We start from the raw sequence: 60,115 nt of genomic DNA on the forward strand, positions 1-60,115 counted from the left end.
GAGAGAGACAGTGAGAGAGAGCATGAGAAGTGAGAAGGTCAGAGGGAGAAGCAGACTCCCCATGGAGCTGGGAGCCTGATGCGGGACTCGATCCAGGGACTCTGGGACCGTGACCTGAGCTGATGGCAGTTGCTCAACCAACTGAGCCACCCAGGCGCCCAGTGGGTCTTTATCTTAAGAACAGAGGGAAGCAGGGCGCCTGGGTGGCTCAGTGGGTTAAGCCTCTGCCTCCGGCTCAGGTCACGATCTTAGGGTCCTGGGATTGAGCCCCATATCAGGCTCTCTGCTCAGCGGGGAGCCTGCTTCCCCCACCCGCTGCCCTGCCTGCCTCTCTGCCTACTTGTGATCTCTATCAAATAAATAAAATCTTAAAAAAGAAGAAGAAGAAGAGAGGGAAGGTACTGAAGGATGTAAGCAGAGTCGGATTAGAATGGGGCAATGGTGTTTTGGGGAGAGAAAAAGGAGGTTATTGCAATTGTCCTAGGCACAAGATAACGTTAGTTGTCCCCTCACTTTTGGCACTAGGGTGATGGACAGAGGGGGAGGCTTGGGCTAGAGATCTATCTGTGTGTGAGAGCATTGGCATATAGGGTACTTGACATTGGACTGGGGAAGAAAGCATACAGGAAGAGAGAAAGGAGCCCAGGAAAGATTTTGATGAGCCTCAACATTCCATGGCTGACTGGAGACAAGTCCACAGAGCAGTGGGATCAGGGAGTGAGGATCAGGGAGTGAGAAGGGCACCGGTAGAGGGGTTGTCCAGAAACCTAAGGGAGAAGGGTGATTCAGGAAGGAGAGAGTGGCCCATGGGATTGAATGCTGCTTAGAGGTCACTGAATGTGTTCTTGGAGGTCAAGAATGAAGCTGAAGATATCCACTGGATCTAGTGAGTCAGAGGTCACTAGATCTTGACCTTGGGGGAAGATATTTCCATGGAGGGTTGGGGCTCAGGGTGAGGAATAAATAGGAAGTGAGAACATGGAGATAGCGAGTAGAAACAACTCTTTCTGGAAGCTTGATTATTCTGTTAGAACATGCAGTTGTGATGTGGAAACCCGGGCATTAGGATTCACTGAAGTAAGTACCATATTTCAGTGGAAAGAGAGACATCATTTGTCAATGGGAAACCCACATAGTAACAAAACTGGTGCTCCCCGCTTAGTGAATTTGTGGAGCATTGATTCTGGTGGGATCGGTACATATATCGTGGCAGGAACCAGACAAACGCTCTTCATTTTGGGTATGTGTCCATAAACCTAAACAGCATGATCTGGACATGCAGATGGTTTGGTAAACAATTACTGACATGGGGGCATTTTTAGCCTGTTGATCTGGTAGAAACAGGAAGTAATAGCGAAAGAGACTGATCATTGATGGATGTGTGCATCAGAATCCCTGCCTCCTGGGGTGCCTGGGTGGCTCAGTCAGTTAAGCATCTGCCTTCTGCTCAGGTCATGATCCTGAGGTCCTGGAATCGAGCCCCCGTATTGGGCTCCCTGCTCCCAGGGAGCCTGCTTCCCAGTCTCCCTCTGCCTGCAGCTCCCCCTGCTTGTGTGTTTTCTCTCTCTTTCTGTCAGATAAAAAAATAAAAAATCTTAAAAAAAAAAAAAGAATTCCTGCCTCCCTCACAGCATGTAACAGCACCCAGATCTCCCTACCATTTCTGGGACATCTCGTCCAGCACCGAGGGCCCCTTAAAACCAAGAGGAAGGGTCTGTTCTGGAAACTCAGGTATGTGACATTCATTCAAGCTTCACAGATGGGAACCACGAGGGACCGGGGACTCAGAGACTGCCACACACAGTAACACCCTCAGCTATAAGACCCAAAGTCAAAGATCTTTCAGTCATGTTGGATCCTAATACTTCACACATTTTGACCCATTTAAAGACTCTGACAGCACTCACTGGGTACTGAATAGGAGTAGAACATTTTTTTTTTTTTTGCTCTTTATGCCTATGCTCCAAATTTCCTAACTAACAGCCAATACCCAGAGGCTCCATTTCAGAGGCTGGTACCCCCCTTCTATTTTATTCTTTGTACCTGGAAAGAAGCAGATCCTGAAAGGTTGAAATACATGTCAGGAGAATAAAGAGTGTTTGAAACCTTCAAATTGGTGTTCATTAAGGCAAGTATCTCTACGGAACATCATATCGACAGCAGAGATGGTATACACCGAGTTCTGGTTCTTTCTTAAAAATGGCTTGGGGCACACATGAAACATATTTATTCAAAGATGGTGCATATATTATAGAGAAGAGTTCTTAGAGACAGTTTTTGACAGCCATAGTTGTCTATGTTCAGACATCCAGTCCTTGGTTCTCCTCATTCCTGAGCTCCTCCTTGGCTTTAAGAAAGACACCGAGCTGCCAAATTCACTTGCCTGCGCCACAGTGCTCTCTAATAAGTGCTGATGTCCCCGTGTCTTTGGAGGAGGAAGACGAAGGTGAGCCCAGGCAGGACCCCCAACTGGACAGGACCAGAGGGCCCCGGGTATCCTGGTGGAGGCACCCATTACCAGGGGAAAAAGGCAACCTTCTGCTTGGGTGAATAGAGAGTGCCTGGAAAAGACCTTTCAGGGCAGGGGGGGTTGGGGAATGGCCTCAGTGACAAAATTCCCCCTCTGTGCAAGTCAGGAATCCTCTAACTGGAGTTAGAGATAAAATGAAAATGCAGGGGCGCCTGAGTGGCTCAGTTGGTTAAAGCCTCTGCCTTGGCTCGGGTTGTGGTCTCGGGGTCCTGGGATTGAGCCCTGCATCGGGCTCTCTGCTTGGTGGGTAGCCTGTTTCTTCCTCTCTCTCTCTCTGCCTGCCTCTCTGCCTATTTGTGATCTCTCTCTCTGTCAAATAAATAAATAAAATCTTAAAAAAAAAAAAAAAAAAGAAAATGCATATGGCCCCATAAGAGGGAACTAGGAGATTTAAATTCACCCTCAGGGGTAAGTGATGCTTCTAGAAAATTGGTTGGGCCCAAAGGAGAATGAGACAAAGCCGGGGTGGGGGAGTTGGAGGGGTGGAGGCACAAAAGGCAAGGGGTGCTGCAAGTGGGGGTGGGGTGGGGCTTTGTCTAAGATGAAATCCACATCTTGGCTTTAGCTCAGGGCTGGGTCTGAAGGGGGAGGGAAGGGAACCAGAGAACAGGCAGAGGTGGCTCTTGGGTGCCCTGCTCTGGGTTGTTGGGATAGTGGGCGTGCCCAGTAGCTGCCACCCTCTGGCTGACCTCTCTGCAGACATTAGGCACTTGATTGCATAAGTTTGCTTCCCATGTCTTTTCATCAGTCTTGACAACTACCATATCAACACGGGACCTTAAAATGTGTTACAAGACATGTTTTTGGTTTTTTGGGGTTTTGGTTTTCTTGGAGCATAGGCTGTGAGGAATCAACTCTGTCCAATGCCTTCACTTCCCGAGAAACTCAAGGTGATAGTTGGGAGGAACCAAATCAGATTCAGGGGAAGGACCCCACTGAACTTTTCTTTCCTTTTCTTGTTTTAAAAGGTTTTATTTATTTATTTATTTGCTAGATAGCATGCGAGAGCACAAGCAGGGGGAGCTGCAGGCAGAGGGAGAAGAAGGCTCCCTGACGATGCAGGACTCAATCCCAGGACCCTGCAGTCATGACCTGAGCTGAAGGCAGCCTCTTAACCGACTAAGCCACCCAGGCGTCCTGCCACTAAACTTTTCTATCCCTAGTTTAATATTATGGTTTTAGCACATGCTCATGTCTTCTTAAATAACATTTAGAATCGTAAAAGTTTCCATGCGACTGTGTATGCATGGACTTGCCACTATCATCTTCTACTTTTACTTCTTAAGAAAAAAACCCTTATTTAATAAGAGGCAATATAACCTGGTATTTAAGGGAGTAGATGGCCAGAGTTGGAGCCAGATGGCCAGAGTTCAAATTACGGCTCATGTTTGCTAGCTGTGTGACCTTGGGCAAATTACTAAACTCCTCTGTGTCTTACTTTCCTTATCTATAAATTGAGCATGATAAGTGCACCTGCTCGGTGGGACTGTTATGAAGATTAAGTGAGATCCTACGTGGAAAGCCAGGGCAATGTCTGGCTTGTAATAGCAGCTAATAAATGTCAGCCACTTTTGGGGGGGTTTTAGGGCTTTGCTTCCATATCCTCCCAGTTCCCTAAGCTGCAGTTCAAGATGTTGCTCTGTATTTCCTCCAAACTGGCAGCTGGTCATCTCAGGTTTTATGATGTTAGCAGCTGTTGAGGCTCAGTGCCTAGATCTATTTTCACTGGGGGTTGCAAAATGATATTCTATCATTTTTTTTTATTAATTGGTGTACTTTGTTTTTAAAAAAATGCTTCATTTCATCTACTATTTGGTTGCCCGTTGGTAAAGTTCAGTAGAAAGGCACGATCAGTGCTTGATTCTTCCCTTTTATTTACCAGTTTTGGAGATAATGGCTATCATTTTCTGAGGATGACTGACTTTTAAATAGTAGTATAAACTCATAAATTTGAACCCAGCTAATGGTTTTAATCAGTTACAATTATTATTATTTTTTTTTAAAGATTTTATTTATTATTTATTTGACAGACAGAGATCACAAGAAGGCAGAGAGGCAGGCAGAGAGAAAGGGAAGCAGGCTCCCTTTTGAGCAGAGAGCCCGATGTGGGGCTCGATCCCAGGACCACCGGGACCATGACCCGAGCCGAAGGCAAAGGCGTTAACCCACTGAGCCATCCAGGCACCCCCACAATTATTATCTTTTTTGAAGTGCAAACTTTATAAGTTGGCTCCTGACTCTTCTGACCTGACAGCAGTTGTCCTTGATTACTTCCTTGCTATCTAGTAAAACAAGATGTCCAGGCTGATCTTGTACATTGCCTGGCCTACATCTGAAATCAGCCATTTCTCTAAGAAGCCCCTGTACTCTGTAGAAGATTTTTTTTTTTAAGATTTTATTTATTTATTTATTTATTTGTCAGAGAGAGAGAGAGAGAGAGAGAGAGAGAAAGAGAAAGAGAGAGCCACAAGCAGGCAGAGGCAGAGAGAGAAGCAGGCCCCCTGCTGAGCAAGAAGCCCCTGAGCAGGAAGTCCAATGCGGGACTCGATCCCAGGACCCTGGGATCATGACTTGAGCCAAAGGCAGCGGCTTAACCTACTGAGCCACCCAGGAGTCCCAAAAAATGGTATTTAAAGACTATGATCTAGATACCATAGATACTCTTTGCTACTGTGTTAGTTATTATTTGTAGCCCTCTTCAGCTGACAGAGCTAGGATGGCTAGCTCCATCAATAGATCAATCAACAGATAAATATAAAATATCAAATGAATTCATAATGATACATCCAATTCAAAATCAGAACTAAAGGGTTTTTGTTTGTTTGTTTTAGTCCGAGGGAGCTTTATTAGTCATGCATACTTTAGTAAGAATTAGCGAGACTCTTCCCAAACTGACAGATGAGAACAAGTTCTCAAGCTTAAGCAAGAATGGGAAATGTATAAGGATACATAGCACTCAGCACAGGTAGGCCTCAGGGGATAAATTTCTAACTGGGGATAGAAAGTTGTCGGAGATCAGGGGTAGTCCTTCCCTATGGGGTAGCTTCTTGCTTTTCTTTCTCCAGATCTACTTTCTTTACTTCATCATATATGTGGTTAATAAAAGGTGTCCAAACACTTCCAGCCAGTGGGTACTTTCATGTGTTACAAACATGGGCTATTGGGGGTGAAGACCGAGGAGGGAGAAGGAAGAGTCAAGAGGGAGCTGCGGTAAACCAGAAGTCCACGTCCTACTGGGTGCGAGAACGTAAAGGTTATACACAAGGGAAGGCAGCTATCCTTTCTGAAAAGAAAGCAAGACTCCAGGGTTTTCACCTAACCATTTCTATATTACTCTTGTATCTCTTTCCTTCCACTCCAAGAAGCCTGGCTCTCAAAGACACAGAGCAGGACAAATTAGAATATCACATTATTAATAATCAGCTTTATCCCCCTTACACACACACACACACACACACACAATAGCCTCAGAATAACATTAATGCCACCACCACTGATATAATTACTGAGGACAGTGAAAATATTTTTTGCATTTGCTATCCCCATTTCCCCCCGTTTTGTAAAAAAATTTTATTTATTTATTTGATAGAGAGAGAGAGAGATCTCAAGTAGGCAGAGAGGCAGGCAGGGGGAGGGGGAAGCAGGCCCCTGCAGAGCAGAAGAACTCGATGTGGGACTTGATCCCAGGACCCTGAGACCATGACCTGAGCCGAAAGAGGAGGCTCGACCCACTGAGCCACCCAGGAGCCCCTCCCCACCATTTTTGTCATTATGCTATAGCAACATTTAAACGAGCGCATGGTCCTTGCACTCCATGTTTTCTGTTTTAACCCTTAGAACCTTGATCTTAGTTCTAGGAGGAACCGTATATTTAATTCTCAAACCATGTTGATGTTTTCCAGTCCCTTTGATTGTCTTAATTGTGCATTTTTAAGAGTAGCAACCAAAATTTTATTAGTCACAGTTCTCCAAAGAAATAGAATGAATAGGGTGTGTGTGCATGTGTGTGTGTTTGTTAGAAGGAATTGGCTCAGGCAATTTTGGAAGCTAAGAAGCCCCAAGATGTTCTGTTGGCAAGCTGGAGACCGGAGAGCTGATAGGTATAGTTTCAGTTCAAAGCCAGCAGGCTCCAGACTCAGGAAGAACCAACGTTTCAGTTCAAGTCCAAAGGCAGAAAAAGACCAATGTGTCAGGTCAAGGTAACTAGGTAGGAAAAGGTCCCCCACCCCTTACTCTCAGGAGAGTCAGCCTTTTTTTTCCTATTTAGGACTTAACTGATTTGATGAGACCCCCACAGTAGGGAGGGGAATCTATTTTACTCTGTCTGCTGATTCAACTGTTAATCTCATCCTTGAACATTCAGAACAATGTGGGACTCAGTATCTGCATACCCTATGGCGAAGGGTAAGATGATACGTAAAATTAATCATCACAAAGGCAACTAATTCACAAGGCCAGACCCAGTCATAGTACTTCATGGTACTATGAAGTACTTCATGGTACTATGAAGTACGTATGGCCGCAATTTATAGAACATTGCGCGCATTCTTCCACCTAAATCTTCAAGCAAATCCCATTCTACAGATCCAGAAACTGAAGCTTCTGGAAGTGACTCAATTACCCAATGTCATTGAGATGAGTACTGAAATGGGGATTTGAATATAGATCTCCTTGATTTTCAACCCTGTGCTCTAAACCACTATCCTAGATATTTGGGAAAGAACAGGGACTTACAATATGAGCCTTCGAAGTGACATTTTCTATGCTGTGGCACACAGTTCAATGGAGGGATAGTTACAGTCATTCCAAGCCTCCCAATCCCCTTATGTGTGTTTTGAGGAAAACAGATTTAAAATAGTAGATAACTAGAAAAGAATAAACCAATTTTTAGATTTGCTTACTATAATTTAAAATATCAAGAAGCTCATTTCCCCATTTCTAGTCAGGCTATGATACTTAGCATGAAAGCAACATAAAAATAATTTTTGACCAAAAAATATACAAATAGTATACATAAAATAAATGTATAATTCAGAGAGTAATAAAATGCTCATGTATCTACCACCCCATCTTTCTACCTGAATCATACCTACTAATTTCTGCTACTTCTAGAAATTAGAAATAGATAGGAATATTTAGTACATGTGGTTTTTTAAAAAAAGATTTTATTTAGTTATTTGAGAGAGAGTAGAGGGAGAGGGAGAAGCAGGCTCCCCAGTGAGCATGGAGCCCAATGCAGGACTCTATCCCAGGACATTGGGATCATGACCTGAGCCAAAGGCGGACACTTAATGACTGAACCACCCAGGTGCCCCAGTGCATGTTTATCTACAGGATAAAGTCAAAATAGCAAAACTGATTTAGGAGCTGGTTAAGCCTCCTACAGATCTGTCTTTCCCAAAGTGGACTCAGATCTGTTAAAAAAGGGATTACAGAGTCAAATGAGTTTGAAAGAACAGCTCCACTCTCTCTACCTTCCATTCAGATCTATAAGACACATTAAATAAATATTAATTATGAAAAATTAAGTAAAAGATCCTGTTATTTGACTTATGTTTTTAGCAGTAAGAGTTTCTGCCTTTGTCAGTGCAAGCTTCTATAATAGAAAAGCATAGACTGGTGGCTTAAGCAACAAGCTTTCATTTCTTACAGTTCTGGAGTCTGGGAAGTCCAAGGTCAAGGTACTGGGAGATCTACTGTCTGTGGAGAGGGTCTTTTCCTGGTTTGCAGATGGCTGCCTTCTCACTGTGTGCTCACAAGGAGAGAGCGAGTTCTGGTCTCTTCCTCCTCTTCTTCCTTTTTATAAAAAATGTTTATTTATTTATTTGACTGAGATCCCAGGTAGGCAGAGAGTCAGGCAGGGTGGGAGGAGGGAAGGGAAGCAGGCTCCCTGCTGAGCAGAGAGCCTGATGTGGGGCTTGATATGGGGCTTGATGTGGGGCTTGATGTGGGGCTCGATCCCATGACCCTAAGATCATGACCTGAGCCAAAGGCAGAGACTTTAACCTACTGAGCCACCCAGGCGCCCCTCTTCCTCCTTTTATAAGATGTTAAACACCATTCTACCCTCATGATGTCATCTGAACCTAACTGCCTCCCAAAGGCCCCCCCTTACTATTATTATTACATTGGGGATTAGAGCTTCAACAAATGAATTTTGAGAGGATACAAACATTCAGCCCATAGCAGTCTCACTAACAATGATTACATTAAGAATTATTGTGAGAAGTGTGTTGTCCCATTGTGCTTAAAAATACAGGATGCTAGGGGGGCGCCTGGCTGCCTTCGGCTCAGGTCATGATCCCAGGATTCTGGGATCATGCCCCTCATCAGGCTCCCTGCTCAGTGAGAAGCCTGCTTCTCCCTCTCCCACTCCCCCTGCTTGTGTTTCCTCTCTTGCTGTATCTCTCTCTGTCAAATAAATAAATAAAATCTTAAAGAAAAGAAAAAAAAAGGAAAAAGAATATAAGATGTTAGGGGGCACCTGGCTGGCTCAGTCGGTGAAACACTTGACTCTTGATCTTGGGGTTGTAAGTGGGGTCGTGAGTTTGAGCTCTGCTATGCTCTGCTGTCTCTCTTTCTCAAATAAATAAAATCTTTTTTTTTTTTTTTTTAAGATTTTATTTATTTCTTAGACACAGAGAGAGAGACACACACACACACAGTAAGAGAGGGAACACAAGCAGGGGGAGTGGGAGAGGGAGAAGCAGGCTTCCTGCTGAGCAAAGAGCCCGATGTGGGGCTTAATCCCAAGACCATGGGATCATGACCTGAGTCACCCAGGTGCCCCTCAAATAAATCAAATCTTTTAAAAAAATTTTAAAAATAAATGTATAAAAATTTTTTTAAAAAAGAATACCAACTGCTGGACACAATGTGTTAACACATGGTACAGCTGTCCTGCAACCTGCCTGGACACCAGCAGGAACCATGCACAGTAACAACTCTATCACCAAACTCCCACAGCTAATACAATGAGGCAGGGACAATTAAAAATAATACTTGTCCTTTATGCACTGCCGGGCTTACAGTCTGAGATGACAGGTTAGAAGAGACCCAAAGAGAAAGAGAGGAAGAGAGGACCAGGTTTTGAGAAAAGCAGACATGCATTTGGGACAAAACAATCTGACAACTATAATCAGTTAATGGAATGTCACTCTTAAGAACAAAACCTTCAAGGTATGGATTAGGACAGTAGTTATCCTCCCCCAAGTGTCCATTGTGGTAACAAAAAAAAATCACTAGTAACAATAAGGCCAGATTTGTATTCCATGCGTTCCTTTGGATTTTACGTCTATGTGAGGCTTCTCCTTATATCATGACAAACTGTTAGCCCATGATGATCACTCTTGACCTTTCTGGAATAAGTGATCAGAAGCCCAATCTGCCAGCTCCTGAAAACCCCAGATGTCTGAGCAGAGACCAGATAAAAATGCTCAGAGGCAAACACACACAGTTTGAGGGAGCCCTCAGCACTCCAAGTGCCATCTGGAGATTCTGGAACCACAAGGAAAGACCCTCTGTTGTACCAATGGCATTCTTTGTAGGAATAGAAAAAAAAAATCCTAAAATTGATGTGGAATCTCAAAGGACTCTAAACAACCAATAATCTTGAGAAAGAAGAACAAAGCTGGAGGCGTTATACTTCCTGATTTCCAAACATATTATGAAGCTACAGTAATGAAAGCAATATGGTATGGACAAAAAGGCAGGCATATTATAGACCAATGGAGCAGAACAGAAAGCCTAGAAATAAATCCTCACATCTATGCTTAAATGATTTTTAAAAAAAGATTTTATTTATTTATTTGAGAGAGAGAGAGAGAGTATGAGAAGGGGGAGGGTCAGAAGGAGAAGCAGACTCCCTGCCAAGCAGGGAGCCCAATGCAGGACTCGATCCCAGGACTCCAGGATCATGACCTGAGCCGAAGGCAGTTGCTCAACCAACTGAGCCACCCAGGCACCCAATGCTTAAATGATTTTTAACAAGCGTGCCAAAAGGGGTGCCTGGGTGGCTCAGTGGATTAAAGCCTCTGCCTTCAGCTCAGGTCATGATCTCAGGGTCCTGGAATTGAGTCCCAAATCGGGCTCTCTGCTCAGCGGGGAGACTGCTTTCTTCCCCCTTTCTGTTTGCCTGCCTCTTGCCTACTTGTGATCTCTGTCTGTCAAATAAATAAAATTTAAAAAAACAAACAAACAAACAGAAAAACAAGGGTGCCAAGAAAACACAATGGAGAAAGAACCGTCTTCCAAATGTTGGGAAAACTGGATAACCACAGGAAAAAATAACCAGGATGGACTCTTACCTTAGACTGTCTACAAGAATGAACTCAAAACGGATTAAAGACCTCATGTAAGACCTGAAGCTATACATCTAAAAAGAAACACAGGGGGAGACCTTCATGATATTGGACAGGCCCTGATTTCTTGGATACAACACCAAAGGCACAGGCAAAGCAAAATGAAACAAAACAAAAAGCAAGAATAGACAAAATGGGACTATATCAGACTTAAAAACTTCTGTGCGACAAAGGAAACAACAGGGTAAAAAGGCAGCCCTATAGAAGGGGAGAAAATATTTGCAATGCATATATCTGATAAGGGGTTAATATTCAAAATACATAAGGAATTCTTACATTTCAACAACAACAACAACAACAACAACAACAACAACAAATAACCCAATTTTAAAATGAATAAAAGGCTTGAATAGACATTTCAGCAAAGAAGATATATAAATGGCCAAAAAGCATATGCAAAAATGCTCAACATCATTAATCATCCAAGAAATGCAAATCAAAACCACAATGAGATGTCACTTTGTCCCCATTAGGATGGCCACTGTAAGAAACAAAACAAAAATGAAACAGAAAGCAGCAAGTGTCGGTGAGGATGTGGAGATATTGGAGCCCTGGTGTTGGTGGGATGGTAGTGTTGGTGGGATGGTAAAATGACGCAGCTGCTATCGGGAACAGTGTAGAAGTTCCTCAGGGGCGCCTGGGTGGCTCAGTCAGTTGAGCATCTGCCTTTAGCTCAGGTCATGATCCCAGGGTCCTGGGATTGAACTCCACGTCAGGCTCCCCACTCTGGGGGGAATCTCCTTCTCCCTCTGCCTCTCCCCTGTCTTGTGCTCTCGCTCACTCACTCTTTCAAATAAATAAATAAAATCTTTAAAAAAATAAATAAAAATACAGCCACCATGTGATGTGGCAATCCTACTTCTAGGTATATATCCAAGAAGAATTTATTTGCTTATTTAAAAGATTTTATTTACTTATTTGACACAGAGAGAGAGAGTACAAGCAGGGGGGAGTGGCAGGCAGAGGGAGAAGGAGAAGCAGGGTCCCTGCAGAGCAGGAGCCCGATGGGGGATTCGAACCCAGGACCGTGGGATCAAGACCTGAGCCGAAGGTAGTCACCTAACCAACTGATCCACCCAGGTGCCCTATCCAAAAACAATTTTGTTTAAAAGATTTTATTTATTTATTTGACAGAGAGAGACTGCAAAAGAAGGAACACAAGCAGGGGGAGTGGTAGAAGGAGAAGCAGGCCTCCTGCTGAGCAGGGAGCCTGATGAGGGGCTCAATCCCAGGACCCTGGGATCCCGACCCAAGCCAAAGGCACCCAACAACTGAGCCACCCAGGTGGCCCTCTATCCGAAAAGAATTTAAAGCAGGATCTTGAAGAGATATTTGCACATCGATGCTGGATGCTGGTTAGGCAGTATTCATAATAGCCAAAATGTGAAAGCAACCACAAAGTGTGGGATATGCATACAATGGACTATTATTCAGCTTTAAAAAAAGGAAGGAAATCCTGGCACGTGCTACAACAGGGATGAACCTTGAGAACATGATGCTGAGTAAATAAGCCAGCCACAAAAAGACAAATGCTGCAGAACAGCATTTATATAAGGTATCAAAAGGAGTCAAACTCCTAGAAACAGAAAGTAGAATGGTGGTTGCCAGAAGCCCAGGGAAGGGAAATTGGGAGAGCTAGTTTAATGGGTTTGGTTTCAGTCACACAAGATGAAAAAGTACTTGAGAGCTGTTGTGCACCAATGCACCTATAGTTAACATCATTGTGCCACACACTAAAAAAACTGTTCAAAGAGGATCAATTTAGGTTATGTGTGTTTTACTACAAGGACAGACACGTGAAAAGAACTTGTCTGGGAATCTCTTCTGATGCTGCTCGGACTGACAATCCTCAAGCAGGATCCTCTAGCCAGGCCCTGGGACACTTATTTTCCAAGTTCTTTCTAGAAAAGGAATGTAAACCTGAGCTTTCTGCACACTTCAAGGGCTGAATGATAGAAGAAAAATGATCCCAAACTCTAGGGGTCAGCTGTGGTGGCACAGGGAGCTGATTTGGGAGTAAGGTCACAGTGGCAGTGTCCAGCGGCCAGCTTCAAGAAGAAGCTGCCCAGAGGGCACAGCTCGGGGCAAGGGCACTGTCCAAGGCTGGCTCCCCTTCCGCAGGCTGTTGAGTAACCTGCCTGGAAACATACAGTGAGGTCACCAGGACAACTGGAAAAGCCCCCACAGCAGTGAAGGGACAATGGGAACAGCTGGGACTCTCAAACAGAGAAGGACCTTTAGTTCTGGGTCTGACATTGCCACATTGAATGGGGCTCCGAAGAGAGATATGCACTATTTTAAAACACCAACACTGGTAAATTGCTTGATATTTCATCCTCGAGAGGGTCGAAGTTAATCACTACTTTTCACTCTTAAAACGCTGAACCCTATGAAACTTTGTAGGTTTTCTAATTTTCAGCCCCTGCTACAGAAACACACACACATAATATTTAGAATATCCTTCTATCCTTCAGTCAATCAATAGAACTATAGAAAACATGACTTAAATGCTTTTCAGAGTAGATTAGGAAAGGAGGAATATTTTATGTCCGTTATATGTTCAGACTGGCCTCTTCCCTTGACTTCATGACAGTATGGGTCTCCCCCACTTCATAACTAGTGCTTACATCACAAGGAAACCTGATCTTGAGAAAGCTGAACACAGTCCAACATGCTCACGGAATAAAACTACCCATCAACTTCAGTCCTCACAATGTGGGAAAGGGACTTTGGACAATCAAGGAATCATGCATATGCTTGACACCTGCAGAAAGTTCTAGTAATTTGCTGTTTCAACCTGTATCTGGGAAGCCTCTGAAATTGAGTCATTCCCATGGTTGAGGCCCTAACTCAGTCATTCTTCAAAAGAAAAAGAGGTAGAGATGGAAACACGAGGAGCTCCCGTGAGTACCGGAGTCCGACATTTCTCATCCTTGAGGAAAAGACCCCCATTAAAGAGAAGGAAAAAAACGCCCAGATCTCTGCCAGCAACTTACTACCTACCTAAGTACAAGACATGAAGCTAACGACATTTCTGATAATAATTATTAAACTATGAAATAGTTATTATACTGCAAAACCAAAACAAAATTACAAGTTTAAACAAAATTATTACTATAAGCAATCTAAATTGAAAGCATTAAGGTTTTAAAAGATTTTATTTATTTTTTGACAGAGAGCATGAGTGCGAGAGAGCACAAGCAGGGGGAGCGGCAGGCAGAGAAAGAGGGGGAAGCAGGCTCCCCACTGAGCAGGGAGCCAAATGCAGGGCTCAATCCCAGGACCCTGAGATCATGACCTGAGCCGAAGGCAGATGCTTAACCAACTGAGCCACCCAGGTGCCCCTAAAAGCATTAATTTAATGGGATAAATGATACTATGTTGCTGCAGCAGAATTCTGCCCACCTGACTTTGTTCCTAACTCCTGGGGTGGCACATTCTTTAGGTCAGTACACTATGTCTTACCAACTTTTCTGTCATTTTTCTTTTCTTTTCGGTATTGTCACCATTTCTGTATTTCATCTGTCTCTGTTTTTTTCTTTTACTTTTTTTTTTTTTTAAAGCAGGCTCCACGGCCAGTGTGGAGCCCAATGTGGGGCTTGAACCCATGACCCCGAGATCAATACCTGAGCTGAGATCAAGAGCTGGAGGCTCAATTGACTGAGCCACCCAGGCACTCTTTTTTTTTAAAACTTTTTGTAATGTAAGCACTACACCTGTCGTGGGGCTTGAAATCAACCCTGAGATCAAGAGTTGCCTGCTCCACGGACTGAGCCAGCCAGGAGCCCGTCTCTGTTCTTTTCTAATCAGAAAGGAACAATTTGGGTGGAGCTGCTTGGCATCCTCTCGGCTGTAAATGCAAACTCAGAAGCTGATAGGGCTGGTGTGACCTCAGGAATGCCATACAGTAATTTGTTTACGTTACCATCAACACTGAACATTCAAAATGAGAAGACTCCCCAGAATATTTCTTTGGGTTTTAGTCTGACATAGCCTAAACCTGAGGCTTTTAACTTTTTGTACTGCAGCTCCCTTTGGTGGCCTGGTGAAGCCTCAGAATAATGTTTTGTATTAAAAAAAAAAAAAAAAAAAAAAAAAAAGGAAGGGATTGCAGAGGAAACCAATTACATTGACATTTCGTTATCAAAATATTAAAAAATGAAACAGTGATCATGATTTATGCTTCTTCATGAGCACATTAAGGATCTAATGGCAGGTTTAATAACTTGTAATTTCTAAGTAGTGTTGAGTATAATCGATAGCTGGTAATATCTTCAACAAATGTGAAGTGATAAAAACTATCTGTGATTTCTATGATAAAGTCCCCAATTTTACTATTTCATAGAACTATGAATTTACAATATCTTATAAAACAGTTCAGACATTTTAGAAGAGGTTTGGGAAAAGAAAGATGTAACTTTTCCCCCACAGACCCCCTAAGGGGTCCTGAGGACCTCAGGCAAGGACCCTTGGCCTAAATCTTACTCAAATCAAATGGTTAAAGTGATGCACACATATTCGAGATTAACCTCAGGCTTGGATACTTAAGGAGCCGCCCAGTAAGGGGGGCATCCATCTCTCTCCTTTCCCAGAGGAGAAAGGCCATGACCCTGACCCAGCACTGTTGGCCATGGCACTTGGAACCTCTGTGTGGCACATACCACAGGAAGCTTCATCATCCTGGCACGGTGAGGCTCTTAACTGAATCTTTTCCCTTTACCCTTTTCCCTTCAAAGATTTGCTGTAGGGGGAGGTATGTATCCTCTTCTTAGCTTTCTGGAACCCCTCCTGGGGAGAAGCCCCACATTCCTCAGTACACCACGAACCTCTATGACTCCCCAACCAAGAGGGAAGGCCCTAGAGAAACTCTGCTCATTCCCTATTAGGAGGAGGGGAGCTCCCCTGAGCACAAGGACCCCTTTGGTTGTTAGGCAACTAGACATAAGGAAGCAAGGCTTGAAGACCTCCAGAGTAAGAGATACCCAGCCTGTCACATGGGTGCCCTCTCTACCTACCCTCTGGCTAGGAAGGGTTGAAATGCCCTAGGGTTGCTAGGCAACAGGACAGAATCCACTGATGATGGTCTTGAGAAGACTGTTACACCCTTGATAGTGTGTGGCATGTGGTGTGTGAGAGTGTGTGTGTGTGTGTCTGTGTGTGTGCGTGTATGTGTGTGTATGTGGGTAAAGTGATGCATTACTTCCCCTGGAGGTCTAGAAGGGGGGCAGAAAAAGTCAGATTTCTAAAATGGCCTAAGGAAGGAAAAAAAACCAAAAAACAAAAAAACAGCCTAAAGGAACTTTTGGGGGTTCTTGCCAGGGCAGACTTAGAGATCAGGGCTCACTGCAGAGTATGTTGGAGACACCCCCTCCGCTGGGGGTACTTCTTCTCCCCTTACCAGCACCAGTCAAAATCTGCTCCCTATTCAGAGCCAATGTGCTAAAGGGGGCTGATAACAAATCTATCCTAAGAACCCACCTGGGAAGACTTTGCAGCTGCTCCATGCAGTGTGGAGTGCGAGCCCGGAATAACCACCGGGCTGTCTGCAACCACTTTGGGTCAGCCTCTCAGCAGCTGTGTGACAGCTCTCTTGGAGTCTCAGTCTCCATTTCTGTAAAATGGAAGAGTAAAATCGGTCAGAGAGCCACGAGGAAGGTCAAATATGCAGGTTACCCTAAATCTGACCATGAGGAAACCACCAGAAAATCCAGATGGAGAGACATTATACAAACAACTGGTTTGAATGTTTCAAAATGTCAATGGCATGGAAGACCAAAGGGGGGGAAATAAAGATGGGAAACTGTTTTTGATGAAAGGAAACTAAGGACTAAGGAGTCACGACAACCACAGACAGCGCATGATCCTTGATTGGATTTAAAACATTAAAAGTCTGGGTGCCTGGGTGGCTCAGTCATTAAGCGTCTGCCTTCGGCTCAGGTCATGATCCCAGGGGCCTGGGATGGAATCCTGCATTCGGCTCCCTGCTCAGCAGGAAGCTGTTTTTCCCTTTCCCATTCCAACTGCTTGTGTTCTCTCGCTGTGTCTCTCTCCGTCAAATAAATAAGTAAATAAATAAAAATAAAAAAATTAAAATTAAAAGTCATAAGATATCATCTGAATGACTAGAAAATTTGGAGGTGAACCATATCCTACTGTTGTATTAATGTAAAACATCTTTGGTTTGATTATATATGGGGTTATATAGCAGAATGTCGTTTTCTTTGGAAGACACGTGATGAAATATTTTGGGGGCAAAGCGTTGAGATGTCGGCAATCTATTCTGGAAGGGAATGGTTTAGTAAAACATACATATACAGAGACATAAAACAAAGGTGGCAAGATGCTAACCGAGGAACCTACATTTTTGGGTGTTCAATATGCTAGATTCACAACTTTTTAGAACATTCTCAAAATAAAAAATAGGAGAAAAGGTATATAAACATCTCTCTTTTTTTTAAAAGATTTTATTTATTTATTTGACAGAGAGAGAGAGAGTGATCACAAGGAGGCAGAGAGGCAGGCAAGAGAGGAGGGGGTGGAGCAGGCTCCCTGCTGAGCAGAGAGCCCGATGCGGGGCTCGATCCCAGGACCCTGAGATCATGACCTGAGCCGAAGGCAGCGGCTTAACCCACTGAGCCACCCAGGTGCCCTAAACATCTCTTCATATATGGTCTGGCCCAAAGAGCAGTTCATGAACGATAGTTTCTTATGATTTTTGGACTTTCGCATCTACGCGGGTATGGCGCCCTAAAACCGAAAAGTGGCTAGAGCACTCCTGCACAAGATGGTGGCAGGACTCAGGGTGCGGGATCTTGCGGGAGCCTCCCCTACTCTGCCTGGCCCCTCAAGGGCTGATGACCGTGTTCCCCACGCAGAGAGGGAGTTCCTTCTCTCTCACCCTCGGGGAGGAGGAAGTCTGGACCCATCCAGCCCGGGTCCTCAGCCATGTTGGGTGCCTGGCGTGCAGATTTCTCCTCTGTGGAAGATAAGAGATTAGAGTTGGAAATGACACTTTTTAATCCCAGGCTAGTTGGAGACGGCCTTCCAGGGGCAGGCGTTGAGGCGCACACAGTATTTTTGTGAGAATGAGGAAGAAGCGCTCATTCCTCTGGGGAGACCCCGCCTACATCCGGGCCCTGGCTGTCCAATCGTGCACGGTGGCCTGAAAAATCCCTTCTATGTAATAGTATTGGCTTCCATTTATTGAGTGCTAGGTGTGTTCTGTGACTAATTCTGAACCCTCACTACAATTCCTTGGGTGAGATGTTATTTTGGTCATTTCGCTCGTAGAGGAACAGGCTCAGAAAGGCATAGAGAGGGGCGCCTGGGTGGCTCAGTGGGTTGGGCCACTGCCTTCGGCTGGGGTCATGATCTCAGGGTCCTGGGATCGAGCCCCACATCGGGCTCTCTGCTCGGCAGGGAGCATGTTTCCTCCTCTCTCTCTCTCTCTGCCTGCCTCTCTGCCTACTTGTGATCTCTCTCTCTGTCAAATAAATAAATAAATAATAAAATCTTAAAAAAAAAAAAAAGAAAGGCATAGAGACTTGTTCAATGGGCCCTGTTAGTTAGGCTTCTCAGCAAGAGAGCAAGTTTCTGAATGCAGGACCTTCTGACTCCTAAGCTCTCACCCCGCTGTTGTTCTCCAGCCCTCTGTATGTGCAGTTTTATGCCATGGAAAGCTCCTTTCCTCTTGATCTGCAAGTTCTCATGGGATGGTGAAGGTGACAGGTGCTGAAACTGAGACTCAGAGAAGGGACTGAGCGGGATCATCAGAGGCTTGTGGCAGAGCCTGGACTGGAATGGAGGAATAGCATTCTTCATTGTCCTTACCACCCCCAGGGGACTCCCTTCCCAATAACCACCGGTGGCTGAGACCCACTTCCTCTAGGCAGCTCAGATGGGCCGGAAACACATGGACAGGAACACAGCCTCCTTCTACCTCCATGTCAGCCAAGGCGTTTGATTGTTGGAAGCCTTCCTTTTAAGGAATTCCCATGGCCACTTCTCGCCTCCTCACTCCTCCCTTGGTTCCACTTTTCAGGACCTCTCTCTTACCTGGCTACCTCACCACCAGTCCAGGTGACACCCCTTCTCTCATGCTCTGCCTGCACCTCTTCCTCCACTTCCCAAACCTCTGCTATTCCTTCCTTGGTGGAACATCTCCCCTTCCTTCCAGTCTTCTCCTTCTGAGAAGCAATATGCTAGCTGCCAGATGCCCATTGTGATTCCTGATTCCTTTTCCTGCAAAAGTTCCATTTCCTTTATTGTCCTTGCTGCCATTTACCCATCTACCACCCATGTACTCTCTCATCCATCCATCCATCCACCCACCTATCCATCCATCCGCTTATTCACCTAGTTATCCACCCTTCCATTCACACATGCACACACACTCCTATCCATCCATCCATGTACTCACTCATCCAACAATCCACCCATCCATATGTCAGCCCATTCATCCATCCATCTATCCAACTATGTACCTCCGTATATCCTCCCATTCACACACCTACACATGCATACTCATGCACACCTATCCCTCCATCCATCCATCGACTACTTCTGTATCTAGCCATCCATCCTTCCATTCACACAGGTGCACACAAAAACACACACTCATTCACACATACACCCATGTAATCATCCATCCAATCACCAGACTTTTCACTTATTCGACCCTTATTGACCACCTATTATGTACCAAATACAAAGGTCTGGCCTTTGCCTTTGGGAAACCCCCAGTCTACAGGGCAGGGACAGACAACACCATGGTTTGAAAACTTTCCTAGAAGTGTACACTGGGGACTTCAGAGGAGGGAGGGGCTAACTGGCCAGTAGCTGAGAAAAGCCTTCAGGAGCGCCAGGTGTCTATGAGTCCCCTTCCATGTGTTCCTCCTCTGTGCCCATCCCTTCCCCAGTCCCCCCTCTATTCATATTTGTTCTCCATGGAGGCTTGGGCTGAGGGAAATCACAGGGACAAGAATCAAAGACTCCTCCCTAAAAGTTGCCCAGGGGATGGCTCTTTCCTTCTGGCTCTCCTACTTTAGTTAGACCAGCTCTATCTTTCATCTGTCAGAACATTGCTCTTTTTATTACTGGACACTCGTACCCAGGCAGCAGGAGACCCCTCTCACAGGGGACTGGCCTGCCACTGCATCTAGCAGCTTCTGTGGAAGACGCTCATTACAGCTTCTCACTGTGGGGTGGAGGAGAGGCATGCCAGAATTGCCAGGGGTCAGCTGACCCCCATTTGACTTAGCTACTCAACCAGAAAGCCTTGCCCCATCTCCCCCACCCCTGCCCAGCCAAATCCACCATTCTTGAGCCTGTGTCAAGTCCTTCCTCCAGGCAGTCTGGGGCCCTTTGTAGACACTTGTTTCAGGGTCCAGCCTGATCTCTAGCTCCCATGGACCCCTCTACCCTGATGGCCCTTTTGGCCACAGTGTTGGGACTCTTGGAACTCTGTTATCCCTGGGGTCAGGATGGAAGCTGTGATTCTCTTTGTCTCCATGTGGTGGGGTCCAGAACCAGGCAGTAACAAGCCGAAGAGCTCAGGATGAGAATGCTATGGAAGACGTGGTATTCCTGGGCATGTGGGTCCCCAGAAGCTCCCTCGAGGGCAACCTCACCTCCCTCTCAGGCTGCCCCTTGCGTTTAAAGCCAGTTGCATGATCACACTGGGAGGAAGCCTAGACTACATCTGCTGGGAGGCACGGGCGCCAACATCCAGACGCTCCCTGTGGGCAAGTCTATTCTCAGCCGAAGGGATGTGAGCCTATGCAAGATGGAACCTAGGTGAAGGTGAGTGTCAGTATCTACCCCATGAATGACAACCACACATGGACCAACAACAGAGAGAACCCGCAGCAAGCTGGGTAAACTACAGAGAAAACCACCTGAAAATGAGGGCATGGGCATTTGGGCATGCTGGTGGTACATGTCTTCCAAAGCCCCCATGAAAGGCAGGGGGACAGTGGTCCTGCAACAAAGCCGGAAAAGGGCCACAGGCCAGAGTTTCAGCTCAGGATCCCCCAGCCACTGACTGAATTGACTGACAGGCTCTTGCTCAGCCAGCTTCGATTTTCTGGTTCTTGCCAAGGTCATCACAGAATGCAAGGGGAGCAATCCCTACGGGTCAGGGCAGCCATTTGGGGGGTGTGTGGCAGCCATGGAGGTGGCCTGCTCACATCTCCCTTGGAGAACCTGCTGTGAGAAGTGCAAAGCCGCCTGCTGCTGCACCTTCCCCTTCCGCACCTTCCAGGAGTCCCCACTGGCCTTGCTGGGCCTTTCTTAGAGCCTCACGGTAATCTGAGACTCTTCCCACCCAATCTTCCTTCCCTCTCTCCGTTCACAGGTGCCAGGCTCTTCCTCCCTACTCCTGCTCCTCCCACTTTATCCTGCACAGCTGTTTGCTCCTATCCATCTCCTGCATGTCTAATTCTGTCTTGACACCTGCTGCTCACGGGACCTGAGCTCGAAAGCTGATTCTCAGGGTGGGCAAATTCGGAGAATTTTATAATAGCTGGAGGGTCCTGTGGACCGAATCACGTGTGGAGTGTCGGGAAAGAAGGCTGGGGAAGGGTGCAAACATCTGAGAAAACAAACACGATGCTTATCAGCAGATGCAATGAGCTGGAGAACTTAGGACAGATGCCAGTTGGCCCACTTTGGGAGGGGCAAGCACTATCTGGAGCTGGTTTGAATCCCAACACCGCTATCTCTTAGCGGGAGTTTCTTTATCTATAAAATGGGAATAATTCAACTTACCTTGCTGGGTTGTAAGAATGAAGAAAGTGACAAGGCAAAGGACTTGGCAGTGCCCTGGGAACATGCTCTCAATTCAGAGTAGCTTTGTTAATTACTTGGATTTTCCTTCAGGAAGAGAGAGAAGAACTCCCCCTGTTGCCTGAAAGCAGGCAGGGACTGGTTCAAGGAATAAAAACAAACAAACAAACAAACACTGGCTCCACCCTGGGAAAGGGTCTGCAGGTCTGACCATCCTGGGACCCATGGAAAAGGTGAGGGTTCTGTGCTCACCTGGGGGCAGGGGCGTGGGGTGGGGAGGGTGGTGGTTAGCTGCTTCGTGGGGACCTTGTTGCTTGCCGTAGAGGGTCTGCGTTGTGAGAGGCTCCTGGAGGGAGGGACCAGGGGTGACAGTGGGGGGTGCAGGGTGGGGGGAGTGGGAGGGAGAGGAGAGAAAAGGACCTCAGAAATTAAGGTGAGGTGGTTTCTGGGCAGCAGCATCAGACAGGATGAAAAATGGACCAGAACTGGAGCCTGGGAGTAGAGTCAGGGCCCAGAGCCCGATGGCCAGCCCCTTTGGGCTCCTCTCCTTTCCTTTGCTCATGGCCCTCAGCCAGGGAGAGAAGTTAAACTGCCAGCCCCCTCCACCGTACCCTGGGGAACTAGGCTGTACAGGTTGGAGCCAGTTTGAAAGGGGACCCTTGTCCTCAGAGGCGCCAGCTGATGGCTGTAGCTCTGTGTGGGGACGAGGGCCAACCTAACGCAAAGGGGGAATTCCAAGAAGACACAGTCCAGGTGTCCAGTTCTGTGGATGCCTTGGCCTTAGCCCTGGTGGCTCTGAGCTGGCCACATACCTCTAGGTCTGACCTGGGGGCCCAGTACAAGGCAGGCCCTACTGGGGCCACACACAGCTCTCTGACACCTCCTTTTAAGAGGCCCTTTTTCCTGAAAAGAAGGGTAGATGACAAATTAAGTTCCCCAGGGCTGACTCTAGGGAAAAATGGTGGTAGGTGACGATTTGTCTCAGCACAGTCTCTCCCTCTCACCTTCAGCTCTCCTGCCCGAACCATGGTTCTGGCTGTCAGAGTGCTCTGTGGCCTGGCTCTCTTTTCTGCCCGGGAGGAGAGGAACCAATAAGCTAACCACATCAAGGACTTCATTGGACCCCTACTCTTCCCGGGGCAGGGACTGGTAAGTGTCAGCGGGATTGAACTGGAATCTCCGTAAACGAAGGAATGAAAGAACTGAGGAGAGGGGCGCCTGGGTGGCTCCATGGGTTAAAGCTTCTGCCTTCGGCTCAGGTCATGATCCCAGGGTCCTGGGATTGAGCCCCACAGCAGGGAGCCTGCTTCCCTTCCTCTCTCTCTGCCTGCCTCTCTGCCTACTTGTGATCTCTGTGTCCAAAAAAAAAAAAAAAAAAACCTGAAAGGACCCAGGAGAGAGAATGTGTGTCAGTGCCCCCCAATACAACCCACTCCACCCTTCATCTTCCTTCCCCTTCCTATTCTTTTCTTCCCAGCCCCACCACCCCCAATCTCCACCTCCTGGGAGGCACACAGCCCTGGGTTGGACTTTGGGCAAGATACTTACTCTCTGTGCCAGTTTCTGTGTCCGTATAACAACAGGATGCTCTTGGTCTATGGAGAGATTTAAATGAGGCATGCAGGGCGGGGGGTGGGCATTTTCTGGGTCCCCACGCTGCAGGCCCTAGTGGGGGTGGGTGACTGAGTGGCTGCTGTAGGTCTGGAGCAGCTGTTCCAAGCCCAGGGGGGGAAGCAGCTGGGGAGGAGGATAAAAGAGGGGGGCTCCTGAGGGCCGTGGAAGCTCAGGGAGGGACTGACCAGGCCTGACCGGTTGGCAGGGGAAATGTACCCACAGGTTGAAGGAGCTCTGCCCAGAGGCAGCTCCAGTCTCCAGCGCTGGAGGGACACAGTGTCCTGGCTTCTAGCCTGTCCCCACAGGCCTCTGAGGGATCAGGTATTCAACTAGCATTCAGCCAGGTGCTAGGAGAGGTCCTTTTACTCATTCGGTCTTCATTCATCCTCCCAGGACTCTGCTATGATTCTGGTGATCCAGTGGATGTCGGGGAGGCTCATAAAGGTGGTCAGGCAGCTGGGGGTGACTCCAAGGACAGTGTTCTCTGTCCCGCAGCAAGAAGTAGACCTTCGTTCTGCCCGGCCATCTGCATGCCTACTGCATGCCAGCCCCCTGGGCTAGGACCTGGGAATGTCAAAGGAACGAGACAGACATGGTCTCAAATTCACACAATTGCATTCTCAGTGGGGGAGATGGAGAAGTCACAGGGCAGTGACAATGGAGCAGCTAAATGCTATCAGAGGTGAGCCCCTGGGATGCCTGGGTGGCTCAGTCTGTTAAGCAACTGCCTTCAGCTCATGTCATGATCCCAGGGTCCTGGGATGGAGGCCAGCATCGGGCTCTTTGCTCAGCAGGGAGCCTGCTTCTCCCTCTCACTGGCAGTCCCCCTGCTTGTGCGCTCTCTCTCTCTCCCTCTGACAAATAAATAAAATCTTAAAAAAAAAAAAAAGAGCCAAGGGGGCCCCCCAGAGCCAAGGGGGCCCCAAAGAGGGGCCTCTGATCCACACAGAGAATCAAGTAAAGGTCTCCTGAGGAGTTGTGGTGGAGAACCGTGAGTGCCCACAGAATTGCTCTCCCCTGATTTTTCCTCTAAAGTCAGGCCAATAGCAAGGTATCTGCAAAGGGGCACTTCCCACCTTCCTCCCTCACTCCCTCTGGCGCTTCTCACCACTACCTCAGGTCCCTAAGTACAGCAGTTCCCACTGGAAGTACAGGACATAGGGCTAACAAGGGTTGGCTAGCTCTGGCCTTGCTTCTCTCTCACGGGCAGGGCGGGCTCAGCTGCCTTTTCTCCAACCCCTGGTGGTTCTGGGAACTCTGGACAGCATTGGGGGAACAGGCACATGGAGGCCTATCCTCTAATGCTTAGACTGTATTCCTCCCACATCGCCCACAACTTCCTCTGAGCCTAAGTCAGCAAGACCCTGCTCCTCCCTCAACCTCCTTGCCTTCTTTGTAATTCTCGATGCCAGGAATAACCTGCTGTGGCTCACAGCACAATCCCCTTTTGCAGGTGTGGCCTTCTCAGTCAAAAAGTATTCCTGCCTAGCAGGAAGAGAAGCCATTGTCTCATACCTACCCTCTTCTTCAGGGAATAATCCCTGTAGGTGTGCTCCAGACATGGGGTCATTTCTAATGGGGCTTGTCCTTGGGTGGCATCCCAGAAGCTGCATTTGTGATTGGATATGGCCTATGGGAAGCCCCCAGAGGCTCCCTGATATGGAAATGGCCCCCTGGACTGCCCCAAGCAACTTAAACTTGGTCTCACTTTCTCTACCCTCAAGCTCCCTCTCCTGACCTGGGGGGACAGGCATCATGGAGAGACTGCACACACAGGAGCTCCAAAGGACAATTACAGATGCTGGCTTTGTATACAAAACCACGTTTATTACAAATTCAGCAATGTGGAAAACAAAGCCTTCACAAGCATTCTATCAAAAAGTACAAATTTTAAATAAATGAGTCAGAAAAGAGACAGCCAGATACACCAGCCACAGTCACAACCCTGGGGGAAGGGAGAGGGTGCCTAGAGCCCCCCGCCAAGAAAGGCTGGGCACAGGGGATCTTTGGATGTGTGCAGGGGCAGGTCCTGGATCTACCAGGCAAGGGCCCTGACTCAGTTTTCCTCTCCTTGGAGAAACGGAAAGAATCTGGAAAGTGCAGGAAATTCTGAGTCTGAAGCAGAAAGGCACAGAAGTCATTTATAAGGCACGAATGCTGCCTGCAGCCCCGAGGCACAGGGAGTCGATGAATGGCCATCAGAGCCCAGTACCACCCCCATCCCCGCCCTGACTGGTGTCACCTCTAGGTTTGGCCACAGGTTAAAGTAGATGAAGTGGACGGCACAGTCCCTGCAGCCAGGAGCCTGGAGCCAATCTTCAGAACAGATGCGCTGCTTTGGTGGCAAACTGATGTCTAGCCTGGGCCAGGGCAGGAAAGGTCACTCGGCCCCTAAGAAATCCTCCCAGCGGGGAACCCCAGGCCTCCTGTCCAACTGACCCTGCACTCTGAGCCGCTGTGGGTATCCACCCGGGACAAGGAACTTCCAAGGGCAGTCACAGCCATCCAGGCATCTGGAGAAGCCCCAGGTCCCCAGAGCCAGGGTTTCTCTAAATGGCAGGCAGCTGGCATTGTCAACACCCCTCGCCGACAGCTGCTGGCCCCTATCCACGGTCACTGGTGACAGGCCTCCCTGGTGACGTTAGGCAGTGGGTAGGCAAAGAGGGAGAAGTCTAGGATATACTTGGGTAGCACATCCTGCAAGAGGGCCCTCGGGGCGCTGCACAGGTGGTAGTGCAGGCCCTCGGGGCTGGCTGGCCGGTACCAGGCCTGGCGGGCTGGGAACCGGACATGGGGCGGTGCCCGCACCCACTCCAGTACCTGGTTGGCATCAGCCTCCAGCCTCTCATAGGAGCCTATGAAGTCATAGCGCACAGCGCACGGCTGGCACAGGTGGTACACAGGCATCCAGTGCTCATTCATACGCTCAGGGTCCTCATCTACCAGGTATCTCAGGAATTCGGGGAAGGTGACATCGTCCCCTGCAGGGCTGGGCCCGGCACCAGCCCTGTACCGCCTCACGATCTCCGCCCCATAGCGCTGCTGGTACTCTCGGATTTCGCCAAACTTGTTGCGGTAGGCAGACAGGAGGCGTTCCAGCGGGTCCCGCACAAACAGGAACTTGAAGTAGTGCTGTAAGCGGTAGCGGATCTCCTCGGGCCGCAGGTCGGCCAGGAATACCAGGTCATTGCGGTGGTCCATCTTGAGGCGGACGTCCACGTTGTCCAGGACGCCCGCCAGCACCTTCAGCACCCGCTTCCAGTTGGAGCAGGCCACCTTGGGGACGTAGCAGTAAAGAAAGCGGTAGCGGTCACTCACGAGGATGTGGCGCAGTAGGGTGCGCCGCTGTCCTACGGGCAAGTCCCAAGGGTCCCGGGGCATGCCTGGTTGTCCGCACACTGCCCGCAGGGTCCGGTTCCGGACGTCCTGCCTCACCTGCAAGTCCGGGTCCCCGGCCTCCAGGGACAGGCCCCCAGGCCTGGGGAGGGCCTGGCGCCAGGGCGCGCCCTCGCGGTTGGGAGGGTGCAGGGGAAGGGGTTTCATCTCGGCCAGGATGCCCCGCTCGATCATGAGGAGCAGCCCGCTGGAGGCCACGATCACCGCGAACATCAGCATGGACGGCAGCAGCAGGGGCGGCCCCCCAACCCCGGCCCGGGCCCTGCCCAGCGGGGCCCGCCTCAGCGCCCGGCCCGGGGGCTCGGCGCCATTTGGGGCCGCCAGGGGGGTCAGCGGGCGGGGGAACATGGTGCTCCAGAGGTGGGGGCCTGCGCCGGCCCGGCAGGTCCGCGGGCAGCCGGGGAGGCGGGCCCGGGCTGGGGGCGGGAGCCGGGGACTTGGGCCCGCCGCTGGCGGGAGGGCTCGGGGAGGGGTGCGGCAGCGGGAGAGCCCGGCGCGCGTGGGGGTGGCCGGCTCCCGGGCTGCGGCGCCGGAGCGGGCGGCGGGCGGCTGGCGGGCGCGGCCAGGGACCGTGGCCGGATGTCCCGCCCGGCAGCTCCCCGCCCCCGGCCCCGCCGTGACACAGGCGCGGGGGCGGGTCCAGGCCGGGGGCGGGGAGAGAAGCGGGCGCCCCCTGCACCGAGCTGGCGAGGAGGTAGCGTGCAGACCCCCACCCGGGAGAGGGCGCCGGAGCCAGGGCCGCCCCGGAGCTCCGGGCTTCGGAGACAAAAGCTGACGAGGCCCGAAAGGCAGAAAGAAACCCAGGCCACGGCTCCCTCTCGTGCAGCGCGTGCCCTCGGGGAGCTGGACGAAAAGGACCTGCACCCCACGCCCTGCCGCACACTCTGGCCTGGCTGAGACCATCCTCCCAACAGCGTGTCTGGAGGCAGAGGGCACCCGCAGCGCTGTGCGCTGAGTCCAAACTTTCGGGAAATCCTTCTTTCTCGCTGGAAGCGGAGTCCCCGGTGTGTTCCCCCCCTCACCCTGCCCTAGCCACTCCAGTAAAGAGTAGCGGGACTGCTAATGGTTGACCAGTGGCTCATCTCCATGGTGACCGTTAGATTTAACAGTACCTGGTGGATGGCCATCCTGGTGGATTCATCCACTGGGTAACGATGAAATAAATGTCTGGAAATGGAGTCTTCTTCACTCCCATCTTTCCTCCCCGAGGCCTGAAGGGGTGGGGTAACTGGGACACTCTGGTGAGGGGCCAATGACAGTTCGGTGCCTGGTGATCACTAGTGTGATCAGCACACATCTGGAAGGGTGAGGAGCTAGGGGGCACAGAGTGGCAGCCTCCCTACCTGTAAGGAAACATGTGCTCAGTGGCACCAGGCTGACCATGTGGGCTACAGACAACTATAGGAATGCCTAGGATAGCAGGGGCCAGCCTTTCCCCACCTGAACTGGGCACCTAGCTAAGGGTCCAGACTTCATCCTGTTAGGTACGTGTCGGGAGGCGGTGATGCTCTGATGGGAGGTGGTAGTGTGGTCAGAGTCCACATTTACCAAGGCAGGTGCCTGCTGGGTGTTTGGTGCTCTCTTCCAGTTGTCAGAGTTGTCCTGGGAGACAGGTACTACAGGCCTTCCCACTGCAGGGCTGAGGAAATCGAGAGGCTCAGGGAAGCTGAGAGTCTATATGAGTCAGTCTGATTTTAAAACCTAAGTTCCTAATCTCGATCCTTCAGGGATTAATGGACCACAAGCATGGAATTGTTGGGAGGAAGCAGCTAATCCCAGGTTATAGTACTAAAAGGGCTGAATGGAATAGGAGTAGAAGATGCCAGAAGCTTTGAGTTTGGTAGGAGAATGGTGGTACCACTGATCAGATGAAGTCAGAAGCCTGAGGAGTCCTAGGGGGTGAGATGAAGCTAGAGGGCTCACAGCCCCTGATCCCTAGTGACATGAGAGCACGCAGGGTGAGTGCAGGGAAGGAATAGGAAGCCTGGTGGCTTTCCAGCTTCGCAGTGGGCACCCCACATCTCACTGCCTGATTGCTGGGGTGAATCTCAGGAAGCACCACCTGCTGATTAAGTTTGCCTCAGGGTCAGCCTTCCCTGAACTGCTCCTCACTTCTAGTAGCATTGAATGGAGATTTCTGGTGTTGGGATTACTTTCCACCAGAAATCGGTTAAAACAATGTCATTTTTGCTGGAAGAGGGGGAAAAAGAAAAAAACCTTTTTAAAATGTTTTGATGATTTGACCAATATGTGCTTACTCCTCCGAAGAATCTTCGGTGTTAACAGGAACAACAAAGTTAGGAGTATAGACACAGCTGCTTTGTTTGGGGGAGTCCCTGGGCAAGGCACTTGTCTCCACACCATTCTTGTCTGTAAAACAACAGGACGCCATCCACCTTGTGGGACTCTTATGGGCAGCAACTGATGGCAGTGCTGTGGTATGTCTGTGGCAGAGTCTGTGCCCCTAATACCCTCTATTAAAACACACCTGCCCAATGTCCTTACCAGCATGAAGGTGGGGGGGGGGGTAGCTATGCTCTGTCCCTGAGGACCTACCATGACCACAAAGCTTGCTCCACACTGAGTATGATCAACACTGAGGCTGGGCTGAACCAAGGGCCAGGCAGTCATAAAGCCTAGGCCTGTGATGTGACCTTTATTCTTCAATGACATGACCCCTGGTGATGAGGTGCTATCTTCACCCTATACCCACCTGGGGACCTGTTTCGGGGTCACTGGCCAGGGGAAGTCTGGCAACCCCAGCATTTCACACTGTCCAGGCAGGTAGCTCTGGCCACTGTAATCCCAAGAGATCAACCCCAAGTTCTCATTCCCTCAGTCTCCTTTCCCCCTACTTTCCTGTCCTTTTTTGTTTATTGGCCTTAGCTTCTGCACGGCAAGGGCTAAGAGGGGCCCCCCAAAATAAATAGTGAGCCCCTCTGCACACACCCCCTCACACCCCCAACAAAGATGACAGGACACAGAGGAAAACGATCCTTTTCTAAATCAATACAATTTTTCAAATTTATTTTTTTCTTAAAGAAGTACTTCTAATCTCTGTCAAAAGGGAGGTGAGGAAAGGTCCCCCCTCCCTTGTAAACACTGAAATACAGATCTGAGAAACCAGGGTCGACACACACAAAAAGTGCATTTTACAAAATATCAACTAAAATATATTTTACATGAATTATGCTTCCATTGAAATTCTACCAGCTGCATTTTCAGGTTCGAAAAAATATTTCCACATCTAAGAGATTTCAAAAGCATTTTAAGTTCTGGGCAGCAGACCCTGCCTCCGGGGGAGGAGGGGCCTTGATCTCCTCTCCTGCTGAGTGAGGCTGAGCTCCTTGGCAGCAAGGGCCCAGCACCCTGGGAATGAGCAGGTTCCCAGGCTGGCTCTCCAAGCCCCCACAGCCACTCTCTGCCAACCTCTTTCACTGCCCCACGCCTTCCTCTGAACAGCTTATTCAATACAAGGGCACCCTAGTCCCTTCCCCAGGGTCTGGGATTGGGCTTTCCATGTGTAAATTCACCTCAGAAGCCTCTAGGCCTCCCCTAAGCCCAGTGACCAATCAGGAGGAGCCTGTCTTCTCAGGGATAGCACAGGGCCTAGGGTTGCTGGGAGGGCCCTCAGGATTTGCTTCCACCTCCCTCTCCAGACCCAGCCTGACTGTCCTCACCCAGTGTCACCTGCTTAGCTGGAGCTGGGTCTGTGCCTGCCCCTTCCTAGGGAAAGAGAAGGAACAGCTGCCCCCCTTGGCTCCTGCCCCCAGGGGTGTGCCCTGGGGAAGTGCTAACAGCAGGGCCCATACCACTCCATGCTGCTCTCCTCCTCCCCACCATGCTCTTCTTTGGTACAAATAGGATAGAACCAGACTGCTCCAGCCCCCTCACAGAGAGCCCCCCAGGGGAGGTAGGAGGGGCCGGGCCTAGTCCTGGCAAGGACAACAGGGAGTCCAGCCTCCTAACCTACCCTAGGGAACAGCTTGAGGTGAGAACAGGGCCCTTGGGCAACAGGAACAAACTAAAAATGCAGGTCCTTAGCTCCTAGAGTGAGTGGCCGCAGCTCAGCAGGTCTGTGGACTGATACAGTGTTGATTCTCGCAGGGATGTAAATTAGTGCAATCTACAAAAGACTAGGGTAAGGGGTGGCAGGGCAGGGGAGCCACAGCACTCCTTTGGTTTGATTCCAGGTGGGTGTGGCTTAAAGAGTCATGTATGAAGTTCTGCAAGAGGTTTCCTAGAACCTCCAAGTGTAAGGCAAGAGGAAAAGTCTTCAATAAATCAGGTAGCAATTTTCCTTGCCCCCTGCCCCCTAACCCCCTCTCAGCTCCCTTCTGCCCTCCCAGACGCGACAAACCCCATGTTGACCAGTTAGCTTCTGGGAAGCCAGACCTGCTGGATGACCCTCACCAGGAGGCAGACAGGAAGCTGACACCCACAAGTGTGCCACACCCATGACTGTGCAGCACTGGGTCACTTGTCCCAGCACTGTGGGGTACTCCAGGGGCAAAGGAGGAAGCCAGGGACAGGCCCCAAGTCTACAAAGGGGGAAGTCTACGCTCTGGAAGCCAGACTCTGGCTCTCTATGCCTCAAAGGAAGGAGCTTGGAGCTGTGCTAGAATCTGGGAGAGCCTGGTCCCAGGCCAATGGGGAAGCAGCGGGTCACAGTGGGTGAGGTAAAGCTGGCTCCCACTCCCCCCTCCAAAGGCCCAGGGGAGGCTAAAGCAGAGCCTTGTTGGGCCTTATTCCTGAAGGACTCTCCCCTCCCCCTGGGGGAAGCCCCCCTCAGGCCTGGCCCGGCCTCGGGGAAGACTACTTCTTCAAGTCTCCTCCACCCAGGCAACCAGAGAGAGGCACCCAGGGTCAGGCTGACGGCTGTGATGCTTTCCTTCTACCCTGGCCTCCCCTTCCCTCCCGAGGGGCCCAGTACCCACAGGGGTCCCTGCCCTCCCCCCCACCCAAGAGAACCACAGGTCAGCAACCTCCAGCCCCCGTGGCCCCTTAGCCAAGTGCTGTGCTTCAAGCAGTGCCCCCTTCCCCGAGCCCCCCTGCCCGTGGGCAGCCCCAGTGTGGGCCCAAGCTACTGAGGGTTCTTGAGGATGCGACCGTGGCGGAAGTCATAGACGTGGCGGCAAAGAAAGACCAGCTCGGGGTCCGTGTCCTCGGGCACTGTGCGGTGTGGTGGGGTAGAGTAGTCTGCAGAGGGGGGCACCAGTGCTGTCTTTCGGCTGGGGAGGCCCTCGCCTCGGCGCTTGGCCATGGCACAGAATCTGCAGTGACACACGCCATTTGCTGGGTTTAGTGTGGACACCTCTGAAAGAAGATCAACCCCTTCCCCACCATGCCCAGGGAGCTGCGGCTTTGCCTCCATCCCTGTCCCCAGGCGCTCTGGCCTCTCTGCTGACCATTGCCCGTCCATCTTCTTGGGCACTGGGGGGAGCACATCTGCTGGGACCTCCCTCCCAACACCTGCCAATTCTCGACGCTTCTCTGCAGACAGTTCTGTAACCACCCCCAAATGCTGCCCCAAGCGCTCTGCCTCAGAGAAGAAACAATCTTTCTCTCTTCTATAAACATCAGACGGTAGAAGGCTGTGAGGTAGAACATTCTGGAAGGTCAGGCCCTGTGAAGGAGATCCTCCTGGGACTCTCAGGCAGGCCCCTCAACAGCCCCGAGGAGTCTAAGGGAGAGGCTAGCCCAAGGGCCAGGGCAGCACCCACCTGCAGTACTCGGCAAAGGTCAGCACGTAGCATTTCTCCTCGATGCAGGCCACGCTGTTCTGGTCCTGATGTCTTGATGCAAAGACTTCATTCTGCAAAGGCTCAAGGAGAGAGAGGGGGACATTGGTACCAGCGTTGGAAGCACATTAACGCCTGAAGAAAGGCCAACATTAACTCTTCTGTTGGGCCTCCTGACCTGAGATAACTCCAGCTGGTGCCCAGAAGGCCAGGGAGCAGCCCCCGGATTTCAGCCTCCCTGCTCCTCACCTAGCGTCTACCAGGTCCCATCAGACTCAGGAACAGCCTGCTCCAGCAAAACCCATCCCCTATCCCCATGTCATCAGCCTCCTGACCCCCACCCCTGGCTCAGGGGAGAAGGTAAGCGGTACTCATCTCCCCCATGAAACGACAAGTCCAGCAAGGGCAACGAAGCACAAAGGAGCCTCGCCTGGGGGCCGAGTGACCATACCCGCCAGCACTGCCTCTCCTCACACGCTGCCCAGTAGAGTGCCCAGGGTGTTCTAAGCCTTTTCTCTCCTCCCTCTCACGCCCCGGACAGCAGCAAAAGGGGCTAGATGTACAGCTCCACCTCCCCTTTCCTGGTGCCACAAGGACACAGCCTCTTGCTCCCATTCTGGCATGCCCTTGGGGGATCTCCCTCCGTGCTGCCCCTCTCAAGGGAAAAGCTACCATTCTTTTGAAACGTAAAGTGGGGCAGTGCTGGGAAAACAGGCTAAAACTCAGGCCCATCTGTGGTGTCCAAGGTGACAATGACTTGACTGCCCTTGACTGCCTCCCCATACCATGTTCTTTGGTGCCACAACTTCTCCCTCTGCCCCCTCTGCCCTCCCTGTCATACTTGCCAGGCAACTCACCTCGTGCATGCTGGGACTGCGGCCTCCCTGTAAGTGCTCTGGTCTGTAATACCACAAGAGGCTCATCATCAGTTCTCCTAGGGGGACAGAAGAAGTAGTCAGGGCTTGAGCTGGTGACCTGAGAGTCATTCAGACAAGCAGGCAGGCTGGCAACCTGCCCAGGACGATCACCCAGGTTCGACGTCTGGGCCAATCCTACGGGCTCCAGCCGCCCAGATCCCCCACCTTGGGCCAAGCCTGGTGGATCAGGGCCCTGGAGTGCTGTCAGGCATGGTGGCAGAAAGGGATGTGGGAGGCACGGACAGGTGAGGTGGGGGGACAGGTGCCCAGGTCCTGGTGGCTGGAAAGGTTAAAGAGCTGATCCGACCCAAGCCACAAGGCCATCTGCAGCCCTCCAAACAGACAGATGCCGGCTGAGTGGAAGGCAGCCTCCGTGCCAAGAACACAAGGAGAATAGTGCCAGGTGAGACTCCAGGCAGGGGGTACCTGATTCAGGGTTCTCCCAGAGGGCAGAGATCTTGGCCACGTAAGGTGTGGATGTCTTCCGTGGGCCTGACTTAAGGAGGACAGTGTCCCGGACTCGGATCGTCTCTCCATGCCGCTCCACCGCCTGGTAGCTCTTTCGGATGGCTGGTTCTGGTTCATCCTGAGCAACAACCAAGGACACAAACAAGCTCATGAGGAGTGGAGGAAGGAGGGGGCGAGAGGAAGACATTCTCTGTGTGCTTTCCTCCGAGCAAACCACTGAGGACGGGAAGCGACAAAAGCAGTTTGCATAGTGGCCTCTTTTCCCTAAGCCTGGCTTTCAGGGGCAGGATGGGGTGGGAGCTCCCCATGGTTGGAAAAAGGATAAAAAATAGGAACAGGGGTGGGAAAGTGGCCTAAAGCTTCTGGGGCTGCGCTGTGACCACCATACCCCAGCAGCCAATTCTCTCGCTCCAAGCCCCAGCACCGAGAAGGTCCTCAAACTTCCTATTGGGGCAGTTTGGTTTTGACCCTTAAACCACCACGGTGAAGTGGTGTGGCCCTGGCTAAATGACTTAATCCACCACTATACCTGTTTCCTCGTCTATAAAGTGAGGACACAAATACAGGATACGCACCTCACAGGGTGGCGGTGAGGATGAGAGCGCCTTAGCTCCATCCAGTTTAATTGATACTCTTTTCATCAACCCCCATGCTCCTGGATCACTCCTTTCTCTCTATCTCTACTTTCCCTCTACATACACTTATCCAAAAAGCCCCTGGGAGAGTCCTCCATTTTATAATCCAGGACAGAAGAGGCCACACGCATGATCAAGGATGAGAGGTGAAGACACTGGAGATGGATTCCCTGAGAGTCAGTGACACAGACGGAGACCAGCAGCCGATCCTGACTGTGCACCCCCTCAACTCCCCAAGGCACATGATCCCAGATCAGCCGGGGCTGGGGGAGCAGGCTGGGCTGGCATGATCAGCGCCCACAGTGTAAGTCAGCTAGAGTCCCTTGTCACTTCTTCAGAGAGGCCAAAGCCAAGGGTTCCTGAGATCCTCTCCTAGTAGGTCCTATGTCCCCCTGCCACCCTCCTTCTCACTTGGCACTCACCAAGACATAGACAGCCTTCTCACACGCAGCCCCAACAGGCACCCAGCCATTTGTGCGGCGGCGGCGGCGGCGGCGTGGGCGTGGGCGCTGGACCCGTGGCTGCTTGGGGTGGCTGGGCCTGCAGGCGGCTTTGCTTCTCGCCGTGTGCCTACAGCTGGAGCCTGTGCGCAGACCGGACTTGGAACCACTAGGAGGCTTGGCGCTCTGAGGGCATGCGCGGGCTACTGTCTGGGGCTCTGAGGTGGGTGTCTGAAGGTGGGGGACGGGCTCTGCTGCAGGTGGCACGCTGGGCACAGGGCATCCCAGAAGGGGGTGGGCAGGTGAGGCAGGGTGGCCGGCTTCCGGGAGGGGAAATTCCAACTGGCCTAGGGACCTGCAGCCTTCTGGGAAAAAAGGAGAGGGAGGTGAAGACAGGGAGGGATGAGTAGTAACCCCACTGGTGCCCCCACTTTCAGAGTCTGCTCCTGTCTTCATTCCAGGGGTCGCTGGGGTGGCAAGTGGAGTCAGGGGCCTTGAGGTGGACCATCAGAGTTACTGGCCAAGGGTGTTTCTTGCCCCTGGAGGCTGGCCATGGCCATCTCCATCTTCCCCACTGGCCTGAAAGAAGGGGCGCAATGGGAACAGTGTCTCTAGCTCTGACTTATTCTTCTTTAAGGCTCCCACAGTGCTTAGAAGCAGGGGGGCTGGGGTCAGCCCAGGATATGAACCCCAGACCTGCCACTCACTGGCTGTGTGACCTCAGGTAAGTCACGCTACCTCTCCATGCCCTGCAATAGAAGGAGGGGTGGTAGCTATCATACAGGGGATCCTGGGTGTTTATCAATGTATTAACTCATTTCATCCTCACATCAATGCTATGAGCTAAGTACCATGACCCATTCTATAAATTAAGGAAACTGAGACACAGAGCAGTTCCTGGCTTGTCCCACAATCACGTGTCTAAGGAAGTAGGGGAGAACATTTCACTCCAGGCAGTCTGGCTCCAGGATCTGTACTCAATTACTTGCCATGTGGCCTCCCATATGTAAAGCGCTCAGAACAATACCCAGCACATGGTGCTTCCTGGGGTTCCAGGGTAAGGGGACAGGATCCTGGGTCCCAGGGATTAGGTGTCTAGATGTGGGAGTGTGGTACAAAAAAAAGAAGGCAAAGTCCAAGCAGCAGCCTGATCTCATTTCTTAGAGCTCTAACTCACGCCAAAACCTGAAACAACCAGTCTGGCCAGAGTCAACTGGTCTATAAAGTTGTTTTATAGACCCCTACAAGAAGGGGTGTGGGGTGGTGGCAGGGAGAGCCTGGTAAGGCCCAGCCTCTCACTTCATCAGCAGCAGGGCAGACCTGCCAGACAGGATGACTTTGGTCACCTCATTTCCACCCAGAAGCCAGGGACAGAGGCTGGAGAGGCATGTGAGGACACCCCTGCCAGTCTAGGGGAAGAGAGCCCCGTGGCGGGTGTCTCAGTGGCTGCACTGCAAGCCTCTCAGGTGTCTAGGCCTCACTAGGAAGGTAGACACCAAAGCCAAGGGCCCTGTTAGCATCCTGCCTGGGCCAGGGGACTCTGCCTGTCTGTTCCTGGAGGGTGCCCGCTCTTGTTAGCCCCCGACAAGGTGAGGCTATGTCTGGGTCCCACCTCTCCTTCAAGGCCTGTCTGGCCAGGGCGAAGGAGTCCTACTGCAGCTGGCACGGGGCCTGGCACCCACCAACCTTCCCATGAACACTGAGCTAGGCCAGCAGGCAGATGGAATGAGCTCCTGCAAAGCAGAATTCTAGCCCTCCTTGAAGGAGGCAGAAGGATCCAGGAATGACTTGGCAAAAGCCCTATTTTCAACATCCAACTTGCTACTCAAGAGTAGAAGAATGGGTGTCCCAACGGGGAGGGATGGGTGGCTCTCCCTACCCCTTCCCCTGCCATGATGCTACTATCTAAGCGCCAAGCTAAAAAAATCTCACAGACAGTGGGGACAGAACAGAGCTAAGAGCTAAGGGACATGGGCCCCTTTTCTGGGACTACCCCACAGTCTGGGGTGTGAAACTGGGGGAGTCATCCCTTCCCAAAGTCCCCTACTTCCCACGCAGTAGCTAGACCTCAAGGAGCCCTACCCCACTCCGTGGCCCACCCTATTGGGACTCCACATCTAAGTTCTTGGAACATCCCACAGCCAGGAAGTCTTACCTGCCGGAAAAGGCATTTTGTAGGGGCAGCCACCGCAGGTAGTGCCAATATGGGTAAGAGATGGCGGCAACACTTCACAGATGCTGTAGCCACTCACTCCAGTGTCCTCACTAGAGCAGTAGCGAGAGCCCCAGGGAGGGTGCTGGAAAGGGGTGCCGGCGGGCACTGAGCTCGGTGCCAAGAGAAGCCCCTCGTTAGGCGCAGCCACTGGGGACAACTTGCCCTCAGGAAGCATGGGACAGGGGGAGTAGCCTCCACACTGCAGCCCGTCTTGGCTGCAGTACAGGTAGAAGCTGCCTCCTGCGCTGAGCTCGGGCCGGCCACACAGGCCGCTGTAGTGGGCAGGGTTGCCGGGCAGTGGCAGGGGGGACAGCTGAGGTGCAGGGAAGGAAGGCTGGTGCAGTTCCTGCTTGGGGGCAGGCGACTCCTCGCCTGGGCGCCCAGGCTCCGGCTTCAAGGCTGCCTGCCCACCCATCAGCAGGGGCAGGTGGGGGCGTAGCCCCAAGGGGCTCTCTAGAGCCTGGCTCAGGGGCCGGTAAGGCGGCTGGCTGGCTGGCCCACGAGGGGTGGCAGACGGCCACGGCTCCTCAGGGTGCCTCTGCCAGCCGAGTAGGCCTACAGCCTCCCCAGAGCCAGGGCCCTGCCGGGTCTTGGGATAGTTCTTGCTGTTGACCTTATTAGCCCACTTTGGCCTGAGAGCCCTCAACACTGGTGGCTCTGCGGCACGCCCATCTACTTCTGGATGGGCACGAGGTGGCCTCAAGGGCAGCTCCCGCTCCTGGCTCAGCTTCAGGAAGGCAGCCGCATTCAGGCTGGCCAGTCTCTTGGGCGCCGGGTCACCATCTCGACGGGTACCCTCATCTGGCGCTGGCTCTGGGGACAGGTCCCGACTTCCTCCTTCAAGGTCCCCGAGCCGGGGCCGCTTCTTGGAGGAGGCCCAGCCCCCAGTGGCCCGGTCCCGGTCCCGGCTGCGGTGAGGGTCACCCCCTCGGCTGCGACGGGTGCCTGCCAGGCTGCTGGCATCCTCCCGTTCTAGCAGCAGGTTGTTGAGGGCCTCTGCATTGAGGGAGGCCAGGCGCCTCTTGCGGGGCTGGGTGAGGCCGGTGTCCTCACTAGATGGGGCTGGGCTCGGGGGCTTGGGCAGGTCCGGGGGCAGCTCGTCGGCCTCATCTGCGCTCCGTGGACCAGCCACATTCTCCAGGCGGGTCAGCAGCACTTTGCAGGCCTTGGGCTTCTCAGCTACCAGCGGGCGCTTGCGCAGTGGGTAGTTCTTGCGGCGCCCCGTGAGGTGCCCTGGGCTCTCAGGCACGCCTGTCTCCACACTCTCTGCCCCCTGCTCCGTGCTGCTGCCTTCCATCTGTAGGGGCTCCCGGCGGCCAGCGGGGCCCGAACTCAGCATGGGAAGGGACTTCCTCCGTGTGTGTGTCATGGAGTACTCCCAATCTGCAGGGCAGAAGGTGGGCAATGAGACGAGCCCATCCTGAGCTGCCCGGCCTGCTTTCTCCTCTACAGCAGCCCGTCCAGTGTCACCCTCCCACCGCCCGCTTCGGTAACTCTAGCCTACCCTCACCCCATCCATCTACAGCCTGGATTTTCCCAAGACCTCTCTTCCAGAGTGCAAAGGTCCAGTGGGGTCAGGCTACCAACAGCTGTGCATGGGCTAGCTGCCCCATTCTTCTTTTAGCCTAGGGTCCTTCTTTGAACTAAGCCCATCAAGGGCCTATGGAAGGATGCAGACCACGGGGTCAGAAGACAGAAGGCTCTGGGGGCAAAGTGCTTAGTTCTCACTACCTGTCCTTCTCCCGCTAGATACTTATCACAGGTCAGGAAGAGGCTCTGAAGACACCAGGCCAGGATGTGGCTGGGGTGGTGGGAGCCCATCTGTTCCTTTGACAATATTACCAACCCTTCCCCCATCTTGGGGCTTCTGAGATTGGCCACAGGAAGATAACGACAAGGACAGCGAGGAACTAAGGTGAAGAACCTGCCTGGTTGGCTGCAGAGGAAAGCAAAGTCCAGCCTGTGGGGACACCCTGCCTGGCACGTACAGCAGGGCAGCCATAAGCTGGGCCTTGCTGGAAAAACCCCTGAAGGGAAAGGCCTGGCTTTGAGGAGTGGACAGGGGAGGTCTCAGCCAGCCCCAGGGGCCAGCCCCACCTTGGTTCAGACGCTGGGGAAGGGCAGCCCAAACAGTGCCTGGGCCTAGAGAAGGGACGCCTATAAGGCGAGGGCCAGCATTCCTGGGTAGGAACACATACAAGACCGCCACCAGCCTCTAATAGTTAGGGAAATAAAGCAGCAAAGAGAAGAACTAACTGGAGACAAACCAATAAACCAGCCCAGGGCTGCCTTGCTGTCCTGTCCTACTTCTCAGGTCTCCCTCCTGGTAGGCAAGATGCCAGGCAGAGAAGAGGACTAAGGTGAGGGCGGGGGGAGGCTGTGGGGATGCATGGCAGGAAGCCCAAAACCCTGGGCAGAAAATGCCCATGACCAGGCAGCATCCCCTAACTTTGCTCAGCAAATACCCCGCAACATAGCTGGGGCAGCCTGGGCCCCGTCCTGAATGAGAAGCCAGAGCTGAGCTGTATCCTGGAAGCCAGCATGGCCAAGGCAACGCAGAACTGGCGGAGGGTGTGGGGGGTGGAGGTGTCAGTGTCAGTGGTCACAGCCCACGGAGTTGATCATTCCCTATCTACTCCCCAATCCAAAGCAAGGTGCTGCCAAATAAGGTGCCAGACAAGGCTCAGACCTCCCAGGTACCCGGCAACCCCCTTCCCACCCAGCAGGCCCAGGCTTTCCAGTTCGATTTCCCCACTGCTATTGTTATTCATACTCCCTCTCCCCAAGAGGCTGGGAGCAGTCCCTGCTGGGCCAGGATTTAACCCTGAAAGCCCCAAGCCTGAGGACTCCCAGGGATTCCTGAGCCCTTCCCGGCTAGCTCCTGTGGCCTTGGGCCAATGGCTGGGGTCACTGGGTACCTTCTCTCCCTACACACACTGTACTAGTTGAGAAAGAGTGCTTGGAAAACCAGGCTAAGAGCATCGTGGGTGTCAGGCTCAGAAAGGAGTCGGGAAACTGGAAAAGGGAGGCACTGTGCCAGGCACTGCTCTGGCCACGTGCGGAGCCCTGCCACTGCCCAGAGACCAGGCTGGGGCAAGACAGAGGCAGAGGGGGCAAACCCATTCCTTCCCTGAAGCACAGACATTGAGCTCCTAAAAAATCCCAGGTGTCTGCTAGGCTCCCTAAGGGCCCCTCAACTTCCATGCAGGGTGGCCCCCCATCCCTGTTTGCTCAGCAGGCTTATTAGCAATGCCTCCTTTCACTCTGAAAAGCATCCTAGCCGTTTATAATCAACAGGCCCTTTTCAAAAACGCGGGGCACCCCTGTGCTGGAGGAGCCCAAACAAGAAGCACATCTGTATTTCCTAGGAAAGCCTAGGCCCAGCCCTTCCCCACCCCCAAAGGGCCTGGGGACAAGAGGATTCGGGAACAGACCGCACAGCTGAGCAAGAGCTGAGCAAGAGCTGCACAGCTGAGCAAGAGCCGAAGCCCCTCAACAGGCCCCAAGTTACCAGAGGAGTCAGACTGGGAATGGCTGGGGGCCAAGGCTGAGGTCACCTGGGCTTGTGGCCTTTAAGGACACCAACACCAAGTACAGAGCAAGGAGGAGCCAGATGGGAAAGACAGTGAGCTTGGGGAGGTGCCTGCAAGCCTGGGAAGCAACAGAGCTCTTAGAGAGGGGACTGGCCTGCCCCACTCCCCCCCACCTCCCCAGTTTGCTAGTGGACCAGCTGCAAGGGAGGACTCTGGGATACCGGCCCCACCCCCCCAGCCTCTCCCTCTCAACATGCAAAAGGTCTCAGCAGGGAGAGGCTGGGAGAGGAGCCTGTCCCCAGAACTTGGGGATGTGTTCTCCTCAGTGTCTTACTCTCTCACCTCCCATTCAGCTCCCCAGTTCCACCGTCCCAGGATCCCAGGAAGCCTCTAAACCACAGGGCACATGTCACCTTTCCAAATCAAGCCTGAAAGTCTGAGAGCCTCCTGCTGGCTTCCCCTGAACCCACCGAATCCCTTGTTACCAGCAAAAGAACTCCTGGCTATCACGTGGTGCCTAAGGCAGCAGCGTCACACACCCTCCTGAGGAGAGCCTGGGGACTCAGCTGCCAGCCTCCCGCACCCCAATCTGAGGAGAGCGAGTGTGAGTCATGCTCTGAAGCCAGGCTTGTGAGAACTTCAGCTGCAGTTTTTCCCTGGGGTGGGGCTGGGCAGAGGGGCACCCAGACTGACAGGCCCCTCTAACCTGCAGGGGTGGCCCAGCCCCACGAGGGAAAAAAACCCTGGAAAAGCAGGAAGCGTGGTTCCCATTCCAGCTCTGCCAATCCTCCTGCTGCCCTGTCCCCACGGGAGCCCAACCAGCAACTTCCCACCACTGCCAAGAGAGAAGGGGGCATGGACTCCTTCTCTGGGGAAGCCCTGTCCTCCCAGGCATGGGGAGTCTGGGTCCCCCAGAGAGAAGGTTCCAAAGACGGACTCCCCGGGGCCTATGACTACTCTCTTAGACTGTGTCAAGCTAGCCCGCACTGAAGAAAACCAGTCTGACTGTCCCCAGCTCCGATGAGCACAGAGCTAGCTGCCATGAAGGACAGTGATCGGCCAGTGTCCTCAGTGCCGAAGACCCAGCAAACAACAGGCTGAATCCCAAATCACAAGTGTACCCTAAAGATGGCAAACAAGCCATGCAATTGAGGGGGAGAGCAAGCCCAACACGCCCAGCTGAAGTGTCACTATCCTGCATCCCATGTCTGTCCAGGGTGCCTGATGCTGTTGCAGGGTGAGGCTCCTTAGCAGGAGTCCTCCCCATAGGAGCAGAAAGGGAGGGAGGACTTGCCTTTTGCCCTCAGCCTGCAAAAGCATCAGGCACCACACCCAAGGGGCTGTGGGCAAGGGAGGGTCAAAGGCCTGCAGGCACCGCTGAAGGGAATACCAGTGGGTCAAGCCGAGATACTCCTGTAAGCAGGGGCTGCCCGGTGGCAGGAAGAGGTTGGCTACTGCTCTCTCTCTACCCCGTATTTACTCAGCTCTAGACTCTATACCCACCTGCATTCTTAGTGGTTCAGGACCCAGGGCTCTGCTCCACTACCCTTCCTGAAACCTTGATTATGCACTGCACTTCAAATTCTGCTTTTCCAGCTTTTTGGTTTATTTTTCATAGGAGGAAAGTATGGGGAGGGAGGGAGTCCTAGGCAAAGGCAGACCAGGTGGTCATCTGGGTGAGGGTCAGGAAGGGCCCTGACCCAAGCCATCTCCCTCCAATGATACCCAAAGTCACACAACTGATACTGAGTTAAGCACTGCCTTCCTTTGCACGCTCTCTTGGCATAACTTCCCCCCAAAGGATGAGATTTTCATGAGCACTGGGTTTCTTCAATCTCCTATCAGAAGAAACGCAGCAAGAGCACAAAGGCAGGCTCCTGTTCATTTAAATGTAGCTAGTGCTACTACATGGAGAAACAGGTGAAGCTGATGAAACGTCTTATGCTAAAGGCAGGTTCAGTCACAGCTGGCCTCTCTTGAATCCCCCATTGCTGGTAAACTGGAAGGCAGCAAACCTTTGAGGGAGGCAGCCCGGGTTTGCATGCCAGCTCTGCCCCTGCTAAACAACTTACTTAGCTTCCCTGAACTTCAGATTCCTCATCTCAAATGGATACATCAGAAGAACCTTCTGGTGGTGAGGATGACACGAGTCTCTGGGCGGTGGGCCAGCATACGCCTCCACCTGGCCTTCCAGACCCACAGACAGAGGAGGGCAGTCTGCCCTTGGCTTGGCCCCAGGGGTTCCCCACATCAGGACCCGGAGCTGTGTGGGCTGTGACAAACCCGAAAACCCAGCCTGCACCTGAACTCTGCTCAACTTCTAGTCTACCACACAAGTGTCAACCTGGGGGACGGATGGAGACACTGGGGAGACTCGTGGGGGGCTCTGTTTATAACACAAGTGGACAGGGGCAGAAACTGTACCCCACCAAACCCCGACCAACTGCTCCATGCCTCTGGGAAACACTCAACTGGATAGTGAAAGGCCCAGGGGATGGGCTCAGGAGGCGTGAGTTCACCAGCTCCCACCATCAGACTGCTGTTTCAGCATGAGCACCCACAGAGAGAAGCACCAGAGCCCCCGGGGGCCTGCCCTCAAAGAGAAAGCAGTGGCCTTAGTCACCGGCCTCACCTCCCCAACTGTGGGCACCCAATTCACTCTGCAGTCAGGCTGGGGTCCTACAACACTTGCGCAGGTAGCACCCACCCACCAGAAGGAACTGGCCCAACCCGTCTGGAAACAGCTTGTTTTATAGACTGCCTTCAGGTCATCTGAGGAGTTGGGCCCGCCCTTAGCAGCACCCAGCCTATCCACAGCCCATCAGACCACCTACTCATCACACTTCACACCAGAGGCTCCCAGGAGCCCAGAAAGGTGGCAGCAGCCCAGCAGCAAAGGTCACCCTCCTCCCCTGCATCTGGTACCTCCGCCAACCCAGCCCAGCCCCCGGCCCCCATCTTGGCTGCTCCTATGTGCTGTGACCATCCCAGCAGGAGGGATCCCCACAGATCCCCCCACAACTGTACCCAAGTACCCAGGACCCCCACTTACTTCTGGCTTCAGACACAAAGCCAGACAGCCTGCCTCTTGTTACTGTAAAGGAACACAAATCTCAATGGGGAGGAAGGAGAGTTCAGAGTCGAACTACAAAGGGACCCTCCAATTTTATACAAGGATTGCAATTAAGTACAGGAATATAGTTAACAGTAGAGCTGAAGGAATCTCCTCACTAGAAATTGCCAGCACCCTGGTTGCAGGGTGAGCCCTTCCTTCAGGTAGGGGCTGACAGTGAAAGAGGCAGTGTACCACTAGGACCTGGAAGTCAACAGACACACGTGGACCACCGAACGGGGATGCTGGGCAGAGAGCACCGTATTTCAGTCACACCTCCGTGCTCTGCTTTAAGAAACCCTGACCTGGCAAATCAGAAGGTCATCACACGCGATTCAAAAGTGTGGTTTTTCTAGAGGATTTCCTTAAAGGCACAGGTACCCACTCAAGGTGATGTGCCTGCCTCAGCCTCTTCCCGGGCCATGCCCCCCACGCACACAAGGTGGTCCCGAATCTACAGGTGCCAGTCCAGCTAAGCCAGAGCCCCTACTGCTCGTTCCCAGGCACAAGGCATCTCTTGGGACCTTCCTTCCTCACTTAGCCAATGCCGGCCAGCCTCTCACTGGGGCTCCAAAGAACTTATGTGAGACCCGCTGAGGCCAGAAGCCACTCCGTGCTGCTGCTAACCCTGAGTGGGGCTAGTTAACAGCCTGAGCTTCCCTGAGCCCTGGTATCCTTGTCTACACAACAAAGCCATCAAGAGGATCAAGTTAAATGAGAAGTGTGCCCAGCAGGATGCCTGGGATACACCAGGTGCTCCTACCAGCTTATTCCTTTCCGCTGTATCAAGTATTCGGCTAAATGCAGAAGAAAACCACCAAAGAGATGAAGAAATTGGGGCTTAGACTGGTAGGAAAAAAGAGGTCAAGACAATGTAACTGTAACAGGGTGCGTGGGGCTTGGAGTGGGAGCTCTGGCTCACAGCGACTTCACGGAGGGCAAATCAGAGCTGGGCCTGCTTCCTGCTGGGCATAGTGAGGGAACAGGAGCCTGGGAACTTTGCTTCAGAAATATCCGGATGTAGGGAGCAGCAACAGACCAAAGCTGAAGTCTCACGGCAGAAGACAAATGCAACTGTTCCCAGACTCACCTTAAGGAGCTCCCTGTAGGATTCCTCCAGTCTGGGGAAAAGAGAATCCCAGGCTAAGGCTCCCTCACATGTTCCTACGCAGACCCCACAGTGGCCAGGCTCGGCCAGGAGCACAGCTGCTCCTAGAGCAGGACTCGTTTGCTCCGGGGCCGTGAACAGTGGGGGAGATATCAAATAGGAATGGAGACAGGGCCCCCCAGAGCTCACCAACAGGCCCTCTGCAAAACCAACAGGAAATGTCACGCTACTGATACACAATTCTTCAAAAAAATACGCCAACTAGAGCTCACCAGCCTGCTCTGGGTACCTGCCCAGGAGGGCAAAGGATATATGTTGATTCAACCATCAGGACACTCCAGGAACCAACAACTTAGATTGCTAAGATGGTCTGCCAAGCCTGGAAGTGCTGTCTCTCGTCCTGAACAGAAGAAACAGGCTGGCCAGGCAAAGCTGGAGGCTCTGCCCTCAGACTCTCCACTGGGGTGCTCAGCCCCAAAGAACAAGACCCAAAACAGGGCCTTCCTAACACTCCACCAGCACAGTGAGAACCATGAGGCCAACCCTCCTAGACCCAACACAAATACCTCACAGGTAACTAATTAACTAAGTGATTAGTGACACCCTCATTAGGATGCAAGCTCCATGGGGACAGGTGGGCTCTGCCTGCCTTAGCACTAAATCTCACCCCCAGAGCTTAATAAGAGCTCGAGGAATGAACTGAGATCTGGCTGCCCACCTGCTCCACCCCATTCAACACTTCTATTCTAGACTGATGGCATCACTTGGGAACTCTGACCTCCCCCCCAAAAAAAACTCTCCCCCATTCCCTGGAGTCCGGAGCACTGTGCCTCTTCAGTGTGATCAACAGTTCAATAGGGCTACTTCAGGGAAACCTCTATTTACAGAGCACAACCCTCTTCCACTACCACCCTCTTCCTTCTCTCCCCAAGCTTGCCCAGCTCTGTATCAGGAAGATACTCCTCTCGTTCCACTTCTCACTCCAAAGCATTAAGCAGTTGAGGACAGTACTAGAGGCACACTTGTATCAAGACAAAGAGAGTCACAGACATGCAGGTGAACTCAGCAGCAGAGAACCAGCATTATCAGGCCTCAAATCTCCTAAGTGTGCAGAGTAGGGAATTGATTCACTGCTGAAGCTTCTAGTCGAACAGGATGGCTAACGTTTGTCAAGTGCTCACTACTTGCCCAGCACCACCCTAAACGTGAAATGTTCACTCTCATTTATCCTCACAACTGCCTCACGAGGGGGTTGTTACCATCTCATCCAAATGAGGAGAAAACAGGTACAGAGGGGTTAAAGAACTTGCCCACACTCCCGGGGTGTGCACGGTGGGGGCGGGGCATCTGGTGTCTGTCCCAGAGCCGACACCCCTGCTGCAACCCAGGACAGCTTGCTGGCTCACAGACCAACATTCGAGATAAAACTGCACAGTCTATTTCACATTTTCTGTGTTGTTTTAATTGCTGGTATTAACACCTTAGTCATTTTCCCTGACTTTTCACCACAAAGGAACCAAAGATGTACTCCAATGAAATGGCAGCGGCCGGCCGGCCAGGGAACATCCACATACTTTTACAGATTTGTTTCTACAGCAAAGTCTGCTCAAAGTCCCCAGTCAACTCTGGGAAGAAATCCACTTCATATCCTAGGAAGGGGAAAAGGGCTTCGAAAAGATGTAGCCTTCATTTTACAATAAATACAAAAGAGAGGGCTCCAGACATCCCCCACACATCTCACCACATCTCCTGAACCAGATGCAATCTCCCTCCAGCCCGAACTGCAACGCGGACTGAAGTCTGGTCATCGCACGTGGACTGAACAGCCATCTTAATAGTCAAAGATGTTTTAACTGTCCCATGGCTAGCTCTCTTTGGGCTGATAAATCTAAGTCCTTCCAATTTTTTCTGAAGATCATGTCTTACAGTCATTTAATCCACTCTATAATTCCTCTCTGTTCTGTGGAATCTGCGTGAACCCCCCTCCAGGCACGTGGCAGGAGGGCCTGCCAACTCTGATTCTAGTAGGAATGGGACTCCATCTTCCCTTCTGGCATCCCTGTCAGGGTATCCTGGCATCAAACAGCACCCTAACACCTTTCCCATGATTTCTACAAAGATCCTCTCAATGCTAATAATTCACCTCTAAACCACCTGGCCAGATGAGAATGTGATTAACAAACTGAATAGCCCTCCCTCCCCGCCCCATTTTAGACAGGGGGGCTCAAGGTGGGGGGTGGGCAAGGGTGGGCCACCCCTCTCCTCTGCAGGCAGGAAACTGAAAGAGCCACATTGGGGGTGGGGGTGGGGGGAGCGTCAAACCGGGACCAGAGATGGAAAGGAAGGAGCAGCAGCCAACACCACTCCCGGTGAGGTCCTCGGGTCCCAAAAGGCAGAAGCATACCCTATAGTCCTACCTCCTCAACCAAGGGCGGGAGGATCAAAGCACCACCACCACCCCCTCTCCGAAAAGAAACAGATGTGAGAAAAAAAAGATGGAGACACCAAATTCCTGCCTGGCACTGATCCCGTTAACTAAGAGAAGTCACTTACCATTTTCTCCCATTCAGGTATATTGGTCACCGGGCCTTGGAAAAAAATTCCCATTTCAAATCTCAGGAAGGCTCAGAGACAAACCCATTCATTTATTCCTGGTGGATCAGGCCTGCGGAGGCTCTCAAGGACACTGTTTTTTGTTTTTTTGTAGGACGCTGAGTCAGGTGAATACCCAACCATCCTCTGCAGGTGTCTCCCACCAGGAAAAACGGAATCTGGATGAAAAATCTTTCTTGGGACACAATACAAAGTCCTGGACATGACTTTGCCCTGAGGCAAGCTCAGCAAACCCTTAGTCCTCTGGTCCCAAGCGGCTCCAGCATATCACCTTGGGTAGGGTACCAATTCCACCACTGGAAGCCCAGGGCTGGATGCCACTGCTCAGCTGGGCAAAGCCATGGGGGAGACTGGAGCTCAGTGGAGCTGAGGGGGCCTGTCCGGCCAGCCGTCTGGCCCAGAGCAGGCCTCTGATGCTGCCGCCGCCAGGGCTCTTCCTCCTCCTCCCTGTTAGCAGGTTTACTGCTCATTAGTGGTAGTACCAGGAGGTGGGCAGGGGAAACATAAAGGAGCTGAAATTCAAGCCGGCCCATTTTATTCCGGTGAGGTGCCTCCCATAAAACCAGGCAGGATTTCATCCACCAAGATCTCCCTGGCCCCCTGACCTGGGGAGGTTGAAGCATCCCAGAGTGTGAGGCGCTGCAGAATCTCAGGGCCTAGGCCATCAGGAGCCTCAGGTTCTCATCTTCACGGACTCTTGTATACTCTCTGTATTTTCTGTTTTTTTCAAAGTTAACAGGCATTCTAGCCATGAGCTGGCCCATCGAGTCAAGGCCATGGACCCACAGAGCAGGAGCACTGGGGTAGCACTCGGTGTGTCGAACCCAGCACTCTCCTTGTCCCTCCGAAGTCCCCCACACAATGGCAAGTTCACAAAGGAAGTGAGTCTTGCCAGACTGAGCTAGCAAATTCCCATAAATACTTGGGCCTGGGTAGTACTGCTTATGTAAAATGCTTCCCCATTGAGAGATGCTGCTTTATTTACATTCTTCGCAACCCATTCATAAAAAGGAGGCCCTTTAATGTTGGGGCTGTTCATATAATGCTCCATAAACCCAGCAGCTTCGGCTGGCAGCCTCAGTTCAACACAGGCTACTTCTCAACTCCAGAGGCTTTTTCCCTTAAGATTTTTTTTTTCCTTTCATGACTCACCTTGCGACAGGGCACTGAGGCCAGATGTTGCCGAAGCAAGGCCAAAAGGAGTAAGGACAGATAAAATGAAAACACACAAGTCCTCCCGAATGCTGGGATAGAGAGGTGGGAAGAGACGAAAATCAATAAACTGAAAATCCCCATACGACTTCAATATGAACTATGTATGCTGGGAGGTTGAATTCCTTCCAGGTTTACTGAAACTTCCTTTATGGATGTCAAAACCATCCCCAACTTTTACCTCTACCCAGCAAAGAGAAGGTATGGAAGGAATTTTTTTTAACCCCAAAAGAAAAGAAAGCTGTGGGCTCACTGTGGTCTTTAATTCGCATTGCAGATAAAGTAATTTTCTCTGCTTTCTCACAGACATGTTCCAGGGACTGCTAGATCTAAGAAGGGCACCACTGGCTCAGGGTAATAAAACTCAGGAAGACCCCAGAAAGAGAGGAAGGACTGCATTCTAGGACGCACAGCCAAACAACCTGAGCAGCTGAGGAGAGAGCCCAGGAGATGCATCCTTAGGTAGTCTGTCTCCTGCCACAGGAGAAGCAAGGAGGAGAGAAGTAGTAGGAATTTTTTTTAATTGACGGGAGCGGTCTGCATTGCCATGGCAACTGTGAGGGGTGGCCTTCCCGCTTGGAAGGGAAATGCTGGCCCATTAATCATCAAACTGGGGCACAAAAGGGAGGTTTGGGGGAAAGGGGATGGATGCAGAATTTATTCTTTCACTGTCTAGACTCAAACCAGTCACCAGTTCTTGTTCCCATTTCCCAATGGTCCAAGGTTTGATGGTAAACAAGAACGGAAGTTCCAAGAAAGCTGGGATCATAGCTTTCCCTTCAATGGGATAGGTCTGATACGAGGCTGATCATGCCTCCGATGTCAGTGATAAAACCTTCTCCCATGCCAGTCCCAAAAGTCCTGTCCAGTGGCCGGACCCAGGAATCTTATTCTTTTCTGTTCTCAAAACTGTATTCTCCCTCATTTACACCCAGGATTGCTAAGAGATAAAACATATGGATTCATTTAGCATGGACAACAAGGAAAATTGCATAAGAGCAGCAAAGCCGGGTGGAGAGAATGGCCTGGTGGGATAGGAGGAAAACAGGATTACAGCTCTTTTCCAATTCACGTCTATATGGTGTCATGTGAGCAATCCACAGGACAGAACTCTCCATCAGCCGGAGTATCAGAAACAACAGCTAAGTTTCAATTGTTCCCCAAGCGAAAGCATCCCAAACATGCCCTATTTATGTGCCTTTGACAGAAAAGGTTGGAAACCACCAAGGACTCCATACTGAGCATTTCTTTGGAAGAAGGGAAGGTTTCCCCTGTTCCCAATCAACTAAGTAGCCAACTGCATTATTTCATTCAACATAACAGCATGCAGAGCAGTATATCAGAAATCCCATAATATTCTCTCTCTCTCTTCCTCTCTCTCTCTCACACACACACCGCTTTAACACTTATACTATCCCTTCTTTAAGAAACTATCAACCTACAAAACCACTCGAGAAGATATCATGTTATAAAACCCAGGGTCACAATCTCAGAGGCAAGCAATGCTGGCCTGGAGTGGCCTGAGTGACAGCAAAACAAAGATGAGTAGGGTTCAGAAGGAGAGAAAGGCAAGAGGCTCCTCACTGGGGACAACTAGAGAAAGCAGCAGAAGCAATGATGCGGGGAGATCACTGTGCCCGGCCAGGAGAGAGCTGAGGGGATCCGTCTAGGGTCAGGCTGCAGGAAAAGAAGAACCACTAGAAGTATGTGGACAGGGGAATGACATGGGAGAAGGAGTGCTCTGGGAAGAATCGTCTAGCAGCTGTGTACAGACTGATCAGAAGGGCCAGAGGAAGCAGGAGGGAAAAGGTGGCTGGCCAGGTCAGGACAACACAGGCCTGCTGCATGGGGACAGCAGAGCAACAGAAAGGAAGGGAAGGAAAGAGATACAAAAAACAGAGAAACTCTTCACTGGAGCAAACTCTCCAGAGCAAACCGTCCTGAACACCTGACCGGACTGACAGGTAAGAGCCTGTCAAACAGGGAAACACTGTTCGGCAATTTCCCTTTATATTCTAGTGGCCAGACCAGGTTACCCCCTTCTGACTGCCACCAAAAGAAATCATATACTGTGTAGCCCTAAAGGAGACAAGGCCTTGAAATTCTTCATTGTTGCCTTGAAATTCTTCATCGTTCTCCAATGTCTCTTAGACATACAATTAAATCTTCCCAGAACAAACGTGAATCTCCAGCATGAGATAATACCTCCCTTTCCCACAAGCCTCAACTCCACCCAGGCTGGGTTCTAGACCCTTCTGAGGAGGGGTTCAGAGGGTGGCTGTGAATTAATTCTATGTCCACACTAAGCAGGAGTGACATGCAACTCTCCCCGGATGGGATTACAGCTAACCTCAGCTGGGAGAAGCTCCTAACCCAATAGCTACCTGAGGTGGGACTTGAACCCAGAATCTCAGCAAAAGTGGACAATCAGAACAGCTTCAATCTCCCTGTCTTTGTGATCCCAACTCTTCACAGAGGTATATGATCCCATGAGGAGTCCTGAGTTCTGGGTGGGTTTTCACAAGTGGAAAACAGCATCCAGCTTAGAAATGATCACTGGTGGGGATACAGGCACTCAAGAGCTTAAGCCACTGGTTCCCAAGTGTCCTCTAGCCAGCCAAGCACAGTGGTATCCCTCCAGGACAGGATATGTGCTGGGCCCTTTTCTCCTTTTTTCAGAAGACATGGGAGTGGAGAGGCTGGTGGGACAGTCTCTTAGGTGGCACAAAGGAAAAAGACCGGAAACCTTTTCATTTAATCATTAAATTCCAGCTTCTCATTACCCTTTGTGGGTACCTTCTTGGCTAAAGAAAAGTGCCGAAAACAGTTGTGGATGGGTTGCTGAAGCACATTTGTGGGGTATCTCCTAGTCTCCAATCCAACTGGTCTGTCCTCTTAAGACTGTCGACAATGGGCGACTAGATGTCCCAGGTGGGACTAAACCTCTCTCATGGGCAGACTCTGCCTGCTGAAACCCCTCATTCCTAGCAGGCTCTAGAGTGGCTCATCAAACTGTCGCCACCGGCCAGGCCCACTATGTGCACAACCCCACCTCTGGCTCCAGCCGTGTCGACCCCACTCTTCCCAGAACCGGGAGGTGATCTGCGGTTGGAGCGGTGAGCCATTGTCGCAGCTTCTCCCAGCGGGCACCCTGGCCCCCCGCAATCCCTGGGGCAGAGTCCGGCCCTGCCGCCCGTCCCTCGGGGTGGGTGGCTCGGACCTGCTCCCCTCCCCGACGCCACCACCTGCGCCCGCTCAGGCGCCGCCTTTGTCCGGCGCTTCACCGCGGAGCGGGCCCCTCGGGCCCGACCTGACCTAGCCCCCCGCCCCGGAGAAGAGGCGGAGAGGCGGGCTGGGCCAGACCAGGCCGGGCCGCGAGCATGGGGTCCCGCTGTCACTTGGAGGCGGTCTGACAACTTCGATTCCCCCCGCCCCACCTCGGACTCGGCCGCCGCTCCGCACGGTCTCCGCCGGGCCTCCCGCGGCCCACACTCGCTTCTCGAACCGGTTCCCTTCCGTCTTCGGCGCCTCCCTTCCTTCCAGCCCGATAGGGTCGGGTCTATACTACCCCCGGCTCCGGTGTGGCCCCCAGCCCCAGCCCCCCACCCAGCAATAACCGGTCAGCTCCCAGCGCAGGAGGGCGCCCCCCACCCTGAGCGGGCGATCCCGCGGCGCCGCCCCCGGCCGCGGCCCCTTGCCTCCGGGACCGCGATGGGGGGGAGGGGGCGCGGCGGGGGGGGGGGCGGGGGCCTTGCCGCCCGCGCACTCGGAGGCGAGCCCGCTCCACCGCGGCGAGGAGACGACCGGCGTCCTCCCGCCCTCCGCGGCCCGGGACGCCCGCGCCGCCGCCGCCCGGCCAAGCTGCCACCCTGCGGCCGCCACCCACCCCGCCCCCAGCCTGAGAGGCGGGCGGCCCCCGGGGGCTGTCACCTCGAGGCGCGCTGCGCTCCCCGATGGCGGGACCGCGGCGCCGGACCCGGAGGGAGGGAGGCGGCGCGAGCAAGCGAGCGGCCGCACCTGCTTCGCGTCGTCCGTCCGTCCGTCCCTTCCCGGGCTGGCGGGGGCGGCGGCGCGGCGCGCTCGGTGGGGCGCGCTGACGGGCGGCCGGTTCTCTCCCCTCCACTCGTCTACCTCCCTTGCTCGCTCCCTCTCGCCTGTTCGTGTCTTTACCCCCACCTCCTCGACCCTGGCCCCTAGCTCACCCGGACAGCGGCGCGGACGGCGCGGCTCTGGGCGCCCGCAGGCCCCGGCCGGGCTGGAATCCGGCGGCTGGAACCCCCCGGGGGCGCTCAATTCCCGGGCTCCACGCTGCTGCGTCAGCGCCTCCTCCTGGGGGCCGGGGCCGGGCGGGCGGAGCGGGGGCCGCGGCCGGGCGGGGCCGTCGGGGGGGCGGGAGCGCCTGGCCGGGGCGGGCGGACCGCGGGGGCCGGACGGGCGGGGCAGGCAGCCGGACGGGCGGGCGGCGGGGGCCGGGCTCCGGGATCCGCTACGCCGCTCGCGGTTCCCCCACAAACTCCCCGAGAGCGGAGCCTCCGCCGCCCTCCTTCCTGCTTCCTCGTCCCCAGCCAATCAGCAGCGCGCCCCTCGGCCAGCTCCGCCAATCAGCCGCCCCGCCCTGCGCTGGCCCCGCCAGCCAATCCGGCCCTCGGCTCCCCCTCCCGGTCTCCGACCAATCAGAACCGTGGGTCGGTCGTCCCAACGCAGGGGGCAGCACGAGGCGGCCGGGGGAGGCGGTGCGGGGAGTGGTGGGGCCTGGGGGGAGGGGTACGGTGCCAAGGGTGGTGGCGGGGGGTGGTTTTCTTTGCCGGCTTCTTGGATTTTCTCTTCGGCTGCAGAGCTGGAGCCGGTATCCCATGGTGACCCGACCCTGGAGCCCCAATCCCCTAGCTGCTACCCCACCCCCCGAGAAATCTCTCGCCCCCGCCCTGGCCATCACCCCTCTACATCCCCTTTCCCCCCTTCTCCTCCTTAGCACCCACTGTAGAAAACTGCGGGCGGAGAAACACCCCACCCTCGCCAGCGGCTGCTGCCCCCAGGGCAAAGCCTCGGGAAGACCAGCCGAAAAATCAAGCCAGAACAACCCCCCTTTCCTGCAGAAAGGGCCCCAGACTCCAGCGAAAGGGCCCCGACTGCTGAAAAGCCCCTCCCGCCCTTGCCTCATCTTTCCGACTTCCCTGCCTGCCACGTCTCCTTTCCTTTCAAGCAAGGTCGGTCCTAGCTCGGTAACCCCTCACCCGCATCTCTTTTTCCTCTTTCTCCCCTTCACCTACCGCCCCCCCCACTCCAGCTCCTAATTCACCTTTCTCAGAAGCAGTGTGTGGAACCCTCATCCATTCCCAGCTGACAGCAGAGCCTGGTCTGTGAGTCCTTGACACCCACACACCCTCTTCCACCACCGCGGGCAACATCTGAGCTCTCCGGGGGAGGGGGGAGGGGGCGGGCAGCCTGACAGCCCCGGCTGGATTCCCTCCCCGGCGTCCCCAAGCCAGAATGGGACCAAGCTTGGTCACTTACCTGGCTTCCCCCTAGACCCCGAACGCTGTGGCTCCGTCTCACACCCACAGACGTGCCTTTCCAAGCCCAAGCACGCTCGCGGGGTCAGCGGGGTGGGTGGGCACAGCAGGCTGAGGTCACACGGAGGTGTGGGAGGTCCCTGGGAGGTGCGGGAAGGGCTGTGTCTTGGGCAGCTGGTGTCGCCTGAGTCCGCACAGGGCTTCACTTCAGTGAGCGCTGCCTGGGCACATAGTAGGTTCTTGAGAAATGCTGAGTCCACCCCAGAACAAAGCCTCATTCCCAATTCTGGCGGGGGAGGGGACGTTTGGGAGGTAAAAGGAGCAGCAGCAAAGACGGTAGTGTCAAGTCACCGGAGCGCTGGGAGCAGCCCAGGGAGGGGCTGGGCCGAGGACCGCTTCTGGCAGAGAGAAGCACCCCGAGTGCTGGGGCAGCCTGGGCTTAAGGAGAAAGCCAGCCTCAGAGTGTGGCTGAGGGGCTCCTCCTGCACCACACATGCTGCCTAGCCTTTCCTAGACCTTGAGACTCTGGCACTCAGAAAGGCAGCCTTTAAGATCAATCAGGGCTGTTAGCCTCTATGGTGGGGAAAGAGAACTCTAGAAGATGGTTTCCCCATCTGCCTCCAGAGCTGTCAAGAGGGCCCAGCCAGTCTAAGCTTTGTGGGAAACACGTTTAAAGGACATGGTCACCCAGCAGGGGAAGTGTGTGAATGAGAGCTGAAAGCTAAGACCATGGCACAGAAACTTCTCAAAGGGCCAGCTTCTCCTAGGACAAGTCTCTCTACTTCTCCTACCTCCCACCCTAAGGGAAAGCTGATTCCCCAAACCTATTAAAAAAAAAAAAAAAAAAAAAGTAGGGCACTAAAGGATTTCTCCCCTCCCTGAGCCTCCCAGGACAAAGATTCCTAGCAGATCCCCCCCCACCACCACCACTAGGTCAGCCCTACCCCCCCCCACCTCCCCAAATGCCCCTTCTCCCTGTCCCAGTTCCCCTCCGGGGCTGATGTCCCCCACCCTTCACCAGAGAGGGTAAAAGCAGCAGTGGCCGCTGGAGCTGAGCCATGCCATTCTGGCAGCCTAGAGCCAGAGCAGAAGAAGGGACAGGGCTTCTGTCAGCAGCCCAGCCTGTGCTGACCTTGGCTTCGTGCCCACTCATGGGCAGGGATGGAGGCCAAAAGGGTCAGAAGAGAAACGTACCTAGTCAGAGGGAAGGAGACCCAAGTGGCAGGAAGCCCATGCTTGGCCTAGGAAGTAGTTGCAGGATGAGGTTGGAGGACTGGACTTTCCCCCCAATATCCAGGAGTGAAGATCCATTGGCTCTGGGAAGGGGTGTGTGTGTCGGGGGTAGGGGGAAGAGTTGTCTTTATTTGGGGTCCTGGTGGAAGGGAGAGAAGGGAACATTGACTCGGTAGGGGGCTAAGTGGTCATGAGAGCCCATGTGTTCCTGCCCAGCCTGCCCAGCATCTGGAGGAATTCTACTCAGAGCGTCCCCCTTGTGGGTGGCTGTCTCCTTTGCCCCAGGAGGCTCTGACTGAGTGGGCTACAATCACAGGCTGGCTAAAGGCACTTGGTGTTCCTCCTGTGCCCGCCCACTCATCTACCCCAGTACCCTGCCTCCTTTGTTAAATCTGGTCAGCAAACCCCTGAAAAGAAGAGGCCAAGGACTGCGCACCCCTGCCTGTCCCCCAAGGGACCTTTTGGCCTCTCCTCTCTCCACCCCACTTTGCCAGGACCTCTTCACCTGGGCCTCCTTCCTTCCCAGTCCAGAGCCTTTCTACACCTGGAAAGACCTCCACCTCTTCCTCTTCCAAGCTTCCTTCAGCTCCCCTAACCCTTCCTGAGTGAGTGCTGCTCCCACCCCACCCCACCAAGGCGGTGGTGCTAACACCTGGGCCCCATCACCTCTCCTCACTCCGGCACACACCCAGCAGCCCAGCCGTCCTCCATTGCAAAGGACTTTCCACTTGGTCTGGGGACAGGAATGGATCCATCAGATCTCCTGCACCACCTCTCCGTACTTCCAGACAGGGAGCTCTCCCTCCCTAGATGCCTTCAGACCTATCCGGAAGGGTTAACTGCCTCTGAGCGGGAGAGCAGAGGGAGATGCAGAGAGGAAAACAACTAGGGCTGAGAGAAAACACGCTGCACACCCCTCCCCCACGGTGCACGACCAGACTGACAGCCGGGACAGACTGGCTGCTCCGTCATCTCACCGCCGGGCACCTCCCCCACCGCTCGCCGCAGTCCCTGCAGACCGCCTGCCCTCGGTTGCAGCTACCTGGCACCGGGCAGGGCACCTCAGCAGGGCAGTTGAGTCCTTGCAGTGATGGTAGTACCCACTTTCCCCTTCCTCCATTCCATGCCCGGGTCCCCTCTCCCCTGGGAGTGGGGCGGCTGCTCCCCTGGCCCCCTGAAGTGCCTGAACTTTAGGTCCAGGGAACAGTTGCTGAGCCACCTGGTCCCTCAGCCCCAACAGACTAACTGGAGGGCACAGCTCCTGGGGGAGGGACACCGGGGCACCAATTAAATGTGGCTGCATCACTTGCCCTCTCCCCCATAATAGGGACCCCCCCAAGGGTGGGGGAATAAAGAAAGCTGGACTTTTATAAGTCCAGCTGGTCCTTTTATCTGACCCACTCCCTCTTAAAGGGATCGGGACCCTCTCCTTAAAGGGATCTCCTGAAATTATTTGCCCCCAAGCAAATCCAAGTGCAAGCCTCTGTTTGGTCTTTACCTGCTGGGGCCCCTTTCCCAAGAGATGGAGGAGGCAGAAGTGTTCTCCCTGTGACTCTGAACTGGAGGGACAAGGCCCCCTTCTGCCACCAAGGAGCCAGCTGTTGAGTGCCCAGCAGAGAACAGGACCCCACTCTCCTCTAAAGGCACTCACTGCCACAGCATAAGGCCAGGGTTAAAGTCAAGGTGAGGTGGGGTCCTGTGTGGGCGCAGTCTCTGCTAAGATGGGATAAGGGGAGCTATGTGCACTCAGACTTTGGGGAACACATGTCCATGGTGCTGTGTCCAAAACCCCCATCTGTCCAGTACGAGCCTCCAGATTGCTGACAGGAGAAGTCTTAGCAGGCTGCCTTTCCCCGAAAAGCTGCATTCTCCTTTCCTCTCTCCCAACTCCTGACTCTTACTCTCTTTGGGGCCCCTGGCTTTCCCCTTGGGGTGCCCTCTCTGCCCCTTATACAAGTTGCCTCTACCGCAGCCCCAACAACTGTTTCAGGCTCTTTCCTGCCCTAGGGCTCATCCCTGGGGTATGCCTCACCCTCTGCGCCCTCCCCCCCTCCCCGCCACCAGCCAAGGGGGTGGGGGATGGGCACACCTCGGCTCTCGGGAGCCCAGCAGAGCTGCATCCTCTCCCTCTAGCTTACTCGGCACCTGGTCTCACCCAGCCCTTGGGGTTCAGGGTTCCAGGGAGGGTGGGTGTGAATGGGGTGCAGAAGGGTCCGAGGGCTCTCCAGGCCGACAGAGGGACAGAGTCGGAAGCACTCACTGAAGCCACCCCTTCTTCCCCTCCTCCCTTCGCCCGTGGAGGGTCGACGCTGCCAAGGGAGGGCTTCCCCAGGCGCTTGGGAACTCGCCAAGTCCCCCACGGCTGCCACTCCCTGAAGGAGAGGCTCCCCCCAAGGACTGGAGCTTGGAGGCCTTCCCCACCCACCCCCCCTCCGGCAGCTGCTGCAGCCTCCGGCTGAGGTCAGGCTCCACCTCCTTTCTCCGGAGGGAAAGCGCGAGGGTTGTTTGTTGTTGAGGTGTGTGAGGGAGAAGGTTCGAGATCACCTGGCTGGGTGGGCACGGGCTCTGAGGGAGGGAGCGGGGCTGAGTGGGCTGGCTTCGGCAGGAGCCTCCTGTGGTGGGTGAAATGCTAACCTCACCCTACCCACCCCTCCACGGGTTTTGAAAACCAAGCCCGGTCCTCTGCGCTAGTTCTTCCATCTAGCCGCTCACTGGCCCGTGCCCCCGCCCTGCTATCCGTCCCTGTCCCTTCCGGAGTGGCCAAATGCACCCCCCCCCCAGCAGAAGGGCAAGCCCTGGGGTTACCACGAGGAACAAGACTGTTCCTGCTCTCAAGAAGCTTCTAGTCTGGGGGCTGGAATGTGTTGGGGATAGAGGGACCAGTAGACATAAGACAGCGTGATAAACATAACTTCATGACAGCAGCGGGTAATGGCTGCTGAGGAAGCAAAGGGAAGGGTGCCACGGTCTGCCCCTGGTGTGGGGCTGGGTGGGGTGAGGTGAGAGAACGTTTGATGAATGGCTAAGCTGTGCCAAGGCTTTCTGAAGGAGCAGGCATTCTTCCCGTCAGACCTACCCTTGGTAGGAGGGGAAGTTGAGGAAGCCTCCGGCGGGGTGCTGACGTTAGTGAAGGTAAAAGAGCTGTGAAATAGGGGGTGAGGCTGGATATGAGATTGGAGAGTGGTGGGGGCCACCCAGGCTTCATAAGCCTTGTCAGGGAGCCTCGTTCCAAAGGCATTGGAGGGTCCTGGAGGACTTTAAGGGAAGGAAGGTCCTGGTGAGTTCTATGTCTGACAGGGATCTGGGGAGGTGGATTGGGGGGAGCAGAAGAATATGGCTCATGGGGGGAGAATGTTGCACCTCCCTTTCCACCCAGCAGACTGGCGGGCATCCCAAAAGGATGTGTCTCTACCCTCCCTCTCAGGTCCCGAATGGGCTGTAAAGGGTCCATCTTTGGGAAAGAATCCTCTCTCAGCACCGCTCTCACTGCCATGCAGGGTCTCTACCTTCTCTCTCTCCCCATGGGAAGGGATGGGTGGCCCCAGTATCTGCATCTCTCTCCTTCTTGAGAGTTCTGCCCTTTCAGAGTCATTGCTATTTCCTAGAATAGCGACAGGAAAGAAGTCAGCAAACAGCAGGATCAACTTTTCCCTGCAGGTGTTCTTTCTGCACCTCACTTGGGACTAGAACCCTCAGGTAGTGGACATTAGTGATAAAAACCATATAGAGTCCCAAGCAAATGCCCCTCAATGGGGCCCTTGGGCTGGCATCAGACTGAGCATTTGACTTCCGGGAGCTGGTGCTGCCCTCACCCCAGTCCCAGAAGGTTGGCATGATTACTGTCACCATTTCACAGATTTGAAAACCGAGGCTTAGAGCGGTTAATATCTGTCCTAGCTCACACAGGCAGGCAGACTTAAACCCCAGCCTGCCTGATTCAGGTCAGGGTCAGATTTCCTGGCCCCACTATACAGCATTGCCTTCTATGAGCCTGAAGAACCCTGCCCTGCTGGCTTACCTGTTTCCCTTTGACCATGACCACATTTGGGATTGCCAGGGGAGTAGGACGGGGTGTGGGTATGTCAGTGAAATCTCATACTTTATTTTTGTTTTTAAAGATTTTATTTATTGGGGTGCCTAGGCGGCTCAGAGGGTTAACCTTTTGCCTTCAGCTCAGGTCACTATCTCCGGGTCCTGGGATTGAGCCCAACATCAGGCTCTCTGCTCAACGGGGAGCCTGCTTCCCCCGCCCCCCCCCCCCGCCTGCTTCTCTGCCTACTTGTGCTCTCTCTCTCATCACAGTATGAGACTATAGACCCCTGATGGACACCACTACGGTTTTGTCTTCCTCTTTACGGCTTCCTATGTGTCTAGCACCTCCCTGGACCCAAGGAGGCATTCTAGATCCCTCAGAACCTAGTCTCAGGACACAAAACCCTCTGCCTCTCTCCTTCCATAGATCAACTCAGGAATCCCAAACTAGCAATCATCAAACACAATTCAGCAGGCAGACAAGTTCTGTTTGACAAGTTCCTTCTTTTTTTTTTTTTAATTATTCATTATTTTAACTAATCTCTATACCCAATGTGGGGCTCAAACTCATAACCCTGAGATCAAGAGTCTCACACTCCTCTGTCTGAAACAGCTGGGCACCCCGGTTTGACAAGGTCTTATCCACAGGGATTTCAAG

General features: G+C 52.8%; 2 protein-coding genes across 5 annotated transcripts; both read right to left on the reverse strand.

Annotated features, from left to right (window-relative positions):
• Window positions 1-25,095: 25,095 nt before the first annotated feature.
• CHST14 (carbohydrate sulfotransferase 14) lies at window positions 25,096-27,858 on the reverse strand. Its single transcript, XM_082733692.1, has one exon. It carries the CDS (start codon window positions 27,586-27,588, stop codon window positions 25,903-25,905), a length of 1,686 nt encoding a protein of 561 aa, XP_082589818.1. The 5' UTR covers window positions 27,589-27,858; the 3' UTR covers window positions 25,096-25,902.
• A 1,824-nt stretch (window positions 27,859-29,682) lies between these two features.
• On the reverse strand, window positions 29,683-53,244 carry BAHD1 (bromo adjacent homology domain containing 1). 4 transcript variants are annotated; one of them, XM_082734289.1, is made up of 7 exons: window positions 52,882-53,244; window positions 37,042-38,484; window positions 34,869-35,251; window positions 33,770-33,929; window positions 33,284-33,360; window positions 32,409-32,509; window positions 29,683-31,958 (listed from the first exon to the last, which is right to left on the reverse strand). In XM_082734289.1, exons 2-7 carry the CDS (start codon window positions 38,468-38,470, stop codon window positions 31,769-31,771), a joined length of 2,340 nt encoding a protein of 779 aa, XP_082590415.1. In that variant the 5' UTR covers window positions 38,471-38,484; window positions 52,882-53,244; the 3' UTR covers window positions 29,683-31,768. The 4 variants fall into 4 exon arrangements, with proteins under 4 accessions (XP_082590415.1, XP_082590414.1, XP_082590412.1 ...); XM_082734288.1 differs by having other exon boundaries at window positions 32,409-32,500; window positions 34,869-35,248; window positions 52,882-53,043; XM_082734286.1 differs by having other exon boundaries at window positions 34,869-35,248; window positions 52,882-53,043.
• Window positions 53,245-60,115: the final 6,871 nt, after the last annotated feature.

This window comes from Mustela nivalis, assembly GCF_964662115.1.
Source record: "Mustela nivalis genome assembly, chromosome: 6".
Lineage (NCBI taxonomy): Eukaryota > Metazoa > Chordata > Mammalia > Carnivora > Mustelidae > Mustela > Mustela nivalis.

Coding starts and splice junctions, on each gene's coding strand:
- BAHD1 (XM_082734289.1), bottom strand. CDS start 38,470: ATGACACACACACGGAGGAAGTCCCTTCCCATGCTGAGTTCGGGCCCC. Junction 33,361..33,769: donor CTGGGAGAACCCTGAATCAG/GTACCCCCTGCC, acceptor CTGTCCCCCTAG/GAGAACTGATGATGAGCCTC. Junction 31,959..32,408: donor ACCTTTGCCGAGTACTGCAG/GTGGGTGCTGCC, acceptor GTGTCACTGCAG/ATTCTGTGCCATGGCCAAGC.
- CHST14 (XM_082733692.1), bottom strand. CDS start 27,588: ATGGTCTCAGCCAGGCCAGAGTGTGCGGCAGGGCGTGGGGTGCAGGTC.